Raw genomic sequence first — 60,948 nt, forward strand, 5'->3', positions numbered from 1 at the left:
TAGCTTTTTTTACTAGTTTTTTTTTTTTAAAAAAAAAAAGGTATTTGAAGTAGCTTTTGAGCTTGTAGCTTTTAGCTTGTGACATTTTCTTCCATTTATACCCTTATTATTTTAACAAAAATCAATTTTTACTGTTCAATGTAGTGTTAGCTTTTACCCTACGATACATATTATGATTCAATGTTTAATGTTTTTAATAACATCTAAATTATACAATAAATTTCGAAATAGTGTTGATATTTTTATAAAAAATTTGTTGTATTTTTATAGTATCCTATTAAATAATAAATTTATTTTTATCATTAATTTTGATTAATTTAACTGAACTCAAATTTATATATTTTGTTAAATTTATTTATATAATTTATATACAAATTTAAAATATTTTGATGTTTCTTAAATTTTTTACATATATTAAAATTGTTTTGTAAGTTTGTATTAATATATTTATTTTTATCAAATAAAAATTAATTTTATTATATAATATGATAAGATAAATAAATCACAATTTTTTAATAAGATTGTTCTTTTGTGTCATTTTGTATTTATCAGCTAGTGTAAAGTCAAATTACCAAACAGAGCCTAAGCCCATTTTTCTCGGCCTACGTTAATATACACTAATATTCTTTGCTTAAAAAACAATGTGGGACTTATTAATACACTATTTGTCATGCTTTTCATCAGCCATGCTTTACAATAACAAGTATTAGCTGCAGTGTTGCGTTTGCAATTTAAGCATCATCGTTATTTCTTCTCTGAGTTCAATAGCTCCATGAATCTTACATGATCCAAAAAAGGCACCCAGTACAGATTCATCGAGCTGAAAAGGCATATTTCTTATGATATCAGTAGCTTTTGAATATGACCAGCTCTTCCCAAAAGATCAATCACACATCCGTAGTGTTCTGTGGGAGCATTATTATAACTTATTCATCCAAATTGGTGGAAAAAGAAATGGCATATGTAAAATTGTAGCGCCTATGAAAAATTGCAGCACAAACTTTTTGTTCTATTGTTTGGGTTATCATGTTCCAAATCTTAATTGTGTATCATGAGCACTTAAACAATCTTAACCAATCTGTACATGCTAAGTGATTTTGAGTGAATAAATGATTTTGAGTCCAGAAGCTGGAAGGATTAGCCATCATTTTTTGTTGTTATGAGGTATGTTGTGGTAGCTATTATGAGAAGGTGATGACAATAGAGGATAAAACGAGTTTCAGTGTTGGTTAGAGTCCCACATCAAAATTATTTTATAAAAATTAAGAGGTTATATACCTATTTTATATAACACTAACTAAAACCTCAAGTTATGGGCCTATGAAAAGATATTTGGCGGTGAGAAAAATCAATGTATATTTTGGAGTAAGACAATATAACTATATATATAAATATTTATTTTTTAAAATTTATAATTACGTGGGTCTAATGAGCTACCCACGACCCCATATGTGTTAGACCTAATGCGGGCTTTACAGGGCTGGGCTAAAAAAGTCTTTAAAATACGGACTCTAATTTTATGGCCCAGGCCCTATGATTTTTCGGGCATGGCGGGTCGGCCCGTATGGACTAGCCCATTTTGACAGCTCTAGCATAAAGGCTGGAAACGCATGAACGCAAGAGTCAGAACACGAGGATACAATTCCTACTACTCTAATATTGATTAAAATCGACAGAGAGTCTCCGACAATTGCGCTAATTTTAATGAAAATGCGTAGTAAATGGGTTCAGAGTGTTTTCGGATATGAATCTCCGAACCAATTTACTACTTGCTTTATGAAGGATGCGTTTGAGATGCATCTCCTAATTCATCCAAAAACACTTTCAAAATTTCAATAGTGTGCCACATATAGGGATAGAAATAGGCTGGACCGAGTTAGACTTTGTCAAGCCTAAGCCTGGCCTGTCAAAAAAACCGAAACCTAAGCCTGGTCTGTAGCCTGTCGTAGGCTTATTTTTAGGTCTGAGTCTGGCCTTTTCGAAGGCCTTGTTAGCCTACATAAAAGCCTATTTGTTTTAGACATGTGTAAATAAGCGATTAAAATAATATTTGAATAGACTAACTAACTAAAAAAACCAAGAGACTAAAAATTTGTTTGCATTGACTTATTTTAACTTACTTATTATAATAAGTTATGTGAGACTATTTGTTTAAGAGAGAACTTATAAAAGCAATGTTCGTTAGGTGTTTTCATCTTATTTTCACTAGTTCTTCAAGATAATCAAGTTTTATTTTTGTATTTTAATTCAAAGTACAAAACATACATAATGATAATACAAAATTATTTATATTTATTTAAATAGGTCGGCCTGATAGGCTTAAAAGACTTTTTTTTGGCCTGAGGCCTAGCCTCTTAACTAAATAGACTTGTAAAAAAACCTAAGTCTTTTCTATTTAAAAAAATGTGTGGACTGACCTAAATCTGTGTAGGCTAGCCTGTAGGCCTCTGTTATCGTCCAGATGTATTTCCATCCCTAACCACATATAATAATGATGGGATGAAAAATTGCACGATATAATAAAAATTTGATAAAGATACAATATGAAATATATATTATATTGTCTGTTTGGTGTGAAAAAACAATATATCATTATTTTATTATTTTATAGGTGTGATTCACATAATAATAAAATAATATGATATTCAAATTATATATAATCTTTTAAAGAATTACATATCTTTTAGAAATTAATTTTAAATAAATTTTGGATTTAATAAGTAAAAAAGTTAAAAGAATTTAAATAAGTTTTGATAACTTTTATAAAACAATTAATTTTAATTTAAAAAAATATGAGTAATTAAATAACTTATTACATATATTAGACATATAATATAAAACATGGTATATATTTTACCTAAATTTCACAACTACCATTGTAAGAAATTTAAATGAAATATTTATAAAAATAATTAATATTAATAATTTTGAAAATTTTATTTTTATAGATTAATTATTAATGTTATATTTAATTTAATTTTCTAAAATAAATCAATAATTTAGTTTCTTATCATATTCTACTGATTTTTAATCAATCTCAAATTCATAATAAATTTTTAACTAAAAAATCCTGATTGGATAAGTTTTAGGATTAACTTCTTATTTCTTAATGTCTCCTCAAAAATTAGATAAATCATTTTTTCGCACTAAACGAACCTTTTTTTATACCAAGTGTTTTGATATGAAAGTAAGGAAGACATACAAGGTTATAACTCCAACGTTCAAGTCAGTAAAATTTGAGAAATGTAGTTTGAGAATGAAAATGAGAAAATATCTGAAATGAGCATGTTGTGGTGGAACACGAAATATGTGTGATGCAAGAATAAACTCCACTGATGCGACGTCGGGAGCTTTTGATATGACGGAGTGGGGGCATACAAAATTAACACTCCAACGATCAAGTCAGTAAAATTTAAAAAATGTAGCTTGAGAGTAAAAATGAGATAATACTTGCAATCAACAACATGATGTGGTTTATATATGTCTTTTGGTTGAATTGAGCCTACTCCTCTAGGCTTTTGATCAACCCGAAATAGTTGTTTCCAAGTCGCGGTTAGGGACACGATGCAAACTTCAAATTTTCACATATGACATTAATGTTTCGTTTAACTTCAAGTTTGCGCCATTACGACTATAAGATATTGCCTGCTTTAATACGAAAACTTTCATGGCTATGTCATTAAAAAATGTGTCTTGTAAATTGAAATATATGTGTTTGTTGTATATATTCTAACATCGGCCTCGAAATTAGGTAATGGGGATGGCCTTGACTTTTGGCTTGATAGGTGGAAGGGTCTCTCTCTCTCTCTCTTCTTTCCGAGCGTTTTCCCTCTCTTTTTCGGTTTGCTGAGCCCTTTTGTGCTTTGATTAGTGACAACGGTTTTTGGATATCGGGTTCATGGGAGTGGCGAATTAATTTTTGTGAAGGTTTTAATGATAGTGTGGACGGAGTTCGGGTTCGTGATTTGGTTTCATTCTTGGGTAACATTACTCCTACGGTGGGTATGGCAAATTCGTATGTTTGGTGGAAGAACTCTACGGGGTTTTCCGTCAAAGCGGGATATGACATGATTTTGGAGGGGAGTTATCAGAACCATCGTTTGGAGGTTGACGTTATTAGTGCCTTAAATCGAATGTGGAAGACTAAGATTTCAAGCAAGATCTTGATTTTTGGATGGAGACTTATTTTGAATAAGATTCCAACTAATATGGCTTTGGTGAGACGTCATATTTTGACGAATTCTAATCTCTTGGCTTGCTCTCTTTATGGAGTGGAGGAGGAAGACTCGAACCATCTTTTTGGAACTTGCCCTGTCACTTTGGTTTGGTGGAACAAGTTTTGTGATTGGCTTCGGCTTGATTTGACATCTTTTCCGGGTAATTCTTTTAATCGTCTTTTAGCTTTGGATTTAGCCTGTAAGTCTAGATTTGTGGTAGATACTAGTTGGCTTTTTGGTTTGGCTTTTTGTTGGAGAATTTGGAGTTATAGGAATGAGGTTCTTTTTAATGGTGGTATCCTTCTTAATTTTGATACCCTTGAGATGAATAAATATGTTGCTTGGGAATGACTTCTTTCTTACTATAAGGTAGGGGATACTCTTGTTTGGTCGGATTGGTGTGTTAATCCTTTACGTGTCTTGGGCTTTCGTAGGTGGTGTTTTCTTGTTGGTGGCTTGTCCCTTTATTTTTATACTCATGGGTAAGCCGTCCTTGTGCTTATTAATTCCATTTTGCTTATTAAAAAAAAAACCAAAATATCTATATTTATTATGCCATTTTTTTTGTTCATAGGTTCATTTTAGATGTGATTATAATTTGTACTAAATGTCAACAATTTTGCTATAACTAATTCTTCCTTATGAGAAAATCTTTAATGCTAACGTCGCCTTTATGTCCTATCCAAAATTAGTGAATCACCTTATTAATGATTAAGCCAAGCTTTTAGTTAACAATTTTCCCATTTTCATGCCAATATTTCTCAACTCGTTCTCTTACCAACGAGCAAACCACTTCTCAATCACTCAATGATCTTCAACATCATTATGCAAGAGTTCTAAGTTGGAGATGACTCACTTGTCTTTATTTCCCTCTCTTTTTCATGTACCATACACAAAACAACAGAAGTAGCATACGAGTTCACTCACTCACAAGTTAACACGTTGCATGTACCATGTGAATTAATCAATCATGGTAAAAAAAACTGCAGCATGGAACCTTAACCACTACACATGCTATATCTATCTCGTGACCAAAGCATTGACAACACCACATGGTGAAAGATAGAGAGTTTCTATATTTGGTTATTAAGAACAATTCACAAATAAAGAGAGACACAGTAAATTATGGCACTTCAATATACATTCCTAGTTAAATTCCACAAGTCACATAAAAAAACAATCTAAAATATTATTACAGGTGTGTGATGACTCTATGATATGTCTATCGATCTTTTTGATGTAAGGAACCAACAGACAATGGAGATATGGGTCGTGCAAGTGGAATAAACAATAACCTAATTTTCTATGTGTGTTTACTGTTTTATAAAGTGTTTGATTGGGATTTAAAAGTAGCAAATAACTTTATTGGATGTGAAGATCTATCTCCATTAATTTGATAATAATATTTCTCATTCCTTTAATGGAAACCCTCGGTCCCAAAAGTTTGCCACTATAGAAGATACTTTTAAATGTTAGTCTCTTTATCATAGACAGGCTTTTGTTTGAGTCTTCTTATACTCCCTCTTGTCTAGACAATAATATATACTATATATATATATATATATATCGTTAAATGTAATTAGTTTTTTAATCTCATAATAAATATGTTAACAGTAGGGTTCAATTGCTTATAAAAAAAACAATAGGATTCAATTATGAGAACATCATAAAGTTGAGAATACAAATGTTACATTAAAGAATATAATAAAATATAAATAGAATAAACTATCTTAATTTATCATATACTATTTAACAAAATTGTTGTAATATGTTAGCAATCGCACTAAGATGCAAAATGTAGAAATTTCAATGATTTTATTATTGGGGATTGACAATATTTTAGAATTATTAAAGGAATATGGAAAACACTTTAAACACATCTAGAATATGGAAAACACTTTAAACATATCTATCATGTTTATGTGATTCTTATATCGAGAGATAGAGAGATTAAGAATTATATAGATAAAAAAATTGAATTTGTTCTTGGAAATTTCAAAGACTAATTTCTTGTAACTCATATCATAATATTTTGTAACAACATTTTGAAATATAATGAATAAGAGAGATACTTTCTCCTTCAAACATAGACCAATTTGATCCAACTGAGTAAGTAATTTTCTTTATGTTCTCACATATTATATTTTTTATTTATTGAAGTCATTTGAGTGATTCTCATTGTTCTTTGTCACAGACATCAAAGTCTTGGTTCAAAATCATTTATACATATTTTCACAACAAACGACATCCACCATGAAAAAAAAGGTTAAGTTTATAAGTGAGCACTATGGGTTCCAAATGGGATATCAAAAGTTTTTCGAAGACAATAACTTTAGATTGTTGAAGGTGAAAATACAAGTCATACTAATTCAACAAATGTGTGTAGAAGTATTAAAGGGAGATACATTAATTCATGGAAACCTAACTCAAGTTGAGAAGACCAAGATAATGCATAAAACTAAAAGTGTAATTAAGTTGTGTCTTGTAGGTAAAGTATTAAGGGAAGCCACGAGGTAAAAGACCACGATTGAGATGTAGGTCAAGCTTGAATTATTATATATGACCAAGTCACTGCCTCACAAATTGTGTCTGAAACAACAACTATATTCTTTTTATATGGTGGAGAATAAATCTATTATGGAACAATTGGCAAAATTTTGCAAGATCAATGATAATTTGTAAAATATTGAAATAAAATTGAAGATGGAGACAAAACTCTATTCTTGTTAAGCTCATTATCTATAATAATGCTCTTCATTTTGGTAAGGAATGTACTATCACTTTGGATGAAGTTCAGACAATCGTAACATAAAAGGATTTGTCAAAGATAAAAGATTTGAAGATCGACGTACAATAGTGATGAAGGCTTAAATGTCTCAAGAAGAGGAAGTGAAAGTAGAGGAAACTAGAAATATAAGAGGTCCAAGTCCAACTCCAAATCCAATGTTTTTTATAAGTCAAGGTTTAAATGTTTCACTTGTCACAAAACTGAGCACTTTAAGAAGGATTGTCAAGAAAGAAAGAACAAAAGTGATTATGTTTAGATTGTAGCTGTCTCCTATGAAGATGTTTATGAAAATGTTGAAGCATTAGTGGTAATAAGTTTTGAGATGACAAGAGTTGGGTTATAGCCTCAGGTTAATCTTATCGCACATGTTCAATGAAAAAATATTTTGAATTTTTTCATTTGAAAGAAGGTGGAGTTATTCATTTCATAAACAATAAGGCTGACAAAGTTCATGGTATTGGTACAGCCAGACTAAAAATGTTCGATGATTTCAAGTTCCTTCTACGCAATGTGAGGCATGTTCCTGAACTTAAGATAAATTTGTTGTCCATAAGCCTTCCTTAAAACTTAGGATATGTTGAATGGTGAATTTGAGATAAAAGATCTTGGTGAAGCTAAAATAATCATGGCTATATATATCATGAGAGGCGTGAAGCTAAGATCTTGGTGAAGCCTTCCATAAGCTAAAATAAGCTGTTGCACCCCAAAATTTGCCCTCTTTATTGGAGCTATAAGTTAATAATGACGTTTGTTTCGTCATTCAAAAATCAAAGAAAAATAATAAAGAGTTTTCATGGGTTTAAGAAGAAAGGCGTGAAAAATGGTTTAAACAGTGGAAATAAGAGAAAATTCGCAAGTCATATTTGACGATATCTACAACTTTCGTGTTCGGCTCGGAAGCCAATTCTTTGAGGAAGGTTGCCAGATTTGCAAATTACTTGGGGTTTCGTAGTGAAAAGCAATGCTGAATGTAGGGTTTCGGACCTCGGAAAATTCATATCTCCTAATCCGCTCGTCGGATTCACTTGAAAATTTAACTGGAGCTCCGTACCATCATTACCAAGATTTCATATGTTCGGACCGAAGGCCAATTATGCACGGAAAATTCCCAGAATTTTAAGAATCGTCGCGTTGTTTCGGTAAAAAGTGTGTTTTCGAGTATGTCGCGCCGAGTTTGAAAATTCATAACTTCTTCGATTTTTATCGTATGAAGTCCATTCCGGCGGCATCTTCTCGGAAATTTCGTTAGCTTCGTTTCTTCGTCACACATGCTTGTTCAGATTTTGAGCCGAAGATAGGGTTTCATCGAATTCTTTGAGCGGTACTCACAAAATTCTGCACAGTCGCACCAGATGAATCGGCGTTTCTCGTCATTCTAACGGGCGTATTTTCTTCACCGCTTATCGGATTGAGGTGATTCTCGCGGCGATGAGTCACGAATTTGGTCATCTTCACAGTGGCATTGGTTTTGTTCCGAAATTCAGAGCCGAACCGAGTTTCCTTAAAAACGAGCCAAAATGAGACGCACCGAGGGCAATTTGGACATTTCGCGTTGACAATATATAAACTTTTTGCTCTTCACAAATCAAAGGGAACTCTCATAAATTCAATTCACCAATTCTTCATAAACACATTCTCTCAATTCTCTCTCAATTCTCTTGAATCAAAACCACAAATTACATAAAACTTTCATCAATATTCATCAAATTTCATCAAGATCAAGAACATGGATTGAAGAATCAAGGATCAAAGTTCGAATTTCTCTTCCTCTCTCCACATAGAGTGACGCGCCTCTCTCTCTCCCTCATTCTGGATTTCGTTTTCGAGTTCGTGTCGTGTTCGCGTTCGTATCGTAATCGTGTTCGTGTTCGCGCTTCGGTTTGGATCTTCATCCGGTAAGCCTTGAACCTTGAATTAAGTGCTTAATTGTTGATTATATGTGAATTCAAATCTAGATCTACCTCTTGTTCTTGATTAATGGATGATTGATGATGATTGATCGGTGAATTTGCGTATTTTTTGCTCGAATTGATCGTGTTCATGTGGATTTGATGATGAATTGTGTTATTCGTGGTTGAATATGTGATTTGTTGGTGATTTTGTGTGTATAATTGTTGTTGATAATTTGTGTTGCTTGCGATGTACTCAACGTGTTCGTATAAATGCATGTGACATATTCTCGATTGATATTTGCTTTGTTTGACGCGTCGCACTTGGCATAATTGCTGACATGTGGATCGTTTGATGTGTGAATGCATGTGTACCATGATATTTGATGTTTGTTCGTGATCAATCTCGAATTGGTACGTTTTTGGATTGAGTGCGAACGGCTCCAAGGTTTCAAAAGTGTGCAGAATTCTGTTTTTATACGCCAGGAACCGGGTTGTCCCAGGCGGGAACCGGTTCCCACTCAATCCAAAATGGCCATTCTCTGTGTTTTTGTACGGGGAACCGGGTTATCCCTAGGTGGGAACCGATTCCCAGCTTCATGAATTTTTCTTTCTCAGTGTTTTTGTATGAGGAACCGGGTTGTCCCTAGGTGGGAACCGGTTCCCAGCGTGCTAATTTGGCCTTTCTCTGTGTTTTTGTACCGGGAACCGGGTTGTCCCTAGGTGGGAACCGGTTCCCAGTTTTCCAAAATGTTGCCTCTCTGGTATTTTGTACCAGGAACCGGGTTGTCCCTAGGTGGGAACCGGTTCCTGTGTGTTATTTTTGTGTTTTATTTTCTAACTTCAAACTTTCGTATCTCTTTACTCGTAACTCCGATATGCATGTTCCTTATATCGTTGGAAAGCTTGTGAAACGTACTATCTCATGAAATGATTGATATTGATTGATTGTAGGTTATTCATGTGTGTTTACCTCTTGGCATTTGTTGTCCTTTTTTTGTGTGCGTTAATTGTTCATTTTCTTTTAGCTTATAATGCAATAACGCAATTCCGATTGCGATGTTTGTTATCTCTAACTTGTGTGCTAGTATGCAAGGCTTTTGGATGGTTACCGATCGACGCCTATCACTCGAGTGTTCCGCTTCGCTTGCGGGATACGATTCTATATCACTTGTATCGTGTTCTCGACTTGGAGACACGATCCTTTTACTTTATATCTGCTCGTTTGGTTTGCTTGTTCCTCTTGCAGGTGTATCGTGATCATGCTCGACATGTGAGTCGATGTTTGTGCGCTTTATGGCTAATCGGTGTGCTGACTATTTGCTTTTGCTTTGCTAGCTCGCTCGCGGGATTCCTAGTTTCTTCGCTTTGCTTCGCTTTAGTTTACGGATCATCATCCGTTTGGTATTGATCCCGTTTCATTTTACTATTCTCGCACTTTATCGCTTTCTCGCATCATCCTTTAACATGAGAAGTAGGACCTAGACATGCATCTGGCCAAGCCCTCGAAAGAGGCTCTGTTTTTGTTGGTGTGTTTATATTTGTGCTTTGCGGCAGGGAGTCACGGTGTAATAAGTCCTATATGGCACTCCGTTAAGTCCTCATGGAAGGCATGCGGTCAAGGGTTCGTAATCAACCCCCGCCTAGTTTCATCGAGTCCGTTTGGTATGCGCACGCCTCGCGTTGCTTGCTTCCGAACGTGCAAAAGATCTTGTTATCGAGTATGTCAGGAAAAGGGTTCATGTAGCCGGACCCCCGCCTTTCTTATAGCTCGCGTCGCTCGACGTTGATGCTCGGTGTACGCACGCACCGTTTTCCTTTACGATCCGTGACGGCTTGGTTGCTGAGAGGGGTCTGCCCTCTTGTCTATGGCCCGATCATTTTCGCGAGGTCTAATGCTTGGTTGACTTGGGTTGAGCTGCTCCCCTTGGCTATGGCGGGACCGCTTTTCTACCATTCGGTCAGTACTGTTGGTTTTGTTTGCTTCACGAGCGGATGCTCGTTTGTGTGATATTATTGTGTGCTTCCCTTTTTATCGTAGGTCGTTAGCTTAGCTTAGACTTGCACCCTTTGTATGATAACATTAGGTAGCAAGCTTTCCCCCCTTTAGCTTAGGTTTTCCTCATGCATCTTTTAAAACACAAACCACACTCTTTGATTTTCTTTTCTTAAGAACTTGTTATTTCCGCTCCATTCCCAGCATAAGTCTCCAAAGGTCGAGCAGTGGAGTGTGAATGTAACTCGTTCACCTAAAAAACACAAAACAAACAAAAATTAGTTAGCCGAGCTACGGTACCTCTGATTCCTCAAAAAGGATACGTAGGCAGTGGGGTAGGGCCCGTGCGAGTTTAATCTTTTCTTTTCCCTACATTCTGCATTCATTTTAGTCCAGATTAGCGTAGATTTGTTACACACCCATAGGTTTAGACATAAGCGTGGATACCATCGAGTACGATGGGCGTGAGGGGTGCTAGTACCTTCCCCTCGCGTAACCGACTCCCTTACCCTTTTTCTCTGGTCGTGAGACCGTTGTTTTGTTTTGTGGTTTGTTGGCATTCCCTTCCTTTTCAGGATAAATATGTTAGTGGCGACTCTGTTAATTTTCGCGGTAGCGACAATACAGCCAGACTAAAAATGTTCGATGATTTCAAGTTCCTTCTACGCAATGTGAGGCATGTTCCTGAACTTAAGATAAATTTGTTGTCCATAAGCCTTCCTTAAAACTTAGGATATGTTGAATGGTGAATTTGAGATAAAAGATCTTGGTGAAGCTAAAATAATCATGGCTATATATATCATGAGAATCCTCAAGAAGAGTGAACTATTCTTATCTCATTATATTTACTTGATGAAAATGATGGAGATGTTTAGAATGCAAGATGCTAAAACCGTTAACACTTCTTTGGACCATCACACATTTCAGTTAAGCAATATCCTCAAATCGAGGAAGAGAATAAGATAATAGAATACTCACTATGCAATGGAGTTGGAAAAATTATGTATGATATTGTTTATAGTAGACCATACTTAGCATATGCCATCATCATAGTAAGTTAATTTATGGGTACTGGAGTATTTGAATGATTCTCTAAAGGGGGGTTTAAAATATAGAAAGTTAACTCAAGAGAAAATGTTTTAGGGGATCTTTTTTTAAATTCAGACTATGCAGGTAATATGGTCGCATGCATGTAAGCCAATGGATGGTCTAAATTAAAAAATTATTCCCAAGACATTTTAAATCATTTTCAACATTAAGTACATGCTTAAATATTGGATTTTAACCTTTTGATCCAAAAAAAACAACTGTCTATACCATTTGGGAGACCACGATCAAATTTTGTCTCAACCCTATATATGTTGTCATATTGGCATATATCAATGTCTCCAATTGCTTTGCCCTTACAGGCCTCATGCTTGAGGGAGTGAAGGTCGTCATGTCTCTTGCTTAATATTCTTGCCTTTACAGGCCTCCCGCTTGAGGGTTTGTGGACTATCATGTCTCTCGCTTAGTCGCTCTGCCCATACAAGCCTCGCGATTGAGGAACTTGGAATGTTATGTCATAATTCAAGCCCAATAAATACTAAAGTTCTCAGCTAATCAACCAATAACTCATAAGTAACACATAGAGTACTAAAATGAAACGGGGCGAAGTCACATGGAAAACAAATAGGTGATTTTGCAATGTCCCCATGCTTCATAGGGGTGACATGTTAAGACATGTTCTAAGAAGAATAATGGGACTCCCTTAGTCAAAATTGAAGAACATCAAGTTCCACTAATTGGCTAACCACACCTCCTACATTAAATAGATGAATCATCCACTACTCCCACTATCGTGTCAAGGTCAAAATGCACATGACAAAACTTATAGGAAAAGGAAACTGACCTTCCTCTTGTCTACCTTACGAAAAATAGTATAACCTCCATTGTACTCACTATATGTAAACGAAGTTAAGTGACTTGAAATTATTTTCAAAGTGATTAAACAACCTCTTCATGAAAACCTATAACTCCTTCCACTTGAGCCCTATTAATATATAGGCTAAAAGTAAAAATGCCCATCTTCCTACTAGATATTACTTCATGATATTTTTTTGAGACTGCATAACCATCTTTAAGCCAAAGCAAATAACCCCTTTGCAATTCAATTTAGATTGCGAGAAAACTTGAGAAGGCACATGTTAAAATTCCTCCCACTTTGAATCAAGGACCACAATCTCTTCTTTGCATATTTTAGTCTCCCTTACATATTCCTCCCATGTTATATATGCCACTCTTCGAGGCTCCCTTTTAGCAATTTAAATTTCTCCTTTAGTAAGTACCCACCTCATTCAGATATGTTAAACAAACACCATTTCTTAATAAAAACTCTTTATAACTAGACAAGTTAAACCAACATTTCAATATACAAAAAGGTTTATGACCCCCAATTCACCTCATCCACGAACAACAAAATAAAACACTGACTAAGTAGTATTTTAATCAAGGCATATTGTACGTAGTACAGACAAAACAAATATCACCTCTCTAATAGTAGAAACCTATTCAACCAACTCATTGTCACTCCATCACCATAGAACCATGTGAAAGTCATCCCTTAAATAGGCAAGTCAACCAATCTCGCATCTTCGATAAATTTGTTAAAGCTTCTAGTATCCTAATTTCTCACCAATTGACCTTTACCCTTCCTCCTCATCTCTCATCAATTGGTAGCAGGAATTGCTATGAATATGTACTTAACCCCTAGGTACATGGTTCGATTCCTGCGGGAGGCAAAAACAATATTTCCTGGGCAGCCGGTAAGCGGACCTAGGGGGGATTATTGATTAAGCCGGTAACATGCTCGGTTGGCCGACACGGTTGATGCGTGCAGCGGATATCGGGGTGTTACATTAAAAAGGCGCCTTTTTATGTAACAGCCCGAGCCTTCGGCGTTCCCGGCACTATTACCTCACGAGTCTTTTCAGCATGCTTTGACCTCACTCGCACGCTTTCTGGGAAACTTCCCAGAAGGTCACCCATCCCAATACTACTCCAAGTCAAGCACGCTTAACTGTGGAGTTCTTATGGAATGAGCTACCGAAAAGAAGATGCATCTTGTTGGTATAGGTAGTACCTATCAATCCTTATAAGACATCTTTCAACCATGCAGTCTCATCCCCGCACAACCTCTGGATCCCTCTCATTCTGATGTGGCGACCACCCTATCCCCCATTGGCCTCAGGTGTTTCATGCGGTGCAACCACCCCTCGCCTTCTTCGGCCTCGGGTGTTACATGCCCACCAGCTTCCGCATGGTTCGTCCTCGAACCACATCGTACTGGGAGAGGTATGGCTCTGATACCATTTGTAACGCCCCAGACTGCTTTCGGGATGATCGACTGACCCCACAAACCAACACGAGTCTTTTCAGCATGCTTTGACCTCACTCGCACGCTTTCTGGGAAACTTCCCAGAAGGTCACCCATCCCAATACTACTCCAAGTCAAGCACGCTTAACTGTGGAGTTCTTATGGAATGAGCTACCGAAAAGAAGATGCATCTTGTTGGTATAGGTAGTACCTATCAATCCTTATAAGACATCTTTCAACCATGCAGTCTCATCCCCGCACAGCCTCTGGATCCTTCTCATTCTGATGTGGCGACCACCCTATCCCCCATTGGCCTCAGGTGTTCCATGCGGTGCAACCACCCCTCGCCTTCTTCGGCCTCGGGTGTTACACCTCTCCCGCCATTACAGGAAAAACCCAGTCTTCCCACTCTCATCTCTGATAGAAAGAGGGGGAAACCGCTCCTCATGATATTTGACCTAGACCCAAAGAGCCTTCTATAAATATCTATTTCAGTGAAGGAAAAGGGTATCACAAAATTCTATGAAAAAAACATATAGAAGCTCTTCATAATCCCCATGTGGGAGAGCTCTAAGCATATCCTAAACCCTAAAATTTCAGATAGCCCTGCATAACAAAGTGTTGTCCCTAATTGTAATTTTTTTAGCAAGTACAATTGGCGCCCATCATGGGCCCTGAAAAAACTGACAAGTGCCACACCCATTTTTCATTCATCAACCATGTTCGTCACCTAATTCAACATGGTGGCATAATGAGTGCCAAAACACCTACCAACACAAATGTTTCAATTAATACCATAGTATGATGGTTTGTTAGAGGGGGAGAATCTAACTCTTTTCGCTAGAAGTATGCTCGACAGGTTCTGAAGGAAAAAATTGTACCTTTCAACTTTGAAGTAGACTTGGTAAATAAGCCATAGCCAAAATCATCTTTTCCAATATATATATCGCTATCATCCTTCCTCATAACAATGATCACATGGTCTTCGGTGTACAATACTGATGTTGAGCAATCAAAAGTAAGTACTTGTTTTATCTTATCCACAGGGACTGATGTGGTATCAATGTTGTTCAACAGTTACTATCCATTTAAGCGGAAGTTTGCAAGATGTTTGATTATGGAAAGTTACAGAATGTAAAACAGGTGAATGATAAGTAAAGTTTCAGAGAGATGAGAGCTTTCCAGAATTGGGTTTCATCCACCGATAGATTACATAATTTACCAATCAGTTATACATAATCTAAACATTCATCAATATCATCATGTATCGCTCATAACAAATTTTATGTCTAAATTTTTAACGAGGTTTTAACCTTATTGTTTAATCGACAATCTCTCAGTCTATTAAACAATACAATAGCACTAAGAATCGATATTTTCTGTGAATGTTAAACTAAATCTATGTCTAGAATTTAGAATCTAACAAATGTTTATCTTGGATCAAGATTCGAACCGTATTTCTCAATATCAATTCAAATCTACAAAGTTAAGCAGTGAAACAAAGATAACATCGATATTAATTAGTAAATAGATTGGATATAACACCATGATCAATACAAATACATACTGTTACGATGAACCTCATCCAATCCCAACGAGAAAGGGATTTAGCTACTCATGGTAGCTTGATACAAAGAAAAGAATGAAGATGAACATGCATAAATCATGATTTCTCAATGATTGATGCAAACCCAACTTCTAATATTCAAGAAGCACCCTCTTCTATTATTTTCTAAGTTTCTCTCTCTCTCTCTCTCTCTCTCTCTCTCTCTCTCTCTCTCTCTCTCTCTCTCTCTCTCTCTCTCTCTCTCTCCATAATGTTTTATATATATATATATATATATATATATATGAAGTACAAAGCTATTTATACACAACTGAAAAATAGAATGGCGCTAAGCCCAATATTTGGCGCTAAGCATAGCTAGCAAATAAAAGACTTAAACCTCCATAAATGGGGCTAAGCCCCAGATTTGGCGCTAAGCACGAAAGTCACTGACTTGTTGTGCTTCAATGACGTTAAGCCCCATATGCAGGATTAATTTTGCTCCAAAATTGCATGTTAAAGCCATTTATTTAGCTTTTGATGACCAAAGCTTTTCCAATGCAAATACACCTACAAAATGAGTTTCAAATGATCAACTAAACAATATTTACACAAAAGTTGAGGTTTTGACTTGTGAATCCAATAAATTAAGTTAATAAGTGCCACTATTAAAGACAAATAATCAACATATTTTCGCCCTTATCAAGTACGACGAGTGGGACATAAAGTGGGTATTGATTAACCCCAGCATCTCGACAGACCTCTTATTCTGGGACGCATTTGAGAGAATTCGACTTGATCCTGATGAATGACTCTCAAAACTGTGGTAAGGATAAACAAGAACACAAAGAAATTCAAGGTTAGATATATTGTAGTCGATGCCTCATCACCATGTAACATCATCATGGGGAAGCCCACCATCAATCTATTGGGGGCCACCCTGTCATCCTTGCATTTAAGCATGAAATATCCACTGCCTAACTCATGGATTGGAGTAATCCAAGGGGATCAAGAGATTGCCTAAGAATGTTATTAGAGCAACTTCAAAATGAAAATAATGGGGATGACCTTAACCACCATTCTACATTCAGGCGCATAGGAAATGAATGATATAAATGTATACCTCAGGATATATCCTGAGAAAGAAATGATAAGTCCCATAGAATATATGAAGGTGGTCTAGATTAGGCAATGAGACTTTCAATTCACCAGTAATGGGCACCTTCTTATTTGAAGCATAAGAAGAAGCGTTGGTCGCCCTATTAAGGAGGGACATGGACTTATTCGTGTGGACGCCTGCCTACATGCCATGTATAGATGCTAGAGTGGTCTCTTATCGCATTTCCATCGAATCCATAACAAAACTTATGTTGAGAGAAATGGGTGGCAATCAATGAAGAGGTTGAGAGTTTGAGGAACGTAGGCTTCATAACTAAAATTAAATATCCAAGCTAGTTAGCCAAAATGGTCGTGGTTTGGAATTTATCTAAAAATGGCAAATGTACATCTATTTCACTGACCTGAATGCCCCATGCTCTAAAGATTTATACCCATTACCTAAAACTGACATGTTGATTGATGGGTCATCAGATTATAAGACTTTTAGCCTCATTGGCGCTTACTCTGACTACAATCAGATAAAGATGGAACCTTTGGAGGCCTAAGACATCGTTCATATCCAACCATGAAAATTACTACTACAATGTCATGCCTTTCAGACTAAAAAATGCAGGTCCCACTTAACATAGACTAATGGATCCAATATTCTTAAAGAAAATAAGGCAGAATCTAGAGGTCTACATTGATGATATGATTGTGAAGACTTTAAAGGAGAAAAATCACCATGCAGACTTGGAGGACATCGTGGAGTCAGTTATGAGGTATAACATGCGCGTGAATGCCTTCAAGTGCTCTTTCATGTGCATGAGGAGATATTCTAGCGTTAAGGAAGTTCAACAACTAACAGGGCGCCTAACTACCCTAGCTCATTTTTGTGTCATGTACAAGTGGTAAAGTGTTCCACTTCTTCATCTCTTTGAAAAAGAAGGAGAAGTTCAAATGGAGATGCGAGTGTGAGGATGCGTTCATTAAGATTTTGAGATGACATATGAATGTTTTGAGATGACATATAAGTTGAGGTAACAAACTCTCAAGAAGACCTCCTTTCAAAGGTTGTCATGACCAAGAAATCTGGACATAACCGGACTGTCATACAAGAAACTCTAGTTGCCCCCAGCATTGAGACAGACGAAATCAACACCATTGAAGTCACCCAACCCACAACCTAAATGGCCCATATTATGATACCTAGCAACAAACAAGCTTCTTTCAGACGAGTTAGAAGGGAAGAACCTTCGAAAGCACACAACAAAATACACCATGGTGTTCGGGAAGCTCTATAAGATGGGAAGTGCCCCCATGCTAAGATGTCTAGGGGAGAATTAGATTGCCTTTGTCCTCATAGAGGTCCACTAAGGAACATGCGATAGTCATATTGGTGGAGGAGTTATTGCCTAGAAACTATTAAGGGTGGGATATTATTGGCTCATTATAATGATAAATGATGCATAATTCGTTAGAAAATGTGATAAGTTCCAAAGATACTCCAACCTACATCATGCTCCAACCGGGAGTCTTCACTTTGTCATGTTGTCGTGGTAGTTTTATAGTGGGGTGTAAACATATTAAATCATTTCCACTAGAACTATGGAAGTTGAAGTTCCTAATAGTTGGGGGTAGACTACCTCTTAAAGTGGATAGAGGCAAGGTTCAACGCTTCTGCTGGAAACGAATCATATGCATGTTTGGTCTATCAAGAGTTATCATCCCAGATAATGGCACACAATTTTCTAGTTTGATTGTGGTGAATTTCTCCCATCACTTAGGAATACATATGAAGTTCATCTAGGTCATTCATCCGCAAGAAAATGGCCAAGCGGAGTCAGCAAACAAAGTGATATTATACAGGATAAAGATAAAACTAGACAACACCAAGGGTCTATGGGTCAAAAACTCCATGAGGCATTGTGTTCCTATCACATAACTCTTCACTCAACCATAAAGAAACTCCATTTACAATGGTATATGACATTGATGTCATATTAGGCAAGTGTTCGTGCCAACCCACTTGGAAAAACTGCAGCCTAACTGAGAAGACCCCTAATATGTTTGTCAGAAACTACCTCATGGCGCCTACAAACTCAAAGAGTTGGATGGAAGACTCGTCCCAAGGACTTGGAACTCAATTCACCTAAGATATTATTATAGTTATTCGTTTACTGTTTCTTGTTTAATAAGGTGAGGAATTTTGGTCCTGCCAATGTATGAATTCTCTTAACGTTTTGCCTTTCTTTATATATCAGGGGTAGGGTAGCACTTTTTTCCTCACGTGATTTTTTCAATGAGGTGACCTATCTTAAGAATTGACTAAATAACGAAGATTAATGTATTGAACCCTAGAACTTCAATGAAATACCATTGCCGCTCCATGAGGCTATTAAATGCTGGAACTTCAATGAAATATCCTTCCTGCCCTATGACGCTATTGAATGTTAAAAATTCAATGAAGTGTCATTTCCTCCTGTCGTACCCCAATTTTTGACCTTGTCTTTTTTCATATAGTCGTGTCGCATTCGCATTTCATTTGCATGCAAATCATCACATTTCTTGCACATTCTCTAGTTCATTCATCCTTTCGATTTCTACTAAAAAATAAAAAAAATTGTCGATTAAAGTCCATCATTTATTCCATTTAGATTTAGGCATTTTTGCATCATTTATTAAGTCGGATTAATAGTCAAGTTAGTATTGAAATTAATTTTTTCTTTTAATAATTAAATTCATTGTTAATTAAATTAGCATTTGTAAATAATATTTGATTTCTTTGAATTAAAATTGTTTTTTTTTATTTTAATCAACATTATAATAAATATTTATATTTAGTTTTTAATGATAGTTATATATTATTATTTTTATTTATTTATGTGGCTATATATCAAAAAAAATTGTAAATAAAGAGGTTTTAATATAGTTATGCCCAAATCATGTTTTTTTTAAGTCCAATTTACACAAAAGTCAAACAAAAAGGCATAAAGAAGACAAAAATTCTGCATTTTCTTCTTCTTTGATGCACCACGCCTCTGCAACCTTGCTCACAAGTCCACTTCTTGCTGCTACTCTGCATAATATGTCCAAGAAACCTGCACAAAAGCTTTTCATATCAGTCCAAATCTTTCACTAATTTGTCCATACAAAAATCTGTATCAAAAAGCCATAAGCAGTGTTACCATAATTGTTCAAACGGATACATTTTCCCCTCAAAACCATTTCATTTTCTCTATAAGAAGGAGAAGTAACAGCAAGAGTAAGGAGGAGAAAACGGCAGCCAGAAAAAACCATCAAACCACAAAGACTCTGCAGAAATCTCCTAACAAACCTTCAATCTCCTTCACTCTCAAACACCATACCCTCAAACGTACACCAACGAAACAACAACAAACCAACGAAAATCTCTCTGAACTTTGCTAAAACCTCTTCTCAACCACCAACAATTCACATAACAAACCCTCTGCTCATACCTTCAACCATTCTGAAAACTGTAGCCCTGCAATCTCACTGATATCTCTCTCCCCTCAAAAATCTCTGGTTGAACCTTCACCATCTCTTCATCATATTCAACTCAAACTAATCTTACCCAGAAATACTTTCAACTCAAATCTCGCGTTCAAACATTTTATCTTCACTACACTCAATACTCCCACGATACCTCACACACAACAAAAATTGCATCTGAAGCAGCTCAAAACTTGTACACACACAAATCACGCACAGAGGTAAATCAGAGCATAGATTGAAGAAGAAGTCGAGAGGTAAGAACTGAGTCAAGAACATACCTGGGTTTCTAATCGATTCATTTGTCTGTCGATTTTGTTGAATTCGTGTTTGAATCTTGTAATCATGTAATTTGTAATCTCCTGAATATAGTGAACTCACGGGGTATTGGGTTATTCGGGATTAGGTTTTCTTTTGATGTGTTTGTTTGTGTTTGAGTTTGAACCGTGAATGCATCGAGAGAGGATTCGTTGTTGTTTTTGTTGATGCGCAAGAGATCGAGAGAGGAGAGTCGGAGCGAGTGCGAGAGAGCGGTGAGATTAAAAGCTTTTTGCTGTTGTTTCGTCTAACCGTGAGAGATTGAGAGGTTGTTGTTCTTTCGTCTAAGTCTAATCGTGAGAGAGAAAAGTAAGATTATCGCTTTTTTTCTGTTTTGGTTCATATGCGAGAATCATGGTGAGGAAGCAGAGAGCGTATATTGAGAGAACGTTCTTGTTGGAAGGAAGAGAAGAAGCGTGTGTTGTTTGGCTAGGGTTCTCTAACCCATTTTCCTTCGGAGGTAAATGGAATGGATACTGAGGCAATCCAACCCGGCCCAGCTATCTTTTTTAACTATTTTTTTTTTAGTTCTCTTCCTGGGCCTCCAGAATCTGGCCCGTTTTAGTTCTTTTTTTAATTGTTTTTTTATATAATACTTTCTTTTCTAAATAATGATAATAGTTATAATTTCTTTTTTTTCATAAAAATACAAAAAATATCTTCTTTAAATGTATGTTTAGGATTCATTCAAAATATTTTAAAATGATACAAAAATAGCTTTTTCTAATCGACTCGAGTTTTGAGTTTTAATGGATGAATCAAGGAGGGTTCGTACGTACTTGTACGAGTTGTCCTAAAAGTATTTGGGTGATGGCCGTTAAGCTTTTATTCGAATACTTGGATTCCATTAAACGCTCCAAGAAACTCGGTTTAATTCACCCTTTTTTTACAAAAAAATACTTTCTCTTAATCAAATCATTTTATCTATAATGGAAAGAAGGGTTTGTACGTACTTGTACAAGTTGTTCTTTAAGCATTTAGGCGATGGCCGTTAAGCCTTTGTTTGGATGTTTAAACTCCATTAAAGACTTCTTAAAAATCGATTTAATTCACCTTTTTTTACAAAAAACGCTTTTCTTTTAACATTCAGATCATTTTATCTATAATGGAAAGAAGAGTTTGTACGTACTTGTACAATTTGTTCTTTAAACATTTAGGCGATGGCCGTTAAGCCTTTGTTTGGATGTTTAAACTCCATTAAAGACTTTATAAAAATCAATTCAACAAACACTCTTCCAAGTATCTTAAGCGATGGCCGTTAAGCTTTTGTTTAAATACTTGGATCCAATTAAATGTCTTTCAACTCATCAAATCATCTTCATCACCTACGAGGGGGTTGTACGTACTTGTACAATTTTCTCTTTCGAGCATTTAGACGATGGCCGTTAAGCCTTTGTTTAGATGTTTGATTTCTCTTAACAAACAAACTTTCAATTCATTCACACCCTTTTACATTCTAAAACACTTTTTTTCATAAAACGAGACACTTATTCAATTTCAATACGAACATACTTCCACATGTGAAGATCTAACATCTTCCACTCGAATGCGATGATGGCCAAAATCATGTCTCATCTTGATTTAGTTATCCATTCTTGTAGTGATATCATATCCATGTGCGCGTAGTATTTCCATTTGAAAGCGATCGAGTACCTCTCGCTAAAATCAACCAACAAAACATTTCGTAGTTTTAGCCCGAACTACGATTGCTCTGACTTTCCCATTGCACCAGGGAATACGTAGGCACAAGATACAAATGTCTTGGCGAGCACAATAATAAAAAACCTTTTTTTGTCCCTTTCTTTTTTTTCCAACCTAATAAATAAACGCAAGTAGATAATAAGCTAACAATTAATCACAAGAATAACTAAATGGGTCCCATCGAGTACGATGGAGGTGAGGGGTGCTAATACCTTCCCCTTGCTTAACCGACTCCCGAACCTAAATTTGGTTGCGATGACCATCTTATCCTTTCTTTTCTTAATTCGTGGGTTTTATCGATATTTTCCCTTTCCTTTTGGAATAAATAAAGTTCGGTGGCGACTCTGTTGTACTTCGAATGCGTGAAAACGCGTCGAGTCACATTTTTACCGCTACAGAAAGTGGCGACTCTGCTGGGGACTTAAAGAGAGTCAACCCTAGTTTAGTTCTTCTTGTATTATTGTTAGCTTTATTTATTTGTTTTTTTATTGTCTTTATTATTTGATTTCTTATTTTATGGTTGGAATATCTTGATTTTTGGCACTTTGTGGACAAAGCTCTACACCCGAGCTCAAGAAACACATAAGATAAGATGGTGGGTTAGTATTAAGCTTGCTTGACGTAGTGTCAAGTAGGAGGTACTAATACCCCGCCTAGAGTAGGTCCTTTGAGAAGATGTCTTTGGTTAAGTAAGTTATTTACTTGAGCGATGATGTTTTCAATTTGGATCGTTAACTCTAGGGACCTTTAGAAAAACCCTTAAACCATGACTTTTTAGGAAATGGTGGTTTCGCACCCAACTTGCGTAACGTAACTATTACTGTGGGTAAGTGCGAAAACCACACTCAGAATAGGCTTCATTTGAAAACATGGTTGTGTGGGAAGTTATTTGCTAGATGATCAAGTTTTCAAAAGTAGCTTGTAACTCTGAGAACCGTGTCTAGAACCTTGTTGGGAAGAACCTTAGAACTATCCTATTGTGTGCCACTTTGTGTTGAGAAATCAGAATATTTCTGGTCCATATGATTTGAAATCCATTACATGTTAATCATTCATGGCATTCATTTTTGCATAAAAAATAACAAAAATTGCATGCATCCATATTCATTTGAGTTGTCAACTCATACCGTCTGTATTCATCTTCAACAGTCTTCTGTTAACCGTCAAGCTGGTTCCTCCACACGATTACGAGACTAGAGCCAACGTTAGAAGAAGAATGGCAGATCAAGAGCAACACAATGCTGAAGTCAGAATGGAGATTGAAGATTTGAAGTCAGGAATGACTAAGCTCACTGAAATGTTGCAAGTTCTGATTGCTAGAGGAGAACCACCTCAAAGGACTGTCATTCAAGAAATCACCGATGATGTTGAAGACCCTATTCCTGTTCAGAGGCCCGCCACTACTTGGCCTGAGTTTGGTTTACCTCCAAATTATTCTCCGCCTCATGCCACTGCTGCTATGTTAGGTCAACCTTCACGACCAATGTTCCAAACACCAATCATGACTGAGTCTCAGCCAATTGTGCACACTGCTGCCCAAACCACTTTTGGAAATCCTCTCTTTGAATACCAGGCTGGAGACCATCAAAGTGAAAGCCAAAAAGAAGCTGGTGATATTGACGAAGTCAAAGAACAATACCAAGTCCTGGAGAAAAGACTAAGAGCTATGGAAGGTGCTGATTACTTTGGGGTTGCTGCTGAGAACATGTGCTTAGTTTCTGACTTGGTTATGCCTTCCAAATTCAAGACTCCTGAGTTTGAAAAGTACAAAGGGTACACTTGTCCAAGAAGTCATTTGACCATGTACTACCGCAAGATGGCTGCTTATACCAAGAATGACAAACTCCTTATCCACTGTTTTCAAGATAGTCTAACTGGTGCTTCCCTGAAATGGTATATGGGACTTGAAAAGAGTCGTATCCATTGCTTCCAAGATCTTAATGATGCTTTCATGAAGCAATACAAGTACAATCTAGACATGGCTCCTGATCGCCGTCAATTGCAAAACATGTCTCAAAAAGAAAGAGAGTCCTTCAAGGAGTATGCTCAACGTTGGAGAGAGCTAGCTTCTCAAGTGGAACCTCCTTTGGCTGAAAAGGAATTAACTGGAATGTTCATGGATACTCTTTCACCCTTCTATTGGGAGAAGATGATTGGAAGTGTGTCCTCCAACTTTACTGACTTGGTGACCATTGGTCAAAGGCTAGAAGAGGGAATCAAGAATGGCAAGGTTGCCAATGCTGCTGAATCTTCTAATGGTGCAAAGAAACCTTATGGAAACTTCCATAGGAAAAAGGAAGGAGAAACAAATGCTGTGAGTGACGAAGGAAGAAGACCTCGTCAAAGAACTAATAACTATGATCAACCAATTGTGGTTACTGTTGCTCCTGTGACCAAGGCTCCGCAAGTTCAAGCTCCTCGACCTCAAGCTGCTAATCAGAATTTGAACCGTGCTGACACCCGATTTGATCCTATTCCTATGTCGTACACTGAATTGTATCCTGCAATGGTTCATAAGGGGTTGATAACGACTAGGGCTCCACCTCCGCTTCGAGATCCTCCTCCAAGAGGATTCCGACCTGATCTTCGCTGTGAGTTTCATCAAGGTGGTATAGGACATGACTTGGAAGGTTGTTATGCATTGAAGACTAGAGTACAAGAGCTGATTAATGCAAAGATGCTCACTTTCAAAGACATCAATCCCAACGTTGTCGACAACCCTTTGCCCGAGCATGACAAAAGTGGCTGAAGATTGAGAATGGCAACCTACTTCCCTAAAGCCTAGTGTTTCAGGCAGGACAGCTCCTCCTCGTCCCTGATTAGTCACTAGGCCTAGTTTCCTTCTGTTTGCAATTTCCTTATTTTATCTTGTGTGCTGCATTTGAATTATGTTTGTTCTTAATTGTTTAATGTTAATGAAATGAGCATTGCGTGATTTTGATTCAATTCAATCCACTGTGTTTATCTTTACGTTTTATCTTTCAAAAAAAAAAAAAAACAAAAACATATATATTTCATGTTCACTTTCTTTATCAAACTTTTCTTTTATGCAAAGATTAGAGGGAGAATGATGAAAACAAAATACCCAAGTTGTTGAATTGTATGCTTTCAAATAGAACTTTGCTGATGATGTAAAGGCATTGTTTCAATCCCCAAACACTGGAGAAATAAGGAAGTTAATCCCTCATCAACCCCTTTGAGCCTAGAAGTTGGTGTTTCTTTCTATACGAAAACCCGCAATTCTGACCTGGGGCAGGGTAGTTCTCAGTTAATTTGTTTGTGCATTCAATTTCAAGAGAATCATTCAGTACACCTTTCAATAAGGGTTTCAGTCAAAAGTGACCAAGATGGTTATCATTAATCATTCTCAAGGCAGTCACTATCTTTCATATAAAAAAATTCAAAGAAAAAGCCCGCTAAGTCAAAACCTATAAAGGAGACTTAGGCAAAACTGGGGCATCCCGCTGACTGTAATTTCAAATAAAGACAGTTCAGGCAAAATTTAGGGATATAAAAAAGGGAAAAGTCTATAATTTCCTTGAACAACAATAAAACGTTGTGATTATTAAAAGGAAGAAGTGACGACCGTCTCAAAGATTCCCTTGGCCTTTAAACCATTATCATTATCACAGGTGCAATTCCAAAAGCTTTTTTGGTACCTGAATGCATAGTCTGATTTAACTGAGCGTAGGATTGAAGATCATCACGGAGAATGGGGTGGGTACAAATACATTTTGAGCCTTTTATCCTTTGTTTCTGAAACCGTGAACCAAGCCACGTTACAACCTTCAAAAGACCTAATTGAAGCGAGGTTTATTTTGAAAGCATACTACAACAAGGTTGCGTTAACCTGACTCCTAAAGATCTTTGCAAATCGTTTGTTTTACCATACCTTTTGCTTTATCCATCAATTTGAATGTCTAGACAACTGTGTTTGGACCTTTGATTCATTTTTCTCTACATCAATAACATTTCCTACAATGACTTTGATTTCAAAATATGCTTTGAGCATTGCATTAAATTTACCATTTCGAATAAACATTTTATTTGCAAGTACTCATCTTTCAAGGAAGTTTCAAACTTAAGAGACTTGATCAGTGATCCTATCAGGGGCAAGTTACTTCAAGATCTTGTTATTCAAAAGTTATACTAGGGGCAAGAATTACCAACATTCATTTCAAGAAACTGAAGCCAGGATCAGATAACAATCAGCCAATCAGGGGCATTCTTCTTCAGCAATCCCCAAGCAATTCATCAGTCATTCTCAAAAGGATCGTCAGTGTGACAAAAGCAGATTAGGCAATATTCTTGTGTTGAGGAATCAGAATCCCAATCTACCCTCACAAAAGAGTCTATCTCAGTTGTCATAATCAATTGCATTGCATTGATCATTCATAAATCATGCATCTAAACAAAATTCATACTCATTTACATCATTACCTTGAGATCAAAGCCCAACTTACTTGGCATCTACCAAAACATTGTTTGTCCTTTCACCCAAAGCTAGTCATTGGATTCATAATCTTCATTGCCATCCAAAGCGTGTTATCGGATGTCATAATCTTTTATTGCCATCTGAGGCCTGTTATCGGATGTCATAAATCTTCATTGCCATCTGAGGCCTGTTATCGGATGTCATAAATCTTCATTGTCATCCAAAGCCTGTTATCGGATGTCATAATCTTTCATTGCCATCCAGAGCCTGTTATCGGATGTCATAATCTTTCATTGCCATCTGAAGCCTGTTATCAGATGTCATAAATCTCCTTTGTCATCCAAAGCCTGTTATCGGATGTCATTGCCATCTGAAGCCTGTTATCGAGTGTCATAACCTTTCATTGTCGTCCAAAGCCTGTTATTGGATATCATGATCTTTCATTGCCATCCGAAGCCTGTTATCGGATGTCATAATCTTTCATTGTCGTCCAAAGCCTGTTATTGGATATCATGATCTTTCATTGCCATCCGAAGCCTGTTATCGAGTGTCATAATTTTTTATTCCCATCCAAAGCCTGTTATCGGATGTCATAATCATTCAATGTCACTCTCAAATTTATCGGATTATAGGTATCGTCTAATGCCACCCTTAGACGTTCTTACTATCCAGAGTTTTATCCCTGTTTTCCAAGTTTCTCCATCAATTGTTAATCTCCTGTGGCGCTAGTTTCCAACAGAGATTTAAGAATGTCTTATATCACATTGCAATAACAAAAAAAAAGAGTCCATGCATTGCATTTCATTTGCATATGGACAAAAATTGTGTACTTTGTATTTAAGTCTCTTCACATCTTTGATGGAAGAAACTTAAATAGGGGCATCTGTCGTACCCCAATTTTTGACCTTGTCTTTTTTCATATAGTGGTGTCGCATTCGCATTTCATTTGCATGCAAATCATCACATTTCTTGCACATTCTCTAGTTCATTCATCCTTTCGATTTCTACTAAAAAATAAAAAAAATTGTCGATTAAAGTCCATCATTTATTCCATTTAGATTTAGGCATTTTTGCATCATTTATTAAGTCGGATTAATAGTCAAGTTAGTATTGAAATTAATTTTTTCTTTTAATAATTAAATTCATTGTTAATTAAATTAGCATTTGTAAATAATATTTGATTTCTTTGAATTAAAATTGTTTTTTTTTTATTTTAATCAACATTATAATAAATATTTATATTTAGTTTTTAATGATAGTTATATATTATTATTTTTATTTATTTATGTGGCTATATATCAAAAAAAATTGTAAATAAAGAGGTTTTAATATAGTTATGCCCAAATCATGTTTTTTTTAAGTCCAATTTACACAAAAGTCAAACAAAAAGGCATAAAGAAGACAAAAATTCTGCATTTTCTTCTTCTTTGATGCACCACGCCTCTGCAACCTTGCTCACAAGTCCACTTCTTGCTGCTACTCTGCATAATATGTCCAAGAAACCTGCACAAAAGCTTTTCATATCAGTCCAAATCTTTCACTAATTTGTCCATACAAAAATCTGTATCAAAAAGCCATAAGCAGTGTTACCATAATTGTTCAAACGGATACATTTTCCCCTCAAAACCATTTCATTTTCTCTATAAGAAGGAGAAGTAACAGCAAGAGTAAGGAGGAGAAAACGGCAGCCAGAAAAAACCATCAAACCACAAAGACTCTGCAGAAATCTCCTAACAAACCTTCAATCTCCTTCACTCTCAAACACCATACCCTCAAACGTACACCAACGAAACAACAACAAACCAACGAAAATCTCTCTGAACTTTGCTAAAACCTCTTCTCAACCACCAACAATTCACATAACAAACCCTCTGCTCATACCTTCAACCATTCTGAAAACTGTAGCCCTGCAATCTCACTGATATCTCTCTCCCCTCAAAAATCTCTGGTTGAACCTTCACCATCTCTTCATCATATTCAACTCAAACTAATCTTACCCAGAAATACTTTCAACTCAAATCTCGCGTTCAAACATTTTATCTTCACTACACTCAATACTCCCACGATACCTCACACACAACAAAAATTGCATCCGAAGCAGCTCAAAACTTGTACACACACAAATCACGCACAGAGGTAAATCAGAGCATAGATTGAAGAAGAAGTCGAGAGGTAAGAACTGAGTCAAGAACATACCTGGGTTTCTAATCGATTCATTTGTCTGTCGATTTTGTTGAATTCGTGTTTGAATCTTGTAATCATGTAATTTGTAATCTCCTGAATATAGTGAACTCACGGGGTATTGGGTTATTCGGGATTAGGTTTTCTTTTGATGTGTTTGTTTGTGTTTGAGTTTGAACCGTGAATGCATCGAGAGAGGATTCGTTGTTGTTTTTGTTGATGCGCAAGAGATCGAGAGAGGAGAGTCGGAGCGAGTGCGAGAGAGCGGTGAGATTAAAAGCTTTTTGCTGTTGTTTCGTCTAACCGTGAGAGATTGAGAGGTTGTTGTTCTTTCGTCTAAGTCTAATCGTGAGAGAGAAAAGTAAGATTATCGCTTTTTTTCTGTTTTGGTTCATATGCGAGAATCATGGTGAGGAAGCAGAGAGCGTATATTGAGAGAACGTTCTTGTTGGAAGGAAGAGAAGAAGCGTGTGTTGTTTGGCTAGGGTTCTCTAACCCATTTTCCTTCGGAGGTAAATGGAATGGATACTGAGGCAATCCAACCCGGCCCAGCTATCTTTTTTAACTATTTTTTTTTTAGTTCTCTTCCTGGGCCTCCAGAATCTGGCCCGTTTTAGTTCTTTTTTTAATTGTTTTTTTATATAATACTTTCTTTTCTAAATAATGATAATAGTTATAATTTCTTTTTTTTCATAAAAATACAAAAAATATCTTCTTTAAATGTATGTTTAGGATTCATTCAAAATATTTTAAAATGATACAAAAATAGCTTTTTCTAATCGACTCGAGTTTTGAGTTTTAATGGATGAATCAAGGAGGGTTCGTACGTACTTGTACGAGTTGTCCTAAAAGTATTTGGGTGATGGCCGTTAAGCTTTTATTCGAATACTTGGATTCCATTAAACGCTCCAAGAAACTCGGTTTAATTCACCCTTTTTTTACAAAAAAATACTTTCTCTTAATCAAATCATTTTATCTATAATGGAAAGAAGGGTTTGTACGTACTTGTACAAGTTGTTCTTTAAGCATTTAGGCGATGGCCGTTAAGCCTTTGTTTGGATGTTTAAACTCCATTAAAGACTTCTTAAAAATCGATTTAATTCACCTTTTTTTACAAAAAACGCTTTTCTTTTAACATTCAGATCATTTTATCTATAATGGAAAGAAGAGTTTGTACGTACTTGTACAATTTGTTCTTTAAACATTTAGGCGATGGCCGTTAAGCCTTTGTTTGGATGTTTAAACTCCATTAAAGACTTTATAAAAATCAATTCAACAAACACTCTTCCAAGTATCTTAAGCGATGGCCGTTAAGCTTTTGTTTAAATACTTGGATCCAATTAAATGTCTTTCAACTCATCAAATCATCTTCATCACCTACGAGGGGGTTGTACGTACTTGTACAATTTTCTCTTTCGAGCATTTAGACGATGGCCGTTAAGCCTTTGTTTAGATGTTTGATTTCTCTTAACAAACAAACTTTCAATTCATTCACACCCTTTTACATTCTAAAACACTTTTTTTCATAAAACGAGACACTTATTCAATTTCAATACGAACATACTTCCACATGTGAAGATCTAACATCTTCCACTCGAATGCGATGATGGCCAAAATCATGTCTCATCTTGATTTAGTTATCCATTCTTGTAGTGATATCATATCCATGTGCGCGTAGTATTTCCATTTGAAAGCGATCGAGTACCTCTCGCTAAAATCAACCAACAAAACATTTCGTAGTTTTAGCCCGAACTACGATTGCTCTGACTTTCCCATTGCACCAGGGAATACGTAGGCACAAGATACAAATGTCTTGGCGAGCACAATAATAAAAAACCTTTTTTTGTCCCTTTCTTTTTTTTCCAACCTAATAAATAAACGCAAGTAGATAATAAGCTAACAATTAATCACAAGAATAACTAAATGGGTCCCATCGAGTACGATGGAGGTGAGGGGTGCTAATACCTTCCCCTTGCTTAACCGACTCCCGAACCTAAATTTGGTTGCGATGACCATCTTATCCTTTCTTTTCTTAATTCGTGGGTTTTATCGATATTTTCCCTTTCCTTTTGGAATAAATAAAGTTCGGTGGCGACTCTGTTGTACTTCGAATGCGTGAAAACGCGTCGAGTCACATTTTTACCGCTACACCTCCCTATGAGGCTATTGAATGGTGAAACTAAAATAAGGTATTCTCATCGCCTTATGAGGCTATTGAATCTTGGATGCTCTATGAAGTATCCTCGACACCCTATAAGGCTATTAAACACTAGAAATTCAATGAAATATCCTTGATGCCCTATGAGATTATTGAACATTACAACTTCAATGAAGTATCCTTTCCACCTCATGAGGCTATTGAATACTGGAATTTAAATGAAGTGTCTTTGTCGCCCTATGAGGTTATTGAATGATGGAACTTCAATGAAGTATCTTTGTCGCCTTATGAGGCTATAGAATGTTGGAACTTCAATGAAGTATCCTTATTGCCCCATGAGGCTATTGAATGTTGGAACTTCAATGAAGTATCCTTGATGCCATGTCAGACGACTCACAATTGAAATCCTCACAAAAATAGACTCGACTTCCCCCATACAATATCTGAGAGACTCGACTCCAAAGGTCTCACCTGAGGGACTCGACTCTAAAAGTCTCATTGGAGTGAGTCACCCAATAGGCACCAACATCAAAAGGTTTCTTTATTTCCATAAGAGGATTTTGGGCATGGACTTTATAGGGTGCAAACTAAGGCCTCCCTAGGAGGTATCCATGCTTATTTACTATTAACGAACAAAACTAACACCAAAATGATTAAATATCTAGTTGTAGAGTGTTGAACACTCCATTTATCTCAGGGGAGTGGTAGTTAGTAGAATAAAATCTACATGTTTGATAATAACCTAACCCAGGCTTCACGCCTGAGGGACTTCAACCAAGTCTTATATGAGGAAACCTCCCTCAAACTCTGTGCATGGTGGATTCTTCCCCGGGAAAGCTTTGAAATAATCATTGTAGGAAACTCTATTTGGAATCGTTAAATCACTTTTCTTTTTCCAAGACCTCGTGCTTGAGGGACCATGGACTGTGATAATTTTATTGGGTCCTGGGAGGAATATATGAAAGGACAAAAGCCAAGTCAGTTACATCTATGTTAGGCGAGCACCCAACAATTGACCACAAGCTACCCAAAGCTGATCCTGGCAGCCTAAAATGCATAATTGGTTGTCGTAATGGGACTGGGCCTAGACGCCCAAAAACTAAGCCACATTTCATCCTAATTCAGCTGACATGATACATGGCACACGTGGAATTGGTCAAGGAGGGATAAACTACATCTCCCATGATTATAGGAAGAACACAATCTTTCCACTCCTCATCTCTGATCAAAAGAGAGGGAAACCGCTCCTCAGGATCTTTGACCCAAGCCTAAGGAGCCCTTCTATAAATATATGTTTCAATGAAGAAAAAAGGTATTACAAATTTACAGGAGTTCTCCATAATTCCTAGATCGGCGAGCTCTTAGCATATCCTAAACCCTAAAACCTCAGACAACCTTACGCAACAAGGGGTTGCTCCTAATTGTACATTTTTTTAGCAAGTACAAAGTTATTCCCATACACATACCTCAAAGATCTTCTCTTGTTATAAATAAAATTACGTAGCTGCTCCCATAACAACTCTTTACCTATAGCCTCACAAGGAGCATAAATGGTACCCACGTAAAATAATTGTTCATCTTTTTGAAATACATGCTTACCATCAACACTTGATCAAAGTTGGTCGAAAAGACCGCCTTAACCGAATTAATATCATATAAAGTTAGAATGCCCCTAAAGCTTTGAATAAGAGCCTAAAAAAAACTCATCTCTGAAGTACCTCATAGTGCCACCCCAAGAAATTCCTCCACAACTTCTAACTTCGTCTCTTGATTACACACAATCAGACTTTTTATCATTAATTAAACTCCCTCAACCTTTAATATTATAACTAAGAATCCTTGCAACCACATTACACCCAACACCAACGAAATCCAACAACCTCTACTTACCTCGACCACCCTCTCATTCTCTCCACCTAATCTTCCCCTCTTTTTAATCCCGTCTATAGCTTTAAGTGACATTTTCCCTCACCTTTAAAATAAAAACTAATATGAAGTTTAAAGCGTCACCTCTTCGTTACTATGGATCTCATTCAAGTTCTCCATTCTTTCCTATATGAAATTTAAAGTGATATTTTTTGAAACTTTTTCCTTTACATTTATTATTTTCATTCTTTAAAATATTATCAATTATAGTTTTGTCCAAATTATTTATTAAAAAGAAAAAATAAATTAAATAGATAAATACGTAAGAGTAATTTAGATAAGAGAAAAAAAAATTTAGTGCCTTAGGTCTCAAATTTCCTAGATACGATCCTCTCGTATATAAATAAAGTCAGTAAATATATTTATTTATATTTAAAATCTAAAAAAGAAATACTTTATGTGTATATGGAGACAAAGTAGTATTATAAGCTTAAAAAACCAATATAGTGGAGGCTGTCATTGAGGTTACCATCCATAATTTAGGTTTAACTAAAGTGTTATTTCATTTATTTTAATGTCCATTTCATCCATTGTTGATCTCGAGCTAGCTAGTTGGCACTTAAATGTTTGTTCTTTTGTTGACAAATTGGCACTTACATGTTTGTCCATCCTTCATTGACTATTAAATATACACACTAATAATTAAAAAAGACAAATAGCCAAAAAAAAAATTAAATAACAAGGTTTAAAAAAAAAATTACCAAAAAAAACAAGTTTTTCAAAATATTTACTAAAGTGTCTAGGTTTTGAAGACCTCCTAGAGTATGCGCCAAATGAATTGGCGCATTAGTACAAAAATTAGGAGTATGTGCCATATGGTTTGACGCAAATGTGGATTTTTTTTTTTTTTACTTTTCACAAACACATATACGCCAAATGAATTGGCTAATTCAAGAAAATTTATACTAATGCGCAAAATGGTTTGGCGTATACTCTAGGGGCTCCTGCAAAACTTAGACACTTTGGTAAATTTTCTGAAAATCTTGTTTTTTATGTAATTTTTTTATAAACATTGTTATTTAAATTTTTTCATCACAAATAGCTCTTAGAAGAGTTACAAGGTTCCACAAAAATATGCATGAGGATTATCTACATAAAGGACTTTTTAATTTTATACAAAAAGTGGCAAACTAACATAATGGGGACCTCCGATGACAGATCCCTGTTATTAGGACACCTGATAAATGGTGCACAGTATACATATCCAGCTTTAGTCAATTTTTTAGTGAAGACTTTTGAATGAATACAAATGTGATTTCGTAAAAGTTACTTACTTTTTTTATTCAAATAATATGATGGTTGTTTTAATTTCCAGATTGCAAAACTAACATTAAATTATTTACTTTTTTTCTTAAAATGTGTTTTATAAATTAATTTAATATAATTAATGTACTATTATTGATCTAAAATAAATACATTAAATTTTTTTGGTAACTAAAGCTCCAAAATTTTAAAAGAGGTGAATATATATATATATATATATATATATATATATATATATATATATATATATATATATATATATATATATATATATATATATATATATATATATATATATATATATATATATATATATTGCAAGTTAAATGTATTAAGGTCGGAATCGAGAACTTAATCATTTTTCTAATAGTATTTTAAGTACTCTTTAAATTGTATTAAAGTTAACACGCACAGGGGCGACACCATCGCCCGGCCAGGTAGGGCAGCAGCCCAGGCTCTTCTTTCTCTCCGCCTGGACTTCAAAATCTTATCGCAATGGTCTCTCCCTCACTCAAGAAATCGAAACTACTCTAGGAAGTAGTCGCGGAACAGTGATCGTGTATAGATGTCGAATCGTCGCGGGTTCTCTTCTTCTTCCTTTTCTTTCACTTTTAAGCTCGATTTTTGAAGCGAAATCGTTGTTGTGATGTTATTCACTATTGTTACAGGTTGTGGTTTATGAATCGGTGAAGAATTGTTGCTGAATTTATCGTTTCACTTGATTTACATCAAGTGTTCGGTGAAATGCCTGAATCATGTTCTTTTGTTTTTCTCTGTTGAAATCGCTTGGCTGCAGGTCTGAGTTGCTGTTATCGTCTTGTGATCGATTTTGGTTGGCAAATTGATGGAGAATTGGTGTGGTATCAACCGTTTAACATCTTTCAAATCAAACATGTGTAAGTTATACCTATGTGGATTGCATTTCAAAAACCGGTACATTATTTCTCTAATTCAATTTTGCACCTCTATTTCCTATCATTCTTTTCACACTTCTATTTAATATTCTTTGCTAGCTTAAGTTATATAAAAGCCACTAAATTCATTTCATTATTATATCATATTAAAGCAGTAAATACTCGGTGATCAACTCAATTTGTAATCGAGAGCGTGAGACTTTTATGGTTTAGAGTGTGTATCACAATTATAACTTGAGTCACATGTGAGTATTGATAGGACAAACTCTAGAGTTGTTCAAATGGAGTACTTGTGTCCCAAGGTGTGATTTCATAGACTTTCCATATTTGACAATAAACATTCCATAGTAACAGTACAATTTTTTTAAAGGAGGGTAAATCATTTTTACTCACTTCAATTTTATTTGTATCAATGTTAGTGCAAGAGGCAAGAAAGAAGTGTGAATTGGGATCCTTTGAAAGTGCATCTTGTATACTACTAATAGGCTCGACAACAGACCTAAATTCAAGGGTACCAACACATGTTGAAGCCAACAAATGAGTGAAAACCATATGATTCCTAGTTAATGAATTGATATTGAATTGTTACCGCCATTTTGTAACTTGCACACTAAGTGTTCGTATCTCTTCTATGAGGTTACTAATTTTTGTAATGATAAAGATCATGGAAGTTTCTAGAGCCAGTGGATAAAAGCTGATGTCGTCACTCAGGAAGATGATGGAAGTTTTTGGAGCCGACGGAGCATCTTCCCAAGTGAGAAGTTGGTCATATGGGAAATTGTCTAAACGAGATGCACTCCATTTTCTCGTTCAGTAAGATTCTATTAATTTTCTTACTCATATTTGCAAAGCCTTCCATGAGAACAACAATTTCATTTGAGACGGGTTTTTCTTTGTTAAGTGGTCATGCTATTTACTTAGGACCTGATGACATTCAAATGGGTAAGCATGAGGAGACACGTGATGTTGCTTGAGTTTTGTCTCGCTATAACAATATCATTATGGCGCGTGTCTTTTCTCATTCAGTATGTTGCTGCTTATTGGTGTTTACTTAGTGTTGCTTTGCTTTGTTTATATTTGATATTGTTTTTGGAATGCAGTTATAATCCTTGTGCTTGTGTTTTCTTTTACTAAATTCACATTCAATTGAATCTGCATGTGGTGGTGTCAAGAAATTGGCTTCTCTTTGGGATAAGGTTTAATATGTGCTTTTTTTATTCAATAAAAACTTTGATGAAGTTAGTAAATTTAATTCTCTAACTAAGGATTTACTTCTAAAATGTGGGGGAAAACTATGTATAAAGTATAGCTTTTACTTAGATGCTATTGGACTCATGTTTTCTAGAAGAGTTTAGTGCCGACTTTGAGGATAAAGTAATTGAGACAACAATTTCCGGTCATTAAATTTTTTGCCTAGGCTATATATTTTTTCTGGCTTCGCCTCTGAATACGCATGAATGATCATGATAATTCAGTCTATTTTGAGTTTACACAAGACAGTTAAAAACTCGAATGTATGGAATATTAAAATATAAATTTTCTATGAAGATGATAAATTTTATGTTATTAATTTTATTAATCCAGAATGATCAAGGCCAGGTAGTGTTGTTTCACAAGATTGTGACCCTTCATGAAACACACCTTACTGCAACACTTTATTAGTGTTGCCTATTTCCAATTGCTTACTGCAACACTTCAGTGTTGCCTATTTCCAATTGCTTACTGCAACACTTTATGGAGTATTGTGTATTTCTGATTGCTTACTACAACACATCACGAAATGTTGCCTATTTCTGAATTAAGAAAAAAACTTTAGTAGATGTCATGTTATTCTTGGAACACAACAATGATTATGTATTTAATTAATTTCCTTAATAATTAATAATTACAACAATCTCCCACTTGTTCTAATAATGACAAGACCAATTCCAAAAAAAGAAATAAAGAATACTAATACAGTTAAGTATCTTTTGATTTGAACTTAACCTTAGTAAAGACAACACAAAGTCTAATCGAAATTTTTTGGTAGCAATTCTTTGAACATGTTATCCATTGTAATTTTACCGATGCTACCTTACACACACACACACACACACACACACTCTCTCTCTCTCTCTCTCTCGTTAATATTTGTTCACCTACATCTCCTGCCTAGTACTATTTATGGCCATGTGCTTTTATAGTTTCGTGAATTTATCGTGAGAGAAACTCCAATTCTCACTTTGAGACGACAACATCTCGAAATTCACGTAGGTGAAGTTAATATTGCATCTACTTGAGATATATATCCCCAATATTGAACTTCATTAAGAGTTTACAAAACTCAATCCTTCATATGCAATACTCAACATTATTACTTAATGTTGCATAAACATTCAAATTAACAGTTTGTTGTTACCCATTGAATCTTGAGGTTAATGTTTTCTGAACATTAGATTGATTTGCCTCCGTTGTATGAAATCTTACTCAAGGAGTTTCAATCTCATACCTCTTAAGGTAGTCTTTACTATATCTCTGACCAGTGGTTTAGTAAATGGATCAGATAAATTATAGTTCAAAGGTATATATGTGAGTGATCAATGATTCCATCCTCAATCAATTTTCTCACAAAATAATCTCTAATACCTATGTGCCTGGACTTTCCACTATACAGTTCATTGAATGCTCTATATATAATGGCTTTGACTATCACAATGTATCAACACCTATGAAACATTGAATTTAGCTAATGGATCTTCCAACATATGGTTCCTTAAACATTTAGCTTATTGACCAGCGGAAGCAAGAGCCACGAACTTTGATTCCATGACTGAAAGAGTAATGCATGTTTGTTTCTTGATCTTCCAAGAAATTGCACCTCCAGCTAGTGTAAATATCCATCTAGTTGTAGATTTATGATCTCTAACACTCGATATCCAACTCACATAGGTATATCTCTAGTATGGCAAGAAACCTTCCATAATAAAGGCCAAGACTTTTGGTTTTCAAAATACAGTATAAAATCCTTATGATGGTCTTCCAATGCTCACCATTTGGATTTCTAGTAAATCTACTCATTTTACTAACTACAAATGCTATGTCGGGTCCCGTACATTGCATTAAATTCATTAGACAACCAATTGCACTTGCATGTTTCAATTGAGCCACAACTCTTCCATTATTATTTTGAAGCTTGTCACTTGGATACATGTAGTATTTACTTCCTTGAAGCATAAGTGTTTGAACTTATCAAGCATTTTCTCAACATAATGTGTTTGACTAAGTTCATAACCCCAGTGTTTCTCTTTATTTTGAGTACCAAAATAGTGTGAACTAGTCCAAGATCTCTCATCTTGAATTTGGAAGTTACAAACCTCTTAGTTTCTAAAACTCCATTCACCCTGTTGCTAACAATCAACATGTCATCAACATAGAGAAAAATGAATATCACAATGTTCTCACGCACCTTTGTGTACAAATACTTGTCATAAGAATTAAGAGCAAATCCATTTGAAAGTATGGCAAAATCAAACTTTTGATGCCATTGTTTCACTTCTTGTTTTAATTCATACAATGATATGATAAGCTTACACACCTTTTAGTCGTTTCTAGGAAGCACATAACATTCTGGTTGCTCCATGTAAATCTACTCATTGCGATCTCAATTTAGCAATGCCGCTTTGACATCAATTTGATGAACTATAAATCCATGCAAAGAATCTAATGCAAACAATACTCTAATTTTCGCCGTCCTTGCTACTGGTGCATATGTATCGAAATAATCAACATCTTCCTTTTATCTAAAATCCTTGTCTACTAATCTAGCCTTGTATGTGTTTAGTGTACGATCACTATGCCACTTCCTTTTAAACACCCACTTACACAAAAGAAATTAACATATGCTGAATTATTGATGCTAGACACTTCAAAACATGTATCAAGGAATCCACATAAAGTCACAAAAGTATTCAATTTAGAGTACTTAAGCTTTGTGAATTTAAAAATCCCAAAATTTCAACATTTAAAGGTTTCAACATAAATATTATTGGTGAAGAGACAATTTATTCAAAAAATAAAAATTTTCTTACTTGTAACAAGTAGCCATCCATCTTCTTTTGTTTGTTTTACTACTAAAGTAAATTATTGTGCAGCTTTGCTTGCATTTGGTTCCTTAGTAATATATATATATATATATATATATATATATATATATATATATATATATATATATATATATATATATATAGAGAGAGAGAGAGAGAGAACGAATTCTACACTCTTTCACCATGACGTTTAATTGATAATCGGAGGGTCTAAAATCATGACTATCATATATATAACTTAATTTGTATATATTGCTACTACCTACCATTTTTGTGTCATCCATATCTTCATCTCCAAGAAAAAATAGAGAACAAAACCAATGATCATATTTTCCATGTGCAAATATTCAAAACCATTTTTCACAGTTATTGAATATCTCTGGCCACAGTGAAGGAACCAATTTGAAACTCTACTCCCATAAAAAGATTCTATAAAATATACGTAGAAAAATTAAAGTGTTATTATCGGATAATAAACTAGTCAGAAGTATAAAAAAGGAAAAGTTGAAACCTGATAATAAACATTTCAAGGGATACTATATTGGTTTTGGTCAAATTATGGTGAAATTCCTTAAAGATGTTAGCACACATTTGTGTACGATAGAAATCTTGGTCAATCTTTAACAGTGTAGTTTAATTACTATGAGATAAAACCTAGATATAATGGTGGCATATTTCAATTGAGATTTCAATCTAGACAAATTTGATTTTGTAAAGAAAAAAACTCCAATTCCTACAAGTGTTGAACACTTCATTCGACAATCAATATTAAGAAATTGTTGCATTACTAAGGACCGTTCTTGTGCGATTCAGTTGTATTATATTTAATCTACCATATTAGACTTGCCACCAACAACCGTAAAATAAAGGGAACTTTTTATTGTTGCTAGGATGGTTATGCTGTAGATTTTGATGACATTTATGGGGTCATTTACATTTGGCAATATATTGTCGAGACATCGGAAAACATTTTATTTCTTTCATCTTTTCCTATATTAGTATTAACTCGATGTATTAATATTATTTTAAATATCTATTCATATCTTCAAATTTGTGGTTTTTATTAACAAAATAAAGAGAAGAGAGGAAAAAGAAAGGAGGTTAGGGTTTTTATTAGAATGACAATAATCTACGTAGAGATCATGAATATGTTCACGACTCAACTGGTCATTCTCCTTTCGTTTCTTTTTTTTTAGTTTATCGAAATCATTTTCTTGTTATACTAGAATCAATTCCAAATAAGGATCTAAGATATAAAAGACCTTTAATTTAGTTAGGAGGAATATCATCTTGTCTTGGCAGCGAGTGAAGTTTGTCCCATTTAAATTGTCCAACTTAACAAGGTCCTAGTTCATTACTTTGATGGTTGTACCTGAGGCCTCGGTAGCCATTATTTGAGATTCTATTAGATTGTTAGAAGCTTATTGTAAGTTAAATGGATCAAGACCGGAATCGTGAATTTAATCACTTTCCTAATAGTATTTCAAGCACTCTGTAAATTTTCTTAAAGTCTGCATGCAGTAATACTCAGGATAATTCAAACTATTTCGAGTTTGCACAAGACAGATAAAAACTAAAATGTGAGGAAGATGAAAACATAAAATCTTCTATGATGAAGATATATTGTACGTTATTAATTTTCTGAATCTCGAATGATTAATTTATAGGCCAAATAGTGTTGTTTCACAAGGTTGCGATCATTGATGAAACACACCCTTTCAACAACTCTTTTTACTAAGTGTTGTAACTTTTCTCCTTCTACAACACTTTAAAAGTGTTGCCTATTTTTGATTGCTTACTATAACACTTCATGAAACATTGCCTATTTCCGAATTCAAAAATGAAACTTAAACAAAGTGTCATGTTATTATTAGAACAAAACAATGGTTATGTAATATATATATATATATATATATATATATATATATATATATATATATATATATATATATATATATATATATATACCTCTTTTAAAATTTTGGAGCTCTAACCACAAACTTGTAGAAGAAGGGATCATGCATAAAATTAAACGCAAACTTGCTAGGTTTACAATGAAAGGACATATGAGAATGTAATCCATTTTCATCAACCATATTAACCTTAGAAACAATATACTTGATATATTTAGTTTATTATTCAGAATAAGAGAGCCATTTATTTTGGTACTTAACCTTAAGGCCAATAAAATATTTTGGTCTTCCAAGTTTGTTTAGTGCAAACTTTTCATGAAGCTCGCAGATCAGGTCATGAATATGAATAGAAGAAAATCTTGTTATCAGTATGTCATCAACATAGACAAATGCATAAAGTGTAACACCTTGGTGGTTATAGATAAAAAGAGTGTTCACATTTACTAGAGGTGAAGTAAAAATGGAATATGATTGATGAAGATTCTCATACCAAGCTCTTGGAGACTGTTTAAGGCCATATAAAGGTTAATTCAACTTGCATACTAGAGATTTGATATCATATTCAAAACCTAAAGATTTTTACATGTACACTTTCTCTTAAAGTTCTCGATTGAGAAAAGCATTATTGATATTCACTTATTAAACTTTCCACTTATAAGTTATTTCCAAAGTTAAGATGACATGAATTGTTGTAGGCTTCATAACAAGTCTCACTAAAATCAAGGTCATATTGTTGATGAAAGCCTTTTTCAACAAATCTGACTTTATAGTTTTTGATGTTGCCATCATAGTTTTCTTTTACTCTAAATACCCATTCACAGCTGACATGTTAGATAACGGAGACACTAGTACCTACTCGCATCCATTTTATATTAGTTTGTATTTTATTATTTAGTCTTAATAATTTAGAATATCAGTTGTATCGTCAATATTTTTGTATTTTAGTTTTTACTTTATTATTTGAAACACATGTTTGGAAATTTTCACTATTGTTTTACTTTTTTAATTTGTAATAATATTAAAGAGTTTTAGGTGCACAATATTGAAGATGAAGATGAAGAAGAGAGAGATTTCTAACTAACCTTCTCTTTCAAACTGAAAAAACGGTTATAAAGTGAATTCTCTTTCAAACTGAAAACAATTACAAAAGTGAATTCTCTCTAATTGAAACCTGAGTTCATTTGTTATACCACCAAAAACAACTAAATGAAACTCAAATTAAATTGAAATGCAAATGTTGAAACTAAATATGTTGAATTTAGATTACACTTCCACACCATCCCTTAATCCATATTATAGACTAAAAATTAATAACACCAATTCCACCCCTTAATTGGATAAAGCATACAGTCTTGATAGCTTTAGCCAAAACATATGCAAGTTGCTTCTGAATGCTACAGTGAACAACTTCTAGTACTCTATTCTGAACTTGATTGCGCAAAAAATGGAACTTCGTTTCAATGTGCTTGCTTCTTCCATGAAGCACTGGATTCTTGACAAGGCTTATAGCAAATTTATTGTCAATTATCAATCTCACATACTTTCTCACCTTGATCTTCAGATCCTACAATAAGTTCATAATCCAAACAACTTGACACGCAGACAAAGCACCTGCAATGTAATCATCTTTACAGGTTGACAAGGCAACTGCAAGTTTCTTTTTGGAGCACCACGAAATGGGACTTCCCAGATACTTGAAGAAATATCCAGAAGTACTTCTTCTATCAACTCTGTCTCCACACCAATCAAATTATGAATATCATATCAATTGTTAATCAAATTTAGCACCAGAAAGGAATAAAACTACATACCTTAGATTCCCCTTAATATACCTCAGTATCTTGACAGCAGCTTGGTAATGTGACTATTTTGGTTTATTCATAAACTTACTCACCATTCCAACTATATAACATATATCACTATTGGTGTTACAGATATATATCAATGAGCCAACCAACTGTTTAAAATTGTAGCATCTACATCATCCCCCTCAATATTAGAATCCAGCTTGTGATTTGTTTCAACAGGTGTGATTGCGGAATTGCAATTTGTTAACTCAAATCTCTTCAGAAGCTCAAGTTCACACTTTAGTTTATGCAAAATTATACCCTTCTTAGAGTAGAGAATCTCCATCCCTAGAAAAATACCACGTTTCCTACATCAGTCATCTCAAACTCATTCATCAGAACCTTCTTGAACTTGACAATCTCGTTTGAACAACTCCCTGTTAGCAATATGTCATCAACATAGAGACACTTTAATCATATTGCTTTCAGAGGTATGCTGAACATAAACCCCATACTCCATCTCACATTTTCCGAGTCCTTGAAGCTTGAAAAATGAATCAATTTTTAGATTCCAAGCTCTAGGAACTTGTTTCAGTCCATACAAGGCTCTATGCAACTTATACATCATCCCTTCCTGATTCTTTTTCACAAATCCGGGAGGTTGTGAAACATAAACTTCCTCTTGTAAAGGACCATTCATAAAGGAAGATTTCACATATTTGATTGTTTCATGTCTAGCTACATGAGCAAACACTCCAAAGTAGTCTAGACTATATTGTAAAAATCCTTTAGCTACTAACCTGTCTTTATGTTTACTAATTAATCCATCTGGATTTAGTTTCAATTCGTAAACCCATCCGAAACTGATGGCTTTCTTGTTCTTTTGAAGCTCAGTCAACTCCCAAGTCTTGTTTCTTTCTATAGCCTCAAGTTCTTATTTCATGGCCTTCAACCATACTTTCATCTTGAGAGCTTCTTCACTACTACCTGGTTCAAAGTCTACTAATATGGAACACTTAATGACTTCTCCTTCAAAGTCTATCTTAGTATCTTGCAACATGTCAAACTCTGCAAATATTTGTGATATCCGTCTGATTCTTTGTGTCCTCTAAACTTGTTAAGAATCTTCTTCAGATGCTGGAACCATATCAAAAGCTAGAATACCTTTAGAAGTTCCACTATCAGATGTATGACCATCGTCAGAGGTTGGATTACCCCAGAGTCTGGATCATCATCAAAATCTAGATCAAAATCAGATTCACCTTTAGAGTCTCCTTCAACTTCAGAGTTACCTTCAGACTCTAACTCATCTTCAAAGGCAAGATCCCCTTCAGAGGTTAACTCTGGTGTCACCACTACACCAGAGTTAGATTGAGATTTGCTCCAATCCCACACCTTTGCTTCCTTCATAATGACATCTCTGTTGACTTCAACTTTGTTAGTGACTGGACAATAAAGTTTATAAGCACCTATATTGTGGTACCCAATCAACAACATTACTTTGCTTCTATAAAAATCTGGATCAAAATTAGATTCATCTTCAGAGTCTCCTTCAGCTTCAGAGTTACCTCCAGACTCAAACTCATCTTCATAGGCAGAATCCCCTTCAGCGGTTGACTCTGGTGTCAACACTGCACCAGAGTTTGATAAGACTTGCTCCAATCCCAACACTTATGCTTCCTTCATAATGACATCTTTATTGACTTCAACTTTGTTAGTGATTGGACAATAAAGCTTATAAGCCCCTGTACTGTGGTACCAAATCAACAACATTACTTTGCTTATATCATCCTTCTTCTTTCTAGTATCACCTGAAAAATGTTTGTAACAAACATAACCAAATACTCTGAAATGACTCATACTTTGCTTATCTCTAGTCCATTTCTCAAAAGGAATAATTTCTTTTAGCTTCTTGGTTGGACACCTGTTGAGCACATATGATGTAGTGGCAAAAGCTTCACCCCATAAGGTGTGAGGGAGCTTCTTCTTTTTCATCAGGCTCTTTGTCATATCAAGAAAAGTCTGATTTCTTCTTTCAACAAGACCATTGTGTTGTGGAGTATATGGAGCAATAATCTCATGCTCAATTTTATTATCCTCACAGTATTTATTGAACTCTATAGAGTTGTACTCACCTCCACCACCAGTTCTGAGACTTTCAGCTTCTGACCGCTCTATTTTTTCAGCCTTCACTTTAAACCTTTGAAACTCAGCAAACACGTCATGCTTAAACTTGATGAGTGCCACCCATGTCATTCTTGTGAACTCATCCACAAAATACACAAAGTACTTGTTTCCTCCAAGTGAAGGTACTTCAAATGGCCCACATACATCATAATGCACCACTCACAAATCATGCTTTTCTCTTAGAGCCACTTTTGATGCAAATGGGAATCTAGGATGCTTATCTTTCATGCATATCTCATATAACTTCTCAGGCTTCACAATCTTAGGAATACCATGTACCAGCTTCTTAGAACTCAGATGCCCTAAGCTTTTGAAGTTCAAATGCCCTAATCTCTTATGCCACAGCTCACTGTCACCTTCACAATTTTCTGCTCTAAGGCATTTAATTTCAACTGTCTCCATATTCACCTTGAATGTTCCGTGGCTTCCCTGCTCATATTGCATAATCAACTTATGATCAGAATCATACAATTTCAAGAGATTGTTCTTCATAGTTACGGAGAAACCTTTCTCAGTTAGCTGACCTACACTCACCAGATCTCTCTTCATACCAGGAACATACCAAACATTCTTGTTCAGAATAGTTTTTCCACTCTTCACTCTAACTTTGACATTTCTCATTCCTTCAACATTAAGGTACTTATCATCAACACATCTTATCTTTGTCCTCTTTCTAGAGGTAGAATCAATCAACCACTATTTGTTTCCAATTAGGTGATTTGAGCAGCCAGTGTCCATATACCACCAGTCTATCAAATATCCACCATCAAATTCAAAAGCCATAAATAGAACCAGTTCATCATCAAAATGTCCTCTATCTATGTTTGCTTCTTCCCACTTCCTTCCCTTGTTTGACAAACAGTCAGTTACAAAGTGGCCAAACCTATTACAGTTGTAACACTGAACCTTTCTCTTTTTAAACTTCTCTTTTCCCTTCTGATGTTTCTTCTTATCAAAGTTGGAGGCTTCTGACTTCTGAGAACCACCATGTCTCTTCTTGGCCTCTGACCAAGTCTTCTTCTAATTCTTCTTACCTGAAGACGCTTTCAGAGCGTGCTCTACCTCTCTGTAGACTACTCTGTAGCTCTTCAATTCTGATGGTGCTGAGAATTTTAGAATATTAAATTGCTACAAAAATGTAATCAAATTGAGGAGTAAGTGATCTCAGTACCTTCTTAGTAATAACTTGTTCAGAGAGCGTTTCTCCACAAGCTTTTATCTCATTGGTGACCACAATCACACTGGAGATGTAATCTGGTACCTTCTCATTGTTCTTCATGTTGAGATTCTCATACTGCTTACGTAGACTCTGAAGCTTCACCTTCTTCAATGATGCATCACTGCCGTAGCACCGTACCAGTGTGTCTCAGCAACATTTGTTGTTGTTGAATCAGCGATCTTCTAAAACACATTTGTATCTACACACTAATGGATATAGAACAACGCCTTCTGATCCTTCTTCCTCATTTCTCTTTGTGCGTTTCTTTACGCTTCGATTACATCTACTGCAACCAGCGTGTTACCTTCATTTACGAGATCAAGAACATCTTGAGCACCAAATAACACACACATCTAAATCATCCACTGATTCCATTTCTTTCCATCAAATACTGGAAGCTTTGTGTTCAAACTACCGTTTTTGCCGTTCATCTTCGTTCTTGTGTAAATTCACTCAGATCTCACCAACACTTGTGTTTCTCAATCCCTCATAATCAAGAAATGTGATTTTGTTCCAATTCTGATCTTCTATTCACTGTTAATTAAATGAGTAGAACTCAATCACACAAGCCTCACGTACACTTGTGTTTCCCTGTGACTATAACCGGAGCTCTAGATATCACTTGATTGTGCACAAGGTTGAAGATGAAGATGAAGAAGAGAGAAAATTCTAACTAACTATCTCTTTCAAACTGGAAAATGGTTAGAAAATGAATTCTCTTCTGAAAACGGTTAAAAAAGTGAATTCTCTCTAACTGAACTGAAGTTTTAGTATTTATACCACCAAAAACAACTAAGTGAAACTCAAATTAAATTGAAATGCAAATATTAAAACTAAATGTGTTGAATTTGGATTACACTTCAACAAGAAAAAAAAACTATTTCTATTAAAAAGATTACACCTGAGAGATGTGAGTGAAGCGGGAATATCCAAACTTAATTTAAACTCGTTTAAGATGAGTTTGAGCTCAATTTTTCATTCCGAAAATAATCAGACAAATAACAAATATGTTTGAGTTTGAAGATGGTAAAGACTATCTCCTATACCAACCTACCTAACTAAAACTAAAATAAAACCTAACAGCATTAAAAAATTATTTGATTTACTTTTAAAAAGTCACTCCAAAATATGATATAATCCAACCTAAAACTACAATAAAACCTAAAATCTTTTGTGTGATACAATTTGATTTGCTTTTGAAAAATCAGTCCAATTTGATATAATCCAAACATTTTCATAGAACATTCCATGATATCAACTCCATGTAACTTCTGATTTATTGGATGCCTTTATGATTTTATTTATTAATCGTGATTTAACCTCTTTCACTATACCCTCACTATACTCCACCCTTGTTGGTACAATTTTCAATTTACATTTGTTTGAAATATCAACACCTACATGACATAATATAATCCACCCCTTCATCAATATATATAATAACAATCCATATCGCTTTCTCTCATATACCAATTTGATTTCATTACCTTACCATATGAAAATCATGGACTATCACTATGACACTCCCTCTTCCTCATCTCACTCCAACCACTCCCTCCAACTTGCAGGGTCAACATCCCTCTCTTCACAACGCAGCCTCCTCTCTGTTCCTTCCCTCAACTCTCACAATCTCAATCACCTTCATACTTCCCACCTCATCACAACCCTCAAATCCCATAACACATCATCCTACACATCCTCTCTCACCCTCTTCGGTAAATTCCTCCTCACCGGTTCATCCGACAGAGAAATCACAACCTGGAACATAACTACCTCGGACGAACAAAACTCAACAAACAAAGTCGTCGCAGGAAAAGGCGCTGTTAAATCCTTAGTTATCCAATCAAACATACACACAAACACAAACACCCTTTTCAGTGCTCATCAAGACCATAAAATCCGAGTTTGGAAACTAACCAACGACCAAAAATACACCCATTTAGCAACACTTCCAACACTCGGTGACCGTGCCTCCAAGATTTTAATCCCGAAAAACCATGTCCAAATTCGAAGACACAAAAAATGCACGTGGGTTCATCATGTCGACACTGTTTCTTCACTTGCTCTGTCTAAAGATGGAACCTTGTTGTACTCTGTTTCATGGGACAGAACAATCAAAATCTGGCGAACAAAAGACTTCACTTGCTTGGAATCAATAACAAACGCACATGATGACGCTATAAACGCGGTTGTAGTTTCTTACGACGGTGTTGTTTACAGTGGGTCAGCTGATAAGAGAATTAAAGTGTGGAAGAATCTTCAACATGATGAGAAACATAAACAGAAACACTGTTTGGTTGATACCTTGGAGAAACACAACTCAGGAATCAATGCTTTGGTTTTGAGCAGTGATGAATCTGTTCTGTATTCCGGTGCTTGTGATAGATCAATATTGGTTTGGGAGAAAGACGATGATGCTGATGCTGATGATGATGATGATGATGGAAAAATGGTGGTCGTGGGTGCGTTAAGAGGACACACAAACTCTATACTATGTTTGGCTGTTGTTTGGGATTTGTTGTGTAGTGGTTCAGCAGACAAAACCATAAGAATTTGGAGAGGTGTTGGTAGAGATTATTGTTGTTTGTCTGTTTTAGAAGGACATCAAGGTTCAATTAAGTGCTTAACTGCAGTGGTTGAAAACTGTGATGATAATTCAGAATCAGAAGAAGCGTCTTTTTTAGTTTATAGTAGTAGTTTGGACTGTGACATTAAGGTTTGGCAGATTTTTGTTCCTGCTATGTAAAATCTATTTATTTTTCACTTTTAGATGGAAGCTGTTTTTCTTCTCAGCTTTTCAAATAAGTGATTTTAGAATCATGTTAGTAACTCCATGAGAACTTATTTATTGGTTATGACTTATGAATGATGATCCGTGTATGACTTTTCAGCTAGTAATGTTTATGGTTGATTGAAGCTGTTTGGGTGTGAATGTGAATATATAAATATTATAACTTGATATTCTATTATGAGATATATGACTTGACAGAATTGGACTTTTTGAGTATTATTACAATTTGTTGAAATATTTTTTTATTTAAAAAACATTATTTTTTGTAATTTATTATATATATAATATATAATAAATAATAAATAATAAATTATTAAGTGTTTTAGTCAACTTATATATTTATATTTCTATAATTTTAATATAGACTTGTAACAATTGAAGAGACACCACTGGGTTAAGGTGTTGTTTTTACATTCCACATGGTTACACAGGTTTCCTAGAAGAAGTAGTTTTGAGCATGATAGACAGGACAATTTTAGCAAACTTTCTACAATTGTAAAAAGGTGTACAATGCTTTGCTTTGTTTGTCTCACGGGAGCAAGAATGGAATAGAATAACCATTAGTTTTTTTATTTTATTTTATATATATATATATATATATATATATATATATATATATATATATATATATATATATATATATATATATATATATATATATATATATTCAACAGACTTTTTCGGATTGTAATTTATGTTTAATCTGAGTTTTAAGGTTTTGGTACTGTTTTATCGACGCCAAGTTTAATAATCACACTTGACTTATTTTGTAGAATTTTGTAAAAACTAGTATGGAAGTTATTTTCTTACGAGGATATTAAGATTCTTAAAAGCCAAAATATTTCATTTTGAACGATGGTAATAAGTTGTATTTGTGGTGATGATTTGATATCCTTTACTAGAACTTAATTATTATAATTTTTTTAATCTTTATAAGAATTTCTATAGTTTGAAGGATCAAAACTCATGAACATGGAATTAAGTTGTATTTGTGGTGATAATATAGTCACCACTCTAAAATGGATATGTAGACAAAACTATTTTTTAGTCTAATTAATATTTTAGCTACTATCTATAAAAATATATATATAAGTAAATAATATTTTAATGTAATTGATATTTGATATTCTAGTTATTACCCAGAAAAAGAAAAAAAACTTTAGCAAAATTACCCTGTCAAAATTGTTATCACTCAACTAAGATATTGTTAACCATTAAATCAAACATCCAAACAATTTTTCTTTATTTGAGTGTGAAGAAGAAACTGAGGTGTTAGGTAGTAATAATTTTTCCATACGTGCCTCCGTTTCTAACCTAAGATAAACCTTGTTTGTTGGATGTACCTTCTCATGTGATAAATAAACATATTGACTTAGGAAGCTCTAAAGCAGACATCTCTACCTACAAAAAAACATAAGACAGACATCTAAATTTGAAAGAAGGAATAAATTAAACGTAATCACAAGTTTCGGTGAAAGTGTCTGATACCGATACAGACACAGACACGCATGTTTTCAGAGGTGTCGGTGCTACATAGCTTATTATTGTCTTTATTTCATGTATCTTCAGGTTTTGGTTGATTTACACCCTCAACAACTATACTAGGAATGAAGGGGACAATTTTTCACGGATTTCCTCAACCATTACACACACTTTTGCTCAAGTTGAAGATGATAGATATATACAGACCATTAACTTGTGGAGGATATTGAAGTATGAGAGTAATTAATTGATCAATCCAATAAGCCAATAGAAATTAGCTAGTATGTTAGAGTCAGTTAATTTTCAATTATAATCGGTTAGAATGATTGTTATGGAAGTTACTTAACTGTAAGTAATAATCATGTAATGCATATCCACGTTAGCTTATGATGCAAGTTACTGGTTTTGTATATATTTGATCATTGTAAACCGTCCAAATTAATGAGAATGTTGTTAACAAGGTGTTCATTTTGGTTTCCTAATAATTCTTGTTTTCCTGAGGACACATTTCCTCTTTTGCAGTCATCGAGCAATGCCAATCGGGTTTGTAATGTTAGAAACAAATAATGCATATCCATGTTAGCTTATGATACAGGAAAGATTGGATGTATATATTCTTCATGGTCGAACATCTCAGTCCGTCATTATAGGGAGCTGGTTTAATTAGGAACTTGTATTTTTTTGGCAAAATACTTGAGAACATTATCACCTGTATGTGAATGTATGTGATGTGCATTCTAGGATTCTATGCAGTTCATATCATATTAGATTGGAAACTGACTATGGATTGATTATGATTTTCCTCTTTCACTTTGTTCATGCTTATTATCCATAGTAGTTGCAATTTGCAAGTATCATTACTATATCTATTCATTATGGTGTTGATATTGTGATTCCACATCAGTAGGATATTATGTTCAAATGCAATTGTACTTATTTATATTAGTTACACTAAAACAAGATGAGTAACAGAATCATATGTACTTCTGTTGTTTAACACCTCATGATGCAGAGTGAAATTTTATTGAGGCGTTGATCTGGCCTAAATCTCGGTGAGACTCATGAGAGGAGCTTGAACACTGACGATTCTGATCTCGATGCTCTTGCATGTGATTAAAACTCAGCCAAAAGGTAAATTAGGATGGTTTATTTTACCAAAAGCCTATAAATAGGTGGAGAACCTTTGGGAAATCAAAGCCATTCTCCATATCTTTGAGCTTGCATCGGGTCTCCATGTTAATTTTTCTAAGAGTTGTCTGATTGGCGTTAATGTAGATCCATGGTTTATGAAGTTAGTTAGGGATTTTCTTCATTGTAAACTCGATTCTCCCTCATTTTAGGTATCTTGGTCTTTAGATGGGTGTCCACCCCCACCTTGATTCTATTTGGCAGATTTTGGTTTCTCTGCTCTCTAGCATAGTAGTGCCTTCCTAGCGCCACATTCTGTTAAAGTTTGGAAAAGAATTGTTCGGATCCATAATAGATTTTTATGGGGTGGTTTCAAATAAGATGTGAAGATCTCCGGGATCAAATAGTCATATGTTGTATAAGTCTAAGATGAAAGATGGTTTAGGGGTTTGTGATCTTTGGTTAGTTAGACTTGTCGTGCTAGGGAAATGATGATGGAGGCATATCTCTAGAGAATCGGGATTGTGACGAGATATTCTTGCTGCAAAGTATGAGAATCAGGTTATTTTCTCCCTTATTGGTGGTAGATCCTCTGAAAATCGTTTTTTTCTTTCTGGTGAAAAGAAATGTCCCTCTATGATTCCAAAGAGAGAGATACCTCTGATTAGTTTGTGGAGGGTATGAGGAAGAAGGCTGGGTCTGGTCTTGTTACCTAGGTGAGGAGTGTTCCCTTGAAGGGTCTTTTCTATAGGCTTTTTCTTATTTCCGACTAGAAAAAAAGAGTGTATGAGAGATTTGATCTTTGGTGGGAGGTAAATTTGTCTGGAATTTTTAGTGGAGGCTGTCTTTCTTTGGCTGGGAAGAGGAACTTCTCTCCAATCTCTGTCAGAGAGAGAGATCCACCAAACTACTGATTTCCACCTCTGCCACCACCAAGAACGATACCATAATTTTGAACAGGCCTTAATTAATCAGACCATTCAACCTGCACCAAAGGGCCTAGGAGCTCGAGCCTAGGAAAGACTGATATAGTTGTTGATCCTCCTATGGTGCTCGATGGAGAACAAGTTTCGATCACCGCCAAAACCTTCTCCTTGTTGCAACAGCGCAACTACTAATTGCAAAAACAACTCACTGTACCGATGTGCTATCTTTAGGTCCTTCTGACGACAAGTCAACTCGGCTTGAAATCGCACTCAATTGAAACCACCAAAAAATTCATGCGACAAAGCTATGAGCACATATATTTCAAACAACCAAGCAAATCCATTTTTGCCCAATCCGGGCATGACGACTCAAGTACAGATACAAGACAGCAGCTACTGCAAAGACACCAAACACCAAACAGAGTTCGAGGCCGACCAAATCCAATCTTGATGGCAGAAGACACTAAGCTGCCACAGCCCCCTCAATTTGCATTGTGGCCACACGGCAAAAACACATGTCCTCGCGCTCTCTAACTAACAACCTTTGACATTTGAACTACTGGGAATTAACTGCTGAAAAGAAAAAGAAAAAGCAAATAGCAAAACAGTGTGCAAGGCTTCCTCCAATGTTTGATGAATGAGGACTTTCAATTTGCTCTTCGAAAATTTGTATTAGTTTTCTTCGACGACATTTTGATCTATAGCCCTACTTGGACGGCCCATCTTGATCATTTAGAAAGAGTGCTCCATACACTCCAACAACATGTGCTGCTTGTTAAGCTCTCCAAATGCTCCTTTGGAATGCTAGAAGTTGATTATTTGGGCCACACCGAGTAAGGTAATGGAGTATCAATGGACAAAGGCAAGGTTCAGGCAGTTTTGGACTGGCCTCCACTCAAGAATTTGAAGCAACTAAGGGGTTTCCTTGACCTTAACGGATATTATCGTAGGATTATCAAATCCTACTCTATTATTTCTGCCTCTAACTAACCTATTGAAGAGAGATGCTTTCCATTGGGATGAGAATGTTGATTCTGCTTTTGATCAGTTGAAGCAAACTGTTATTACTGCACCGGTTTTAGCCCTACAGGATTTTACACAACCTTTCTTATTGGAAACTGATGCATTTAGTACTGGTGTGGAAGCTGTGTTAAGCCAACAGAGTCATCCAATAGCATCTTTTTCTAAGAAATTGGGTCCTACTGCACCTAGACAATCCGCTTATGTGAGGGAGTTTAGAGCAATCATCGAAGCCTTGGCCAAATTTCGTCACTATCATTTGGGTCATAAGTTTATCATTCGGACAGATCAAAAGAGTCTCAAGGCACTCCTAGAACACAATTTACAGACCCCGGAACTGCAGGTGTGGCTCCATAAATTTATTGGTTTTGACTTCACCATTGAGTACAAATCCGGGAAGGATAATCTCGCTGCGGATGCTTTATCTCGAATCTGTCTGGTAGCTTGGTCTGAACCTCACACCCAGTTTTTAACCGATCTTCGTAGTGCTTTACAACAAGATCCTCATCTCAATGTTGACAGTACCTAGATCACTCTATGTTGGACCCAAACTACTGTGTCAGAGAAGGCTTGTTATATTGGAAGAATAGTTTGGTTATTCCCGCCTCCAGTTCCTTAATTCAACACATATTAGAGGAATTCCACTCTTCCCCGGTTGGAGGTCATTCGGGAATTACACATACAATATGGGATGATATCAAGTCATTTGTTCAAAACTGTGTCGTGTGCCAACAAGCTAAAACTCACACATCTCTTCCACTGGACTGCTCCAACCTCTTCCGATTCCGTCACAAATATGGGATGATATTGCTATGGATTTCATCACCGGGTTGCCACCATCTCATGGTTTCACTGTGATCATGGTTGTCGTGGATGGGCTTAAAAAATATGCCCATTTTTTCCCTCTAAAATCTGGTTAAGATAGCAAGAAAGTGGCAGAAGTTTTTATGAACAATGTGGTTAAACTTCATGACATGCCCCTTTCAATTGTGTCTGACCACGACAAAGTTTTCACAAGCAACTTTTGGAAGCACTTATTCAAACTACATGGCACCACTTTTGCAATGAGTTCGGCATATCACCCTCAATCCGACGGGCAGTCAGAAGCCCTTAACAAATGCCTTGAGATGTATTTGCGTTGCTTGACCTTCAATACACTGAATCAGTGGTCCAAAGCTCTTTCTTGGACCGAATTCTAGTATAACACATCATACCACGTTAGTGCTGCTATGACGCCTTTCAAGGACCTTTATGGTCGTGACCCTCTTTAATGCGTTCCAGGGGCAGTTCTGAAGATCCTCCAAACTTACAGTCTCAGTTGTTTCAAGTTGTTGAATTTAACATTGAAATACTAGCTCTCTAATTTTGTATTAGGAGTAAATTCCATTATCAAATAACAAAGTGATTTCAAGTTGCTCTTATTCTGATAAGTCATTACACATGTCAAAAGCATACAAAGAGTTATTTTAGAGATTATATCTGACGAAACTTTGAAGAGTTGGTTGTTATTCTTTTGGTGGTTCACTTCTCCCTATTGTGTTAGTATTTGTGCGAGATTTAAATTGACACTCGTGCTTTGTGAGTTATCCTGTGCTTTTTCTTTTTAGGACTCGTATACCTTTTACTCTTGTTTTCTTTTATTTATACATAATTCTCCTTAAAAAATTGAACTTTATTTTCCTATTATCTTCTTTTAAAACTTATCTGAATATATTACTCATGCCAACAACATTATATTCAGCATGCTCATTATCTTAAAAATTTTAAACTTTACTAAAAGCACTTTAGTCAGTAAGGATAAGCGAACACTTCAACAAAAATTAGTCACGTATCTAAAAATCGTGCTGAGTCTATGAATACATCTTTATCTTGTAGTAATCATTAATTTAAAAAACGATAACGTCGAAAAAAAGTTTGGTTACCACACTTGTGCACTAATAAAAATTAACTATATATATCTTTCCAAAAAATTGGTTCATCAACGTGCATGAATGATGTTTTACTTAACTGGAAAAAGGTACTTAACTTTTTATAGCACTAATACTTTAATTAATATATAAATACATATATTGAAATCTTTTAATTGTACAAGCAAATGGTTGCTCTTTTTCTGTAGGAGAATAAAAGTATCATGCAATAGCACTTCCCAACTTTACAAAAAGTCCTTCAACTAGTTAATTGTAAGCAAAACCTACGATAGTAACATGCATACACCATGTATAATTTATATTTACACCCTTCTTCCCACCTTTAAGGGGTGAAGAATCACCCTTAAAAAATTCAAAAATATTTTTTAAATAATATAGAAGTTAACTTTTATACGCTCCTATGCAAATCAAAAATACTTTGTAAATAAATCTTCCATTTTATTAAAAATAAAAATATAATCTCAAAGTTAATCTTCGTAATAATAGAAAGATGATTCTATAGATTAAATTTTAGAATAGCTATTCAGTTTCACTAGAAATAAAAAATTATAACCACAACATATAGTTTAACATGCATTCATTTCATATTTTTTATCTATTGCAAGGAAACATCAACTAAATAAGCATAAATTAAAGAAGCATGAATTTCATGTTCACCAAAAATTTAAATTTCACTGTAATAGAAGTATCAACTAAATAACAAAATGTAACTTGAAAAATATTTTAAAGATATTAAGCTTTCATGCCAGTAGAAAATATCTAAGTAAATTTTTAGCATATATTGAATCTCTTTCTTCAACTCATCACTCTTAAGTTCATAGTTCATTCCTTCAATTGCCTCAGCCAATTTGTGATTTCATTGATAGGATGACTAGAAAATTTTTATGGAAAGGTAATTCAAACTCTGGTGTGTATCTCGTTAGCTGGAATTAATTAATTACTAAGCCCAAAAAGCTGGGTGGTCATGGGATCTCGAAAGCAATAGAGGCCAATACCTCTATGTTGGGTAAACTGGTTTGGGATCTCTACCAGGATAGTGATTTCCTATGGGTCCAAGTTTTGAAGCATTACGTACATTAGGGAGGAAACGTTCCTCAATATGAAAAAGATATTGAGATCAGTATCTTGGAATAAAATTATGAAAGCTTACTCATCTCTTAAAGATGAATTTGAATTTAGATCAGGGGATGTGAACTCCTCTTTCTGGTTTTCTAATTGGTTCTAGGTAAGGAAATTAACAGAGCAGGTTTTCTATGTGGATATCCACGACCTGGAAATGCGAGTGAATGGTGTTTACTTGGATTAAAATTGGAAATTCAACTCATTATATACTAATGTTCCTGCGGTTGTTTGTGACCGCCTAAAAACGCTTCTCATTTCTTTGAATTCTTTGGTTCCTGACTAGTTAACTTGGAAAGGCAATTTAGACGGTATCTATACTACTCGGGATGATTTTAACTAGCTCAACAAACTTGAATTTGCTACTCACTTTTGGAAATCTATTGGCTTTTTGGACCCACTATTCTTCCAAAGGGGTAGTTTATATGATTGGATTAGACACGGCCTCAATGATATCTCTATCTTTTTGCCGGCTTGCTGGTCGTTGTGGCGCGCTAGGAACAAACTGTGTCTTGCAAACGAAGTGGTATCTTCCTATACTTTGATACTCATTAGAGTGAATTATGCTAATTTTTTAACTAAATGTTTTCTCAAGCATAATATGTCTCATCCAACTAGAACGATCACGTGTAATGCACACAAAGGTAGTAATATGATTTTGAATGTTTATGGTAGTAGGCTCGGTAATCTTGACTTTTGATGGATTGATTCGAAATACTAATGGTGCTTGGGTTCACAGTTTTGCAGGTAATATTGATTATTCTAACATCATTGATGTCGAACTGATGACGTCATATCATAATTTGCTCGGTATATTTATTTTTTTCTTTTCCACTGTACCAAAAAATAACACATTTATTAAGTTAATAATATTTTATTATTTTAAAATAAATTTTATTAAAAGTATAATAAAATTATCAAAACAATTTTACCACTTTTCTAAAACTAAATAATTAATGAGATTACTCTTTTTTTCTCATAATAATTAATTATTATTGTGTTTTTCACAAAGGATTAAAATGGCATTTACTTTAAAACAATTTATTATTAGTAAATGATAAATAATTAAGAATTCTGTTTCTCAGATTTTACCAATGACCTGTTTGGGAACCGACTTTTTCAGAGTTGTGGTTATCATAGAGAGACACTATAATTACCTGTGAATAAAGAGAAATAAACATGTTGAAAGTTTCGGAAATAAATAACCTAACCTCCTCGAAAAAGCGCGGAACAAGGTAAGTAAAGAAAAGGCAAAAAGAATCTCTTCCAGCGCAGTAACTATCCTCACTGTCAATAATTTTGTTCTTTACCTGTCTTTCATTTTATTTCAACTCTCTTCTTCTTCTCATACTCATTCAACAAGACCCAGTATCACTCTTACCCAACACAACACGTGCAATCTCAACCTCACATGCTTCTTACTTCTTAGTAGTACTATTTATTATATTTATATTCCTTATTCTTAACCTTAGCATCTGAAATTAAAATAATCATGGGTGGCAATGGAAAACACAGGTGGAAAATCTCCTTCCATCGTTCTTCTTCATCTCCCTCTAAATCTAAACCCCTTCAACCTCCCAATGAGTTTCTATGCCCTATCACCGGGTCATTAATGTCCGACCCGGTTGTCGTCTCCTCGGGTCAAACCTTCGAACGTCTCTCCGTTCAAGTATGCCAAGATTTAAAATTCTCCCCACTCCTAGAAGACGGGTCCCGACCCGATTTCTCAACCATCATCACCAACTTAGCCATCAAAAAAACCATACTCAACTGGTGCAACAAATCTCATACCCAGCACCCGCCCACACCGGATTACGACTCCATCGAGAAGGTTGTAACAGAAAAAATAGCGGCGGCCGCGGCGGAGAAGGAAGAACCGGTTAGGGTTTCTGAAACGGAGCTGCTCAACGCGGTGGCGGATAACCCGCCGATGATATACTCCCACGCTGCTACTGAGGTAGGGCCACGTGTCAACCATTTCAACTCAGGTTCTTCATCTGAGGAATCGGTGATAATCCCGTCGAGTCCAGAGACGCCTTTACCTTTCACTGTTCGTCCAACGTGTTTCTCGCCTTCTTCATCTTCGTCCTTCGAGATCGAAGTTCAAAACCCTAACGTTCCTGTTTCGGAAGAAGAGGAAATCCTATTGAAGAAGCTGAAGAGCAACGAGGTTTTCGAACAAGAACAAGGTGTGATTTCTCTCAGGAGCATCACGAGGAGTAAAGAAGAAGCTAGGGTTTCGTTATGCACACCGCGGATTTTGTCGTCGCTGCGTTCTCTGATTGAGTCGCGTTATGTTGTGGTTCAGGTCAACGCTGTTGCTTCATTGGTCAACCTTTCGCTTGAGAAATCGAACAAGATGAGGATTGTGAGGTCGGGATTTGTTCCGTTTCTGATTGATGTGTTGAAGGGAGGATCCAGTGAGGCGCAGGAGCACGCCGCGGGTGCGATATTTAGTTTGGCTTTGGATGATGATAACAAGATGGCGATTGGAGTTCTTGGCGCGTTGCAGCCGCTTATGCACGCGATGAGGTCTGAATCGAAGCAGACTCGCCATGACTCTGCCCTTGCACTTTATCACTTGACATTGGTTCAGAGTAACAGAGTCAAGCTTGTGAAACTCGGGGTGGTCCCGACTTTGATTTCGATGGTGATGACAGGGACAATGGCTAGTCGGATTTTGTTGATTCTGTGTAATCTAGCTATGTGCGTGGAGGGAAGAACGGCCATGCTTGACGCCAATGCGGTGGAGTGTCTGGTGAGTTTGTTGAGAGGAAACGAGTTGGACTCAGAGGCGACTCGGGAGAATTGTGTTGCTGCTTTGTATGCGTTGAGTCATGGGAGCTTGAGGTTTAAAGGGTTGGCGAAGGAAGCGAAAGCTGTGGAGGTTTTAAGGGTTATTGAAGAAACCGGGACAGAGAGGGCGAGGGAGAAGGCCAAAAGGGTGTTGCAGAAGATGAGGGGTTTTGAAGATGGTGATGACGATGACGGTGAGTTTGATAGTCTTTTTGAATCGGGTGGATTGAGTCGAGCTCGTTACCGAGTTGCTGCAGCTAGGAACAACAACCTTATCAATTCAACTACATTTTAGGTATCTCATTTGGATTTTTCCTATTTATTTTTTTCAAAGGTTTAAATTTGCTGGTATAGGTTCTTTAGGAAAAGGCTTGAATTGAAAAAGTGGGTGGTTCTGAAATGTGAATTAGTTTATTGGTGTTGTTGGTTTTGGGTTGTAAATCATGGAGGTGGCCAATTCAAACTTGCTATTTGATTAGTTGTTTGTAGCCTTGTGTGTACATAATTATATATTAGTACATTGTTTACTTTTGGTTCACATACAAAAATCACAGAAACATGTTTGTCTTTGGTTCCTTTTAAGGTTTTCATCACTGAAGAACCAACATTTTGTTTGTTAAGGTTCACATATATTCTGAGTTTTCAATTCAAAATTTAAAAGCGCTATTATCTCACTAAAGATTTGCATGTAAGTTCACAGTAATTTTTCTTGAGGCATTCTATTATTCTCTTAATTTGGTCTCAAGTACATTGTGGTAAAGCTAGAGCAAGCACTCGTTAGAGGAAACCCAAATTCGTGGAAAGCTATAAAGAAATAGCCAAAACTCAATACTAACATGTGGGATGATAATTGTATTCATATCATATGGATATCCGTACAAAATATTCTTGACAGTTTTTTTTTTTTTTAAATTAAAAAAATATTAAATTAAAACACAGACATAAGGCATGTCTCAAGCCGGGGACATAACTCACAGTTGCATCCTGCCGATAACAACAAGACAAGGCACGAGTCGGGACATAACTCACAGTTACCCACTGCCAATGACAACAAAACAAGGCACAGCCAGCATAAATAAAAAAACTCCCGTCAAACTTTATGCAACTTTACATTACCCAACCATATACATGTGCAAGTTGAAGCCTAGAAACACCTTGTTAGAACACTCATAACTTGCAACCACTAAAATCACCCTATCCGAAGACCAGATTGAAAGAAACTACCTGCAGAAACAAACTCCAAATCGCTACACCTATTCAAACAGCCACACC

General features: G+C 35.5%; 3 protein-coding genes across 3 annotated transcripts; all 3 read left to right on the forward strand.

Moving 5' to 3' along the window:
- The first annotated feature begins 3,686 nt into the window (after nt 1–3,686).
- LOC131658243 (uncharacterized) lies at nt 3,687–4,568 on the forward strand. The gene is made up of 2 exons (XM_058927558.1): nt 3,687–3,695; nt 3,786–4,568. Exons 1-2 carry the CDS (start codon nt 3,687–3,689, stop codon nt 4,566–4,568), a joined length of 792 nt encoding a protein of 263 aa, XP_058783541.1.
- Nucleotides 4,569–47,836: 43,268 nt separating this feature from the next.
- On the forward strand, nt 47,837–49,470 carry LOC131656007 (protein JINGUBANG). Its single transcript, XM_058925793.1, has one exon. The coding sequence runs from the start codon at nt 47,982–47,984 to the stop codon at nt 49,230–49,232; it is 1,251 nt and encodes a 416-aa protein (XP_058781776.1). The 5' UTR covers nt 47,837–47,981; the 3' UTR covers nt 49,233–49,470.
- An 8,598-nt stretch (nt 49,471–58,068) lies between these two features.
- Nucleotides 58,069–60,252, forward strand: LOC131661746 (U-box domain-containing protein 38-like). Its single transcript, XM_058931358.1, has one exon. The coding sequence runs from the start codon at nt 58,373–58,375 to the stop codon at nt 59,969–59,971; it is 1,599 nt and encodes a 532-aa protein (XP_058787341.1). The 5' UTR covers nt 58,069–58,372; the 3' UTR covers nt 59,972–60,252.
- Nucleotides 60,253–60,948: the final 696 nt, after the last annotated feature.

This window comes from Vicia villosa, linkage group LG3 (genome assembly GCF_029867415.1).
Source record: "Vicia villosa cultivar HV-30 ecotype Madison, WI linkage group LG3, Vvil1.0, whole genome shotgun sequence".
In the NCBI taxonomy this organism is placed as follows: Eukaryota; Viridiplantae; Streptophyta; class Magnoliopsida; order Fabales; family Fabaceae; genus Vicia; species Vicia villosa.

Coding starts and splice junctions, on each gene's coding strand:
- LOC131656007 (XM_058925793.1), top strand. CDS start 47,982: ATGAAAATCATGGACTATCACTATGACACTCCCTCTTCCTCATCTCAC.
- LOC131661746 (XM_058931358.1), top strand. CDS start 58,373: ATGGGTGGCAATGGAAAACACAGGTGGAAAATCTCCTTCCATCGTTCT.